A 72,089-nucleotide genomic window follows, 5' to 3' on the forward strand; every position below is an offset into this window, starting at 1 on the left:
AGTTTGTCTCCAACTACACAGAGGCCTCTACTAGTCACCTCAAGGAGAACTGGGGTAAAGAGTTCAATATTGAGATCTCAGATGATCTATGGGGAGAAGCCCTGTCTAGAATCACTCCTGTTCCATCAATGAAAATATCAATTAATACAATACAAAGTCAAAGTCAAAACCAAATTACATATAACTTAACCCCAGGTCTCCTCACTGTGTGACAAATGAGGAGGATTCATTAACTCATCTTTTTTGGCTCTGCCCCCTAATTAATAATTTTTGGAGGAACGATTGGTATTCAAAGGTATATGAGAAGGACATTGAACCTGACCCAGAACTTGCTCTCTTTCACTGCTCAGTCTATTCTAAGATAGTCCTATGAGGAACAACAACAGGCTCTGATGTTTGGAATGGTGGCTGCAAAAGAAATGATCCTCACAGAATGGAAGTTAGCCATCTCCCCTTGCTTCTGTAGATGGCAAGCAGAAAAGATTAAAATCATAAACATTAAAAAAACATTTTTTAAATCAGGACCAACTCCTCCAGAAGATTTTTCAAAAGTTGGGGTCCGTTTACTGACTTTCTGGACTGATTGTGAACACTGATTAGGAACACATTTTTTGTTGTAACTGTCATAGTGTTCTTCTATTCTTGTCCCATGTCTTGCTGAGGCAATACTTCACAAGTCTGGTAGCTGTTTGCTACTTTTGTGTGTTTTTGTTTTGCACTAAATTGAAAAAGAAAATAATTAAAAAATAAATATATACATAGGGAACACATTATGAACTAACTGTCTGAATGTAGACATAATTAGGATTCATGTGCTCCCCTCTAAATACCTTATAGATCAGTGGTTCTCAGTGGTGGTAGCAAGGTTTTGGGGGTTGCCAGTGTGAAACTGAAAAACATATACAGTGCATTCAGAAAGTATTCAGACCCCTGGACTTTTTCCACATTTTGTTAAGTTACGGCTTTATTCTAAAATCGATGAAATAGTTTTTTCCCCCTCATCAATCTACACACAATACCCAATAATGACAAAGCAAAAACAGGTTTTTAGAAATGTTTTCAAATTTATAAAAAATAAATAATGAAATATCACATTTACAGAAGTATTCAGACCCTTTACTCTGTACTTTGTTGAAGCACCTTTGGCAGCGATTACAGCCTAGAGTCTTCTTGGGTATGACGCTATAATCTTGACACACCTGTATTAGGGGAGTTTCTCCCATTCTTCTCTGCAGATCCTCTCAAGCTCTGTCAGGTTGGATGGGGAGCGTCGCTTCAAAGCTGTTTTCAGGTCTCTCCAGAGATGTTAAATCGGGTTCAACTCTGGGCTCTGGCTGGGCCCCGCAAGGACATTCAGAGACTTGTCCCGAAGCCACTCCTGCATTGTCTTGGCTGTGTGCTTAGTGTCGTTGTCCTGTTGGAAGGTGAACCGTCACCCCCGTCTGAGGTCCTGAGCGCTCTGGAGCAGGTTTTCATCAAGGATCTCTCTGTACTTTTCTCTGTTAATCTTTCCCTCGATCCGGACTAGTCTCCCACAGCATGATGCTGCCACCACGCTTCACTGTAGGGATAGTGCCAGGTTTCCTCCAGATGTGACGCTTGGCATTCAGGCCAAATAATTCAATCTTGGTTTCATCAGACCAGAGAATCTTGTTTCTCATGGCCTGAGAGTCTTTAGGTGCCTTTTGGCAAACTCCAAGCAGGCTGTCATGTGCCTTTTACTGAGAAGTGGCTTCCGTCGGGCCATTTTACCATAAAGGCCTGATTGGTGGAGTACAGCAGAGATGGTTGTCCTTCTGGAAGGTTCTCCCATCTCCACAGAGGAACTGTAGAGCTCCATTGGGTTCTTGGTCACCTCCCTGACCAAGGTCCTTTTTCATTTTAACTGTTATTTAACTAGGCAAGTCAGTTTAGAACAAATTCTTATTTTCAATGACGGCCTACGAACAGTGGGTTAACTGCCTTGTTCAGGGGCAGAATGACAGATTTTTACCTTGTCAGCTCAGGGATTCGATCTTGCAACCTTTCGGTTACTAGTCCAACGCTCTAAACACTTTGTTGGCCAGCTCTAGGAAGAGTCTTGGTGGTTCCAAACTTCTTCCATTTAAGAATGATGGAGGCCATTGTGTTCTTGGGGACCTTCAATGCTGCAGATATTTTTTGGTACCATTGGGCTCACGAGTGCTGCAGCGGTCTAAGGCACTGCATCTCAGAGCAAGAGGCATCACTACAGTCCCTGGTTTGTATCCAGGCTGTATCACATCCGGCCGTGATTGGGAGTCACGTAGGGCAGTGCACAATTGGCCCAGCGTCGTCCGGGTTTGGCCGGGGTAGGCCGTCAATGGGGGTTGGGATTGATTGGTTGGGGTTGCTTGGGGGAGAAAGATGCGGGCAGGGCTGGCCCTTTCACCTAAAGAACACAAAGAGGTAAAACATAAGTGTTGGACAAGTAGAAAAATCCCATAACTAGTTTTAAAGTTATGTTCCTATTTCAGTCTTTTAAAAATATATGTTAAATGTATCAATGCGTATGTGTGATTGTTCTGCAAAATGATTTGCTTTTGTATGATTTTGTACTCTTTTGGAATGTCATGATTTCTGTTAAGTTTAGGTCATTTTGTAGAGATGATGACTTACCGGTAATTCTTTTGCACAGGAAGCATTGTCTGAAATAGAAGAACAATGACATTGTTAGTGTTAATAAACGATTACAATCCACAATTATTTAACAGCCTGTACACTGACCAACCTCAAAAGTCCGTATTGACTATCCTGCAATGCCCCTATCTATCCTGACCAGCCTGTGAGGCCCCTATTTACAATGACCAGCCTGCGAGGAACCTATTTATCCTGACCGGCCTGTGAGGAGCCTTTAATTATACACCAGCCTGGGAGGAGCCTTTATTTATACAACAACCTGGGAGGAGCCTTTAATTATACAACAACCTGGGAGGAGCCTTTAATTATACAACAGCCTGCAAGGAGCCTTTAATTATACACCAGCCTGGGAGGAGCCTTTAATTATACACCAGCCTGGGAGGAGCCTTTAATTATACACCAGCCTGGGAGGAGCCTTTAATTATACACCAGCCTGGGAGGAGCCTTTAATTATACACCAGCCTGGGAGGAGCCTTTATTTATACACCAACCTGGGAGGAGCCTTTAATTATACAACAGCCTGCAAGGAGTCTTTAATTATACACCAGCCTGGGAGGAGCCTTTAATTATACACCAGCTTGGGAGGAGCCTTTAATTATACACCAGCTTGGGAGGAGCCTTTAATTATACACCAGCCTGGGAGGAGCCTTTAATTATACACCAACCTGGGAGGAGCCTTTAATTATACACCAACCTGGGAGGAGCCTTTAATTATACACCAACCTGGGAGGAGCCTTTAATTATACACCAGCCTGGGAGGAGCCTTTAATTATACACCAGCCTGTGAGGAGCCTTTAATTATACACCAGCCTGGGAGGAGCCTTTAATTATACACCAGCCTGGGAGGAGCCTTTAATTATACACCAGCCTGGGAGGAGCCTTTAATTATACACCAGCCTGTGAGGAGCCTTTAATTATACACCAGCCTGGGAGGAGCCTTTAATTATACACCAGCCTGGGAGGAGCCTTTAATTATACACCAGCCTGGGAGGAGCCTTTAATTATACACCAGCCTGCGAGGCACCTAGACTGAGTGTACAAAACATTAGGAACACCTTCCTAATTAAAAAAAGAAAGTAATTTAACCTTTATTTAACTAGGCATGTCAGTTAAGAACAAATTCTAATTTACAATGACGGCCTACCACGGCCAAACCTGGACGACGTTGGGCCAATTGTGCACCCCTCTATGGGACTCCCAATCACGGCCGGATGTGATACAGCCTGGATACGAACCAGGGACCGTAGTGACGCCTTTTGCACTGAGTGTCTTAGACCTCTGCGCCACTCAGGAGCCCATTGAGTTGCACCCCCTTTTGGCCTCAAAAGGACCTCAGGACCTCAAACTGGGGCGAAGGTTCACCTTCCAACAGGAAAATGACCCTAAGCAAACAGCCAAGACAACGCAGGAGTGTCTTCGGGGCAAGTCTCTGAATGTCCTTGAGTGGCCCAGCCAGAGCCTGGACTTGAGGAAACTGAGAATGGATTACCAAGATTGTAGTTACTTCACAATACTAACCTAATTGACAGAGTGAAAATATGGAAGCTTGTACGGTATAAAAATATTTCAAAACATGCATCCCGTTTGCAACAAGGCACTTAAATAATACTGCTAAACATGTGGCAAAACAATTAACTTTTTGTTCTGAATACAAAGTGTTATGTTTGGGGCAAATCCAATACAACACATTACTGAGTACCACTCTCCATATTTTCAAGCACAGTGGTGGCTGCATCATGTTATGGGTATGCTTGTGATCGTTAAGGACTGGGGAGTTTTTCAGGATAAAGAAGAAATGGAATGGAGCTAAGCACAGGCAAAATCCTTATGGAAAACCTGGTTCAGTCTGCTTTCCACTAGTCACTGGGAGATAAATTCACCTTTCAGCAGGACAATAATCTAAATCACAAGGTCAAATCTACACTGGAGTTGCTTGCCAAGAAGACAGTGAATGTTCCTGAGTGGCCAATTTAAACTACTTGAAAATATATGGCAAGACCTGAAAATGGTTGTCTGGCAATGATCAGCAACCAATTTGAAAGAGCTTGAAGAATTTTGAAAAGAATAATGGGCAAATGTTGCACAATCCAGGTGTGGAAAGCTCTTAAAGACTTACCCAGAGACTCAACCATAATCGCAGCCAAAGGTGCTTCTACAGAGTATTGACTCAGTGGTGTGAATACTTATGTAAATTAGATATTTCTGTATTTCATTTTCAATACATTTGCTGACATTTAGGGGAAAAAAAATCTCAATTTAATCCATTTTAAATTCAGGCTGTAAAGCAACAAAAATGTGGAACAAGTCAAGGGGTACGAATACTTTCTGAAGGCACTGTAGTTATCGTCTCCCTTTACTACTGGTCTGTAGGATACCTTGCCCATGTCGATAGCGACGCTGAATTCCTTGACTAGAACACGGAAGTAGCATTGGAGACGACTTTGTCCAATATATCTATAACTAACCCAAGATAGTTGTATCTGTGTCGTTTAGTGGGTGCAAATGAAGCATAGTGGAAAGAACATGCAAGTAGGTGGGTGAAGCTCCTACTGGCGTGTTGTAGAACGTTTTAGGGAACGCCTCCTCTGTGAAGTGCGCCTGTGCACAAACCCATTCTGTCTGTATTGATGTTGCATGTAATTGTGTGGAGTAAAGAATGACATAGCCTACTGTCGGAACTAAATTACCTACCTAACTCACATTCGACTGAAAATGTATCAACTACAGTTATTGCGCGTGTTTTTAAATGAGCGTTTAACCGCGGCTGCTGTGGAGATTTTCGGGGCAGTTGAGAAAACGGTAGTGGAGTACCAGGAGGAGAATGATCGGCTACGGAGACTGCTGTGGATCACGCCAGAGAAAAAACTACGTAGAATAGGTTCGTATGCTATTCCACTGATATATAGTTATACTCAATCAATTAACTGTTTAATTAAGCTAAAGGCGATCACCGTTTCAACCATGCTAAAGGAGTTGTTTTGAAACTTTTACCGTACATGGATAAAAACAATTGTATGCGTCGCGAAAACGTTTGTTTACGGATGTAGCCGTGGTTCTCTGATTAGAGAACGACACATGGGAACTCCTTTCCAGTTCACGCGATGTGATTGAGATGCTTAATATCAAACATGTTTATGGTCACGCCACACCCTTACTGTACCCACGTGATATGTCACCATAACAGGCGGGGTGGTCTCTATTACTCCACTTGAACCCCACAGAGGCAAACGACATGAAAGCTATGCAATTACTCAACTCTTTTTATTCTTTTTTATATCTTTCTAAAAGTTTTATTGCAGAAAAAACAGTATACAGACAGACAATGATAACATATGCTAGGGGCTACAGCAAATTACAGATTATACAAAGACCTTAAAAGAAACACACATATTGATTGTTTTAACAGCTTTCTTATTAGAAGAATGTAGAATGGTCTTAATGTACTGCTCTAATTCCTTATAGAAAACACGGAAGAGTGTTTTTTTATTAGTGAATTTACATGTATGAATATAAGATTTTGCCATTAGCGCAGTAAAATTGAAGTAAAATGGTTTTTCTTTATCTTTATTATAGTTAAGGAAACCGGGCAGCACATTCTCCTATAAAAAAAACCGAAAGTCATCAAGAATGTTAAAAATGATAAAACTATGAATATCTTTCTGTTTTTTTCAATAATATGTATGACATTTAATGAGCATCTTTCCTGTTGATCCTTAGATATGGTTATCCCAGGGTATGTTACTTTTTCCTTGACTGGAATATTGTATATAGAGGGTATCACGTCTTTAACAGCAAACAATTCACAACCGTAATAGGGAAAGACCAGATGCTTTGGAAAAAATATTTATCACATCGACTGCTCTAGGAATCTGGTCAGCATCTTTCAAAAAGAGGGTGGTGTCATCTGCAAGCTGATTTATGGTAATATCTCTCTCTATATATAAATATAAATTATATCGCTGGATTTAACAAAACTTGTAAGAAGTTGGGTTGCAAGCAGGAAGAGGTAAGGTGAAATTGGGTGACCTTGCTATTCCTCATGAAGCCAGATTGGGTCTCTTCTATAATTGAGTCCAATAATGCCTTAATTCTTTTTGCAAATATAGAGGCTAATATTTTGTAATAGTTATGTACCCCAATTATCGAGGAGAAGCAAGTCTTTCTTGGGCTTAGTTATTAATGTAATCAGACCTTGAGTCAAACTGGGAGGGAGAGCATTATTTACAACGCTTTCAGAAAAGTCCTCCAATGGAAATGGGGCTAACTGTTGAAAAAAAGTTTGGGAAAACTCAGTCCCAGGAGACTTATTTTTTTATGGTGTTCAATAGAATAAAATATCTCTTCAACTATAATAGGGTCATCACACTGTTCCCTCTCAGCCTCCCCAATATATTTCACATCCCCCAGAGAGTCAAAAAAAGAGTTGAGGAAATCTCACAATACTTAGAACTATATAAATTCATGTAGAAGTTGCAGCTACAGTTGGAGATTAATTTGGGATCATATTTAATTGTTGAATTGTGTTATTTTTAGAGTGGTATTTTTATAACCTGAAAAAACAAGATGAGTTTTGTTCACCCTCCTCTAGCAGCTTCTTCCTAGATCTGACAAAGGCTCCCTCTCTGCTTTCAGTTTGTACATATCATCCAACTTGTGTTGTAGCTCAAACAGAACAGATTTGTCCTCCTCTGAGAGACTTTCAACATGCTTTTGAACAAGAGAGGTGATCTTTGTAATTACACTTTCTTCCTCAGCTCTCCTCGTCTTGGCAAGAATACTCCCATATTTTCTTAAATATTTTCTAACCTCATATTTAAAAAGCTCCCAGTTATTACTGTATGAATTGTCATTTATAACTTTGTTCCAGAAGTGTGTAATTAAATTGTTTATCTCCATCTTGACCAACTCGTGTTTTAATATAGAGCTATTCAGCTTCCAGTAGGATGCTCTACCAAGGCCATTATCAGGAATGAAAAGTTTAATGTCAATATAAATAGCTCTATGATCAGTAAGGGGAGTGTCAAGGATGTTAACAGAAATACCCTGTTTATCAAAACATTTAGACACCAGCCAAAAATCTATGCGTGATTGTCTGGAGCGTGCCTTATTACTCCAAGTGAAAGACTTTAGGAAACTCTACTCAGAGAGAACGTTTTCTTTCGTTTTCGTAACGGGTCGTCAAAGAGGCTGGGAGAGGCTGTACCAAAGAGGTATTTCAGAAAACAGAGTGTGATAATTAACCATATAACCAGGGCATGCTCCAGGCAGAAGCAACTAGAGCAGTCGCTTAGGATCCCAGACCACTCATAATAATAATAATGCATTAAAAAATATATACACATACACTACCGTTCAAAAGTTTGGGGTCACTTAGAAATTTCCTTGTATTTGAAAAAAAAGCTAACATTTTGGTCCATTAAAATAACATCAAATTGATCAGAAATACAGTGTAGACATTTTTAATATTGTAAATGACTATTATAGCTGGAAATGGCAGATTTGTTATGCAATATCTACATAGGCGTACAGAGGCCCATGATCATCAAATCAAATTTTATTGGTCACATACACATGATTAGCAGATGTTAATGCGAGTGTAGCGAAATGCTTGTGCTTCTAGTTCCGACGATGCAGTAATATTTAACAAGTAATCTAACAAATTCACAACAACTACCTTATACACACAAATGTAAGGGGATGAATAAGAATATGTACATATAAATATATGGATGAGCGATGGCCGTGTGGCATAGGCAAGATGCAGTAGATGATATAGAATACAGTATATACATATGAGATGAGTAATGTAGGATATGTAAACATTATTAAAGTGCCGTTATTTAAAGGGACTAGTGATACCTCTATGTAAACATTATTAAAGTGGCGTTATTAAAAGTGACTAGTGATACCTTTATTGAGTCCGTTTAATTAAGTAGCCAGAGATTTGAGTCTGTATGTTGGGAGCAGCCTCTCTATGTTAGTGATGGCTGTTTAACAGTCTGATGGCCTTGAGATAGAAGCTGTTTTTCAGTCTCTCGGTCCCAGCTATGATGCACCTGTACTGACCTCGCCTTCTGGATGATAGCAGGGTGAACAGGCAGCGGCTCGGGTGGTTGTTGTCCTTGATGATTTTTTTGGCCATCCTGTGACATCGGGTGCTGTAGGTGTCCTGGAGGGCAGGTAGTTTGCCCCCGGTGATGCGTTGTGCAGACCGTACTACCCTCTGTAGAGCCTTGAGGTTGAAGGCGGTGCAATTGCCGTACCAGGCGGTGATACAGTCCGACAGGATGCTCTCGATTGTGCATCTGTAAAAGTTTGTGAGTGTTTTAGATGACAAGCCAAATTTCTTCAGCCTCCTGAGGTTGACGAGGTGCTGTTGCGCCTTCTACACCACGCAGTCTGTGTGGACCATTTCAGTTTGTCCGTGATGTGTATGCTGAGGAACTTAAAACTTTCCACCTTCTCCACTACTGTCCCGTTGATGTGGATAGGGGTGCTCCCTCTGCTCTTTCCTGAAGTCCACAATTATCTCCTTTGTTTTGTTGACGTTGAGTGAGAGGCTATTTTCCTGACACCACACTCCGAGGGCCCTCATCTCCTCCCTGTAGGCTGTCTCGTCATTGTTGGTAATCAGGCCTACCACTGTAGTGTCGTTTGCAAACTTGAATATTGAGTTGGAAGCGTGCATGGACACTCTTTCATGGGTGAACAGGGAGTACAGGAGAGGGCTGAGAACACACCCTTGTGGGGCCCCAGTGTTGAGGATCAGTGGGGTGGAGATGTTGTTTCCTACCTTCAACACCTGGGGGCAGCCCGTCAGAAAGTCCAGCTGCACAGGGCGGTGTCGATACCCAGGGTCTCGAACTTAATGATGAGTTTGGAGGATACTATGGTGTTAAATGCTGAGCTGTAGTCAATGAACAGCATTCTTACATAGGTATTCCTCTTGTCCAGATGGGATGATGGTTTCATCATCAGTGGGCCTATTGGGGCGGTAAGAAAATTGGAGTGGGTATATGGTATCAGGTATGGTGGAGGTGATATGGTCCTTGACTAGTCTCTCAAAGCACTTCATGATGATGGAAGTCAGTGCAATGGGGCGATAGTAATTTAGTTCAGTTACCTTAGCTTTCTTGGGAACAGGAACAATTGGTGGCCATCTTGAAGCATGTGGGGACAACAGTCTGGGATAGGGATTGGTTGAAAATGTCCGTAAACACACCAGCCAGCTGGTCTGCGCATGCTCTGAGGACGCGGCTAGGGATGCCGTCTGGGCCGGCAGCCTTGCGAGGGTTAACACGTTTAAATGTTTTAGTCACATTGGCCACGGAGAAGGAGAGCCCACAGGCTTTGGTAGAGGTCCGTGTCAGTGGCACTGTATTGTCCTCAAAGAGAGCAAAGAAGTTGTTTAATTTGTCTGGGAGCAAGACGTTGATGTCCGTGATGGGGCTGGTTTTCTTTTTGTAATCTGTGATTGACTGTAGACCCCGCCACATACGTCTCGTGTTTGAGCCATTGAATTGCGACTCTACTTTGTCTCTATACTGACGCTTTTCTTGTTTGATTGCCTTGTGGAGGAAATAGCTGCACTGTTTGTATTCAGTCATGTTTCCGTTCGGCTTGCCATGATTAAAAGCGGGGGTTCGCACTTTCAGTTTTGTGCAGATGCTGCCATCAATCCACAGTTTCTGGTTAGGGAAGGTTTTAATGGTCACAGAGTGTACGACATCTCAGATGCACTTGCTAATAAACTTGCTTACCGAGTCAACGTATACATCAACATTATTGTCAGAGGCTATCCAGAACATATCCCAGTCCACATGATCGAAGCAACCATCACTCCTGTGTTCCATGTGCACGTTATGTTAGCTAATCCAAGTTTATAATTTTAAAAGGCTAATTGATCATTACATAACCCTTTTGCAATTATGTTAGCACAGCTGAAAACTGTTGTTCTGATTAAAGAAGCAATATAACAGGCCTTCTTTAGACTAGACTGAAGCAGGGATGTGGCTCAAAATGGCTAGATTACAGGCTCAAAATGGCTAGAAACAAAGAACTTTCTTCTGAAACTCGTCAGTCTATTCTTGTTCTGAGAAATGAAGGCTATTCCATGCGAGAAATTGCCAAGAAACTGAAGATCTCGTACAACGCTGTGTACTACTCCCGTCACAGAACAGTGCAAACTGGCTCTAACCTGAATAGAAAGAGGAGTGGGAGGCCCCGGTGCACAACTGAGCAAGAGGACAAGTACATTAGAGTGTCTGGTTTGAGAAACAGAGGCCTCACAAGTCCTCAACTGGCAGCTTCATTAAATAGTAACCGCAAAACACAGTGAGTCTCCGGGATGCTAGCCTTCTAGGCAGAGTTCATCTGACCAGTGTCTGTGTTCTTTTGCCCATCTTAATCTTTTCTTTTTATTGGCCAGTCTGAGATATGGCTTTTTCTTTGCAACTCTGCCCAGAAGGTTGTGGCTACTGTCTCTGGCTGCGTGTAGATTAATCCACGTAGACTCAGTCTCAAGTCAAAGTCGAGTCCCGAGTCTTGAGGTTCCAAGTCAAGTCTCAAGTATTTTTTTTCTTCTATCAAATCCAGTCTTGGGTGGATGTTGTCCAACTTGCAGCAGTACAGATCGAGTCCAGGGAGGCCCCTCTGAACAGGGCCCATGAAGTGACCATGCCCCTGGTGTAGTATGTTACTACGCTGTCTAGAGTCGGTCTACCTTCTGCACTGTATGATTTTGACACTGTAGTGGTAATCAAATGTGCCAGTCCCTGCTTTGAGACAGAGTGCCCTTTGGTGTTCTCCCCATAACGCACAACAAAAACTGTTCTGTTAGACCAACAGTTCTTGCTGCAGCAAGATAGGCACTCAATGCCATAACCGGGCAAAGTGTATGCAACTCACAAATCTCCTGTGAGGGCTGGTTAATGTGATGATGAAAGCACCTTAGGTAAGAATGCTGGAGTTGGCCGAAGCACTGCCTTAGATCCATCTTCTGCTAAATTGAGGCATGATGGATGGGGTAGAAAGCATGCTTAACTTAAAAAATTGCCAATAGAGAGCTCACATAGCTCAAGTGAAGACGGGCTCAAATGTTAGGCGCATAAGTGATTGTAGGACAACGTATAACTCCTATGAGGGTACTGAAGGAGCTTTGGGGGGCCGTAACCTGTGGGCACCATTCATGAATTGCGATACAAGACGGTTTGCCTATGGTGATGCACCTGCAATCTGGTCATGACCCATAAAGATGGGTACCATATACATTTTGAAGGTAGAAGGGGACTTCCCTGTAGCCACAGGCTCCTGGAGGAAAGTCAAAATGTCAGAAATTGGGCAGGTGATTCTGCATGGTCGACACACCACTTCCTGAACACATTCCACATTCCAGGAATACATGGTTAGCGTAAAGGATGCCTGTCTGCCTGAATTGTATCGATTACCAAGGAGGTCAACCCTGCAGCTACAAGGCGGTGTAGGCCATACCCACGCCTTCGGTATGCTGGGTTTGGGGTGCCAAAGCTTGCCTTTCGACTTGTGATAGGAGGTCCGCTCGAAGAGAGATGTGGAGCAACAATGTGGAGCAATGTGGAGCAACAAGTATAACTGATGCGCTCTCGAGGCTGATCGTCCTCAACCTGAGGGACCAAGGTATTTGGTGGAAAGGCATACATCAGCCCCCTTGGCCGTCTGTGTGATAGGGCATCAACCCCGAGTGCGCCTGCTGGACCCTTTATGGAGAACCACATAGGACAGGGAAGGGCAACTTTGATGGGGGTAGGGCCCACAAAAAATCTGAACTCATCATGAGGTGCCGCAGTTGCTCGCGGGTCTGTGTACACATATGTTGATACGAGGGCCTTCAAACGTTGCCCATCCATGACATAGGACAATGGGTTAAGTCTTGCAATGCGAAGAGGGCCTCCTCTGGAGAGAAGCTCTGCAGCCTGAATCTCCACCTCCGGCAGGTGTATTTGCTCTGAGTGATGTAAGATGACCGTTTTGCCCAAAGCAGTAGCTCCCTTGTTTACCTGGTGCAGTGCCATTGACCTCACTCCGCCCTGGCGGTTGATATGTGTAACCACGGTTGTGTTGTCTGTCCATATCAGTATATGTTGTCCTCTCAGTACTGGGAGGAAGTGCCGGAGTGCAAGGGGAACCGCCTTGAGCTCCAGTACGTTCATGTGAGTTGTCCATGTTGCTGACCCTACACCATGAACCCCTGACTGGTTCAAGACTGCTCCCCATCCCTGTATGGAGGTGTCTGTGGTCAAAGTCGCCTGGTTGTGAACTGCGCCTAGGGGAACTCCACTAGGAATTTGAAGCGCCATTGTATTGCTCCCCAGCAACTCGTTGAAACTGTCAGCTTTTTGTTTTTGTCCCCTCCTGTCACCTGATTTATTGGTCGGTGGATCACGGGGGGGTGATTAAGGGGTTTGGAATGATCATTGATTTGTGTAGCAGACTCATCTGATAAATATCCGGAGGCTCCGCCCCCAAAGCGTGCAAGTCGAGATTTCGATGCTTTGTTTTTTTTGACAGTGAGTGCAAGACCTGCTACCCTGTGCAGCCGCTTGAGCATGTTCAGCTCCCAAGCTAAACATGCAAAGTGTATCCTCATCTGAGGCTGGGAGTTGGATTTTCACATAAGAGAGGTGTATTCCAAGACAAAGGTAACAAAAAATTGCTTTTTGTTTTGGTGTGTCTCGTGTATTCTTTCGATTGCCTTAGTATCGGTTTCGGATGCTTTGAGAGAAAGTTATACTTACTGTTGGCGCCGACCTGTCATGCTTTGGGGTCGAGACTCCCGCCTAAATATTTATCAAGGTTCGGGCTCGAAACTCCCGCCTATATTAAGCTATCTTACTGGCACAGTCAAGCGTGTACTGTCAGTCTCGGCGTTGGTCGACCCGGTAGCCTATAGCACTGCTGAGCTCTGTGATCACAGCAATACTCCAAGCGAGGGAGTGGTAATGGTGGTGTGGCAGTCAAGACTTCCTCAGTACGACATCCTCGTCCACCCACTGTGCTGTCAGACTCAGCATGCTCATGGGGCTGACATCACTGGTCCAAATGTCAGTCTTGAAGCTAATAGCAGTAGCAAGTAGCTCAGGGATGTGCATTTCAACAATACTGTGTAACTCCAGTAGGGCAACATCTGAAAAATAGCTCCTACTTGGTAGTGTGTACCGGGGCTCGAAGTGCTTGACCAGTCGGCGAATAGCATCACCGCAATTCATAAATGTAATATCAACAACCCATAAAGTCCACCCTCTTCTCACTGTGACTGTCCGTGTTCCTATACCAAACGTGAGTGACGTGAGAATGCTCTGTATGATGGTTGTGTAAAACTGAAACAGCAGCTGTTGTTTAACCTTGTACTTTTTCAGTTGTCTTAGAAAGTACAGTCTCTGCTGGGCCTTCTTGATGATGTGGTTGGAGTTGATGTCCCATTTCAGTAAGTCGCTGATGTAAGTGCCGACTAATTTGAAATAATCTGTCAGTGTTATTGGTTGGTCAGTGAATATGACAGGAGCCTTGAGGTTCTTTCTTCTCCTGTAGTCTATTGCTATCTCTGTGGTTTTTGAAGCATTGAGCATGAGGTTGTTGTCCTTAGACTTACGTCACCATCCGAGCCACTTCACAGTGATACTGTGTTTCATTGTTGTTTGTGATGAGGCTGACTATGGTAGTGTCGTCAGCATATTTAAAGACCTTAACTGAGGTCTCCTGAGATGTAAACTGGTTCATGAAGAGGGAGTAGAGCAGAGAAGACAGCACGCAGCCCTGTGGTGCACCAGTACTGAGGGTCAGAGATCAAGATGTCAGATTGTTTAAATTGACATTCTGGCTTCCCTTGCATTCAATGTTACTGGCATCAACAATGTCATAACCTTTATGACCAGACCACATCAGATAGATGGCCTACACATACAGAGACATAGGAGTGCTGTTTCGCTCGCTTGGATGCTTTCTCCAGTGAGATACATTCAGCCTCTTGCAAATTGGCGAAAAATTGCCCCCACGTGCAAAGCTGTCATCTAGGCACAGGGTGGCTACTTTGTTTAACACTTCTTTGGTTACTACATGATTCCATGTGTTATTTCATATTTTTGATGTCTTCACTATTATTCTACAATATAGAAAAACGTTTTTTATTTTATTTTAAAAAACCTTGAATGAGTAGGTGTCCAAACTTTTATTTTGACATGGTCTATTGATCCATGAGACACCAGATTCTTCTTCTTCTGTGCTATTATTAGATATTTATCTTGAATCGTGTTATTTTTATATTGTCGTGTCTCAGTAGGTCACTAGGCTATTAATAGGAGCTAAGTGCAATGGTCAGGTCACTCTGGGGAAGACATCAGCTTGACATCGAAATGTCAGTCCCTTGAATTCATCCTGAACAATGGATTAAAGTGGGAAATAAGAAACTCATATCTGCCTTTTTTGTTTAGTGCTCCAACTCCTTTCTGCCACGAATTAGTCCTTTTGGACGTTTTACTTGGTAAGCCCTTTTGTTGGATATTTGTCATTGTTGTCGGGAATCCATCCTACTTTCTTTTGTTTGCTGTAGCACGGAGGCCTACCTTAACTCCTATATAGCTAACCTCTGCTCCTCCTCCCCTTCCCTCCAGACTCCCTGCAGCTCTCTCTCGCTGTCTCTGAAGAGGAGGTTCTCCCTGAGCAGCAGCACTGTGAGCCAGAGTGGAGCCCCAGTCTGGGGCAGGAGGACCCCGAGCCCACACAGATTAAAGAGGAACAGGAGGAAGTCAGGACCAGTCAGAAGGAAGAGCAGCTTCAAGGGCTGGAGGCTGATATCGTAGAGTTCCAATTCACTCCTTCCTGTGTGAAAAGTGAATGTGATCAGGAGGACCCACTTTGGTCCTTGACTCTTCCCCAAACCCAGACTGTGGAAAACAAAGAGTGTGACTCTATACCAGTGGAACTCAAACCTTTTGGCACTGTGACTCACCTAAATAGTCTCGCCATTCCCCGTAACCCTCCAGATAATGATAACAATGCCTCCAGCCACAGCTCAGCCATAAGCAGAGACCCAGTAGCACTTGACAGCAGCCCACAATTGGATTCCAGCCCACCATTGGATCCCCACCCACCACTAGAGAAACGTTCTTCCAAACCCAGCATGACGTCTAGAAAAACTCACCGCTGCTGTGACTGTGGTGAAATGTTTGCTCCAAAAGCTGACCTGCTGAGTCATGTAACTCTAAACAAGAAGAGACCCAGGGAATGCTGCTTCTGCAACACCTGTACACTGAAGGCTCATGTCCGACTCTGTCACATGGAGAAACCCTGCACCTGCCCTGATTGTGGCAAGTCATTCAAATACAAAGGAGATCTGTCCAGGCACATGAGGATTCACACAGGAGAGAAATATTTTAGCTGTGGTGACTGTGGGAAAAGTTTCAGTCTCAAGGGGAACCTAATGAAGCATAAACTGACTCACACAGGAGCAAAACCTTTTAGCTGTGGTGACTGTGGGAAGAGCTTCAATCGAAAGGAGAACCTAACCATGCATATACGTACTCACACAGGAGAGAAGCCATTTAGCTGTGTCGACTGTGGGAAAAGCTTCAGTCTCAAGGGGAACCTAATGAAGCATAAAATGACTCACACGGGAGCAAAACCATTTAGCTGTGGTGACTGTGGGAAGAGCTTCTCTGTCAAGGGGAACCTGACCACACACAAGCTGACTCACACAGGGGAAAAACCATTTACCTGTGGTGACTGTGGGAAGAGCTTCAATCGCAAGAAAACCCTAACCATGCATACGTATTCACACAGGGGAGAAATCATTTAACTGTAGTGGCTGGGAAAAGCTTCAGCGTCAAGAGGAACCTAATTGTGCACAAACGGACTCACACAGGGGAGAAACCATTTAGCTGTGGTGACTGTGAGAAAAGCTTCAGTCGGAAAGGGGACCGAGAGGGGCTCATACTGACTCAAACAAGAAATAAACACTTTTAATGTGGTGACTGCAGGAAAGATTTAGTGTCAAGGGGAATCTAACCACTCATAAACTGACAAAGGAGTGAAACAACATGGCTACTCAGTCTGGTAAAATATTCACTCCTAAGGCTTATCTGCTGAAGCACGTCCACAAAGAAAGAAAATATGAAGAAAACTGAAAGAAAAATATGAAAAACATGATCCTAAATATAACACGTCAATTTAGTGAATACCATTGGTGTTTAAATTGAAGCTTTCAGCATGAAATATCTTTTATCTTTTGACTTTTATTTATCTTACTATGTCTTTGTTTTAAATGTTTTAGTGCAGTTGTGAAAAAAGTCAATAGTTGGAAGAGTTGCAAAGGGAATTGAAAATAATGCCATTGTTAATTAATACTTTTTTTGGTATTAATTAGGCTATTTTCTCTTGAAACATATGGTCTCTACTAGAAACTCATGAACAATATGGACACAGATATAAAAAAAGTTATACTTTATATTATTAGAAATTTTAAGTTATTCAAAGTCAAATTTATTCAAGTATAAATTACCATAGATTGCCATAGATTACCTGTTTAATTACCAAAAATGATGGTAACACTGGTAATTTACCAGTAGTTTTACAACCCTAGGCCAGACTGCTGTTATTGATACATTAAATATATGCTTTCCAGAAAAGGGCTCCTTCCATTTGTCCAAGACTATTTCTCATCCATTTTGACCTAATGCTGCTCATTCATGATATTGTTTAATCTTGTACAGAGTAATGATATAGAGTTGAATAATTGATTCTCCCAGATCATCCTATTGTCACGCCCTGGTCGAAGTATTTTGTGTTTATCTTTATTTATTTGGTCAGGCCAGGGTGTGGCATGGGTTTTTGTATGTGGTGTGTATATATGGGGGATTGTAGCTAGTGGGGTGTTCTAGATAAGTCTATGGCTGTCTGAAGTGGTTCTCAATCAGAGGCAGGTGTTTATCGTTGTCTCTGATTGGGAACCATATTTAGGCAGCCATATTCTTTGAGTTTGAGGTGGGTGATTGTCCTTAGTGTCCTTGTATCTGTCTAGTGTTAGTTTGCACCAGTTTAGGCTGTTTCGGTTTTCACATTACGTTTATTGTTTTTGTATTGATTCGTGTTTACTTTGTTTTTATTAAACATGAATCTCAATAGCCACGCCGCATTTTGGTCCGACTCTCCTTCACACCTAGAAAACCGTTACAGGATCACCCACCACAAACGGACCAAGCAGCGTGTCAACAGGCAGGAGCAGCCCAAAGAGGAGATGCGTAAGAAGGATTTCTGGACATGGGAGGAGATCCTCGACGGGAGAGGACCCTGGGCTAAACCAGGGGAGTGTAGCCGCCCAAAGGTGAAACAGGAGAAGAGGCAACAGAGGCAGCAGCAGCAGGAGCAGCAGCAGCTACAGTGGGAGAGGTTGCACCACCTGGAGAAATGGACATGGGAGGAGGAACTGGACGGGAAAGGACCCTGGGATCAGCCTGGAGATTATTGTCGCCCCAAAGCCGAGCTGGAGGCAGCAAAAGCAGAGAGGCGGCATTATGAGGAGCTAGCACGGCAGAGTGGATGGAAGCCCGGGAGTCAGCCCCAAAAAATTATTGGGGGCTCACAGGGAGTATGGCTACGCCAGGTAGGAGACCTGCGCAAACTCCCTGTGCTTACCGGGGGGCTAGAGAGACCGGGCAGGCACCGTGTTATGCAGGGGTGCGCACGGTGTCCCCAGTGCGGGTGCATAGCCCGGTGAGGTATATTCCAGCTCCTCGGATCGGCCGGGCTAGAGTGGGCATCGAGCCAGGTAAGGTTGGGCAGGCTCGGTGCTCAAGAGCTCCAGTGCGCCTGCACGGTCCGGTCTATCCAGTACCACCTCCACACCCCAGCCCTCCGGTAGCAGCTCCCCGCACCAGGCTTCCTGTGCGTGTCCTCGGTCCAGTACCACCAGTACCAGCACCACGCATCAGGCCTACAGTGCGCCTCGCCTCTCCAGCGCTGTCGGAGCCTTTCTCCTCTCCTGCGCTGCCGGAGTCTCCCGCCTATCTAGCGCTGTTAGAGCTTTCCTCATCTCCAGCGCTGCCGGAGTCTCCCGCCTGTTCAGCGCAGCCAGAGCCTTCCTCCGACACAGCGCTGCAGGAGTCTCCCGCCTGTTCAGCGCCGCCAGAGCCTTCCTCCTCTACAGCGCTGCCGGAGTCTCCCACCTGTTCAGCGCAGCCAGAGCTGCCAGTCTGCATGAAGCAGCCAGAGATGTCAGTCTGCATGGAGCAGCCAGAGATGTCAGTTTGCATGAAGCAGCCAGAGATGTCAGTCTGCATGGAGCAGTCAGAGATGTTAGTCTGCATGAAGCAGCCAGAGATGTCAGTCTGCATGGAGCAGCCAGAGCTGTCAGTCTGCAAGGAGCTGTCAGTCTGCAAGGAGCTGCCAGTCTGCACGGAGCTGCCAGTCTGCACGGAGCTGCCAGTCTGCACGGAGCCGCCAGAGCTGCCAGTCTGTAAGAAGCCGCCAGAGCTGTCAGCCTACATGGAGCAGCCAGAGCCACCAGCCAGCGTGGAGCAGCCAGAGCCGCCAGTCAGCATGGAGCAGCCAGATCTTTCAGTCTGCCAGGATCCGCCAGTCAGCCAGACTCTTCCAGATCTGCCAGTCAGCCAGACTCTTCCAGATCAGCCAGACCCTTCCAGATCTGCCAGTCAGCCAGACTCTTCCAGATCTGCCAGTCAGCCAGACTCTTCCAGATCCGCCAGTCAGCCAGACTCTTCCAGGTCTGCCAGTCAACCAGACTCTTCCAGATCTGCTAGTCAACCAGACTCTTCCAGATCTGCCAGTCAACCAGACTCTTCCAGATCTGCCAGTCAGCCAGACTCTTCCAGATCTGCCAGTCAGCCAGACTCTTCCAGATCTGCCAGTCAACCAGACTCTTCCAGATCTGCCAGTCAACCAGACTCTTCCAGATCTGCCAGTCAGCCAGACTCTTCCAGATCTGCCAGTCAGCCAGACTCTTCCAGATCTGCCAGTCAGCCAGACTCTTCCAGATCTGCCAGTCAGCCAGACTCTTCCAGATCTGCCAGTCAGCCAGACTCTTCCAGATCCGCCAGTCAGCCAGACTCTTCCAGATCCGCCAGTCAGCCAGACTCTTCCAGATCTGCCAGTCAGCCAGACTCTTCCAGATCTGCCAGTCAGCCAGACTCTTCCAGATCTGCCAGTCAGCCAGACTCTTCCAGATCTGCCAGTCAGCCAGACTCTTCCAGATCTGCCAGTCAGCCAGACTCTTCCAGATCTGCCAGTCAGCCAGACTCTTCCAGATCCGCCAGTCAGCCAGACTCTTCCAGATCCGCCAGTCAGCCAGACTCTTCCAGATCCGCCAGTCAGCCAGACTCTTCCAGATCTGCCAGGATCCGCAGACTCTTCCAGATCCGCCAGTCAGCCAGGATCTGCCAGAACCGCCAGTCGGCCAGGATCTGCCAGTCGGCCAGTCCGCCAGTCAGCCAGGATCCGCCAGGATCAGCCAGGATCCGCCAGTCAGCCAGGATCTGCCAGGATCCGCCAGTCAGCCAGGATCTGCCAGGATCCGCCAGTCAGCCAGGATCTGCCAGGATCCGCCAGTCAGCCAGGATCTGCCGGATCCGCCAGTCAGCCAGGATCTGCCAGATCCGCCAGTCAGCCAGGATCTGCCAGTCAGCCGGGATCTGCCAGTCAGCCAGGATCTGCCGAAACCACCAGCCAGCCAGGATCTGGTAGATTTATCTACATGCCTGAGCTTCCTCTCACTCCTGAGCTTCCTCTCACTCCTGAGCTTCCCCACAGTCCCGAGCTGCCCCTCAGTCCCGAGCTGCCCCTCAGTCCCGATCTGCTCCTCAGTCCAGTGGGTTTCTGGGTGAGGACTACTAGGCCATGGTCGGCGGCGGGGTGGACTATCCAGGGACGCGAGGAGAGGGGACTAAGACATTAATTGAGTGGGGTCCACGTCCCGCGCCGGAGCCGCCACCATGGACAGACGCCCACCCGGACCCTCCCTATTTGTTTTGAGGTGCGTTCGGGAGTCCGCACCTTAGGGGGGGGTTCTGTCACGCCCTGGTCGAAGTATTTTGTGTTTATCTTTATTTATTTGGTCAGGCCAGGGTGTGGCATGGGTTTTTGTATGTGGTGTGTATATATGGGGGATTGTAGCTAGTGGGGTGTTCTAGATAAGTCTATGGCTGTCTGAAGTGGTTCTCAATCAGAGGCAGGTGTTTATCGTTGTCTCTGATTGGGAACCATATTTAGGCAGCCATATTCTTTGAGTTTGAGGTGGGTGATTGTCCTTAGTGTCCTTGTAACTGTCTAGTGTTAGTTTGCACCAGTTTAGGCTGTTTCGGTTTTCACATTACGTTTATTGTTTTTGTATTGATTCGTGTTTACTTTGTTTTTATTAAACATGAATCTCAATAGCCACGCTGCATTTTGGTCCGACTCTCCTTCACACCTAGAAAACCGTTACACCTATACTTATGATAACCGGGTCGTTCCACAAATAGAGTACAACATGAAGAGGGTACAACAAAACCTATTCCCCATTGAGAGACTGAAAATATTTGGCATGGGTCCTCAGATCCTCAAAAGGTTCTACAGCTGCACCATCGAGAGCATCCTGACGGGTTGCATCACTGCCTGGTATGGCAACTGCTTGGCCTCCGACCACAAGGCACTACAGAGGGTTGTGCGTATGGCCCAGTACATCACTGGGGCCAAGCTGCCTGCCATCCAGGACCTCTGTACCAGGCGGTGTCAGAGGAAGGCCCTAAAAATTGTCAAAGACTCCAGCCACCCTCGTCATAGACTATTCTCTCTGCTACCGCATGGCAAGCGCTACCGGAGCACCAAGTCTAGATCCAAGAGGCTTCTAAACAGCTTCTACCCCCAAGCCATAAGACTCCTGAACGCCTAATTAACTGGCTACCTAGACTATTTGCATTGCCCCCCCCCCTTTTGCGCTGCTGCTACTCTCTGTTATTATCTATGCATAGTCACTTTAATAACGTGACCTACATGTACAAATTACCTCAATTACCTCAACTAACCGGTGCCCCTGCACATTGACTCTGTATCCCATGAATATAGCCTCGCTATTGTTATCTTACTGCTGCTCTTTCATTATTTGTTACTTTTATTTATTCTTTTTAGGTATTTTTCTTAACTGCATTGTTGGTTAAAGGCTTGTATGTAAACATTTGGCGCATGTGACAAATAACATTTGATTTGAATTTGTATTCCACGAATAGAGTATTTTTAGTGTCTCTTTGATATTTTAAGTAGAAATTGTGCACCAACATTGCATTTAAAAAGCCATTTATATTAAAATAAGTGTCCTTAAATATAGACCACATGGAAATTTGTAAAAATGTGTTGCTAAAGTGCCAATAATTAGCACATTCACCTAGTCACGTTTTTCCAACTTCTAGGAAGATTTTAACCGACTTTAACCGAAAACTTCTCCAAGTTTTCACCATCATTATAAAGCCCTAGTTATGTTCTTGCTTTGACAGTCATTTTTTATGATTATTATTTATTTCATGTGATTAATTAATTAATTAATCACATTAATTAATTAATTTTCCCTAATTGTAAGGTCAACCTCTTACATGAACTGAATTCTTATTTCAATATGGTGAAACTATATTTTATTTAAATTTGGTTAAATAATACTGTAACAGCAGGTGAGTGGCTCTTTTTGGCAATTTTCTGGTGTTTTGTGCTTGAAAAGTGACAATGTCAATGTAACGGATGTGAAACGGCTAGCTTAGCTGCATTGTGCGCGCTAAATAGCGTTTCAATCGGTGACGTCACTTGCTCTGAGACCTTGAAGTAGTGGTTCCCCTTGCTCTGCAAGGGCCGCGGCTTTTGTGGAACGATGGGTAACGATGCTTCGTGGGTGACTGTTGTTGATGTGTTGAGGGTCCCTGATTCGCGCCCGGGTATGGGCGAGGGGACGGTCTAAAGTTATACTGTTACATCAAGCATAACATTCAACCCTGTTACCCATTGATGGATAGGCTAGAACTGTTCTAACAATATATATTTTTTGGTGAAGCTTGCCTTCAATTACCCCTGTTGCACGTGTAGGTGAAAATTCACGACTATGGTTGATTTTCCAGTATCCAGACTGTTCTCCCATAAGTATTGAGGCAGAAAACATAGGGTTAATTCATAGACATGTGTAAGCAGAATAAAGGCTTAGCTCAGGAGAATGTACAGACTGGGTCAACATGGTGTTAATCACTAGACATGCAAAAACAAGAACGTAAGCAGAAAATGTATGCCTGTGCTGTTATAGGCCTAAGGGAAGTAATTACCTCGTCCTATGACTAGCGTTGAGACATACAATTGCATTATGTATGTATGTCTGTGTCATTACAGGCTTGGGGAGAGCCATTGTGTAGTACCATGAGTACCATGGGACAGACACGTGCATTTGTGTATGGATAAGCCACCAATAGAATCGGTAAACAAGCAAGAATTGAGACAGAAAGATAACGGTGGCAAGAGGCCAAGGGGTGTTAATCATCTACGTAGAGGGGAGTGGCCATGTGTGTTATCTGAAAGTGGAAACCTATAAAGCCTGAGGTCTGTGGCAAGAGAATTCAGTTCTTCCATGGAATTGCGTTCTTCCATGGAAAAGCTGTTACTTTGTAGTAAAGTCTCATTGAATTTACAAGTTCCAGTATCTGAAATATTTTGATTCAATATTCCACAACACACACTACACGTTTCCATTCCCCCTGTCACACGGGATTTATGGCTGATTTACTTCAATTGCACTTTATTGGTACTATAGTATTTTTTTGTTTAATCCCTTGAGATCATGTTTTTTTAAGGAAGTTAAACATGTGCTCTTTATGACAGAATGTTAAAACTAGGTGAAGGATGAACTCTATTCGTGGAAAGACTTAATCAACCACGGTTTGTATACATGTAGTTATCGTGTTCCTTTACTACTGATCTGTAGGCTGCCTTGCACGGTAGTAAAAACCCTTCCACCTGGCCGGCGCTTTTTTTGCGTTTCTGTGCTCGCCTCTGATCGGAAACAAGGAATTTTCAAAAATTATTTGACTAGAATACGGAAGTAGGTTTGAAGGCGACTCTAGCACAGAGTTTCTAAACCCAGAGGTGCAACCATAGAAATAAGAATGAATTCTTATTTGTATGGGCGCAACATCGCGAGACTTCCGGGAACGCTTGTGAAACAAACCAAACAGACCATGCTATGGTTTGGGGTTTGAGAAATCAATGATCGAAGTGAAAATTCTTCCTTAGTTGTTGAACACATTATTACTCCAAACTGTTGACGGTGACAGGTACGTTTTCATTTTCGTCAAAAACAACTTTCTGCACATGCGCAGTTCGGCCCGAGACGATATTTGACCCGATGACTCTAGTTTGGAGTTTGACCCGTTCTACCAGCAAGAATAAGGCTGTGACCTCGGGGATTTTCCTTCAAAATAATAGTCCCACAATGAAGATCGTGAAAAATAATATAAAATGTTATACATTTAGACCATTTGTAAGGAAATGTTAGCAGACTTAGAATTTTGTTTAACAATATTAAAAAAATAATAAAGTTAGTCGCCTTTGTAGCTCAAGTAATATTATAGCATTGACATTATTGTTAACAGCACTTCTGGTTTCAAAATCTACAAAGTTTATATTCAGAGGAGCATCGCTGCAGATAATTTTGTACGGTGCAATAAATAATAGTACTTAACAAAACATTGTTGACCATTCAGGTGTAAATATTTTTTTTATAGAAAAAAAAGACAATATCTTTTAAAAATACTTGTAATTATTATTTGTATGATAACTAGTATGAAATATTTTGATAATTGTGCACATTTTCCATCATTTTTACAATAATTATCCATTTACAAAATGTACAGGATGGGACATTTATTCTGAAGGATTTCAAAAATCGGTGACCCGGAAGTACTTATTTATTCTTGCCCGCTTCACCGTCGGTTTGTTTTAGCATACCTTGTTAGAAATAAAGAAAGATCAAGTGACTCAACTGAAGAGGCTACCTAACTCTCATTTGACTGAAAATGTCTAAACTAGATTTGTTGCGTGTGTTTTTAAATGAGCGCTTAACTGCGGCTGCGGCGGAGATTTTCGGGGCCGTTGAGAAAACGGTAGTGGAGTATCAGGAGGAGAATCATCGGCTTCGTGGACTGCTGCGGATTACACCGGGGATAAAACTATGCAAAAGAGGTTCGTTTGTAGATATACTGATAGTTACCTATAGTTCTACTAAATTCGCATACTGTTTCGCATACTGTTTAGGCAAATGTTCTCATTTGTTTTTCTTTATACAATGATGGATCTGATTCTGAATGCTGATAGCTTAAAATCACATTCCAATAAAATGTTATTAGTCACATGCGCCGAATACAACCGGTGTAGACCTCACAGTGAAATGCTTACGAGCCCCTAACCAAAAATGCAGTTTCAAAAAATACAGATAAGAATAATAAATAAAAGTAATTAAAGAGCAGCAGTAAAATAACAATAGCGATACTATATACAGGGGGGTACCGGTCCACAGTCAATGTGCAGAGGCAACGGTTAGTTGGGGTAATATGTACATGTAGGTAGAGTTATTAAAGGGACTATGCATAGATGATGATAACAGAGAGTAGCAGCAGTGTAAAAGGGGGCTCTAGGTAGCCATTTGATTCAGGAGTCTTATGGCTTGGGGGTAGAAGCTGTTTAGAAGCCTCTTGGACCTAGACGTGTGGCTCTCCAGTACCACTTGCCGTGCGGTAGCAGAGAGAACAGTCTATGACTAGGGTGGCTGGAGTCTTTGACATTTTTTAGGGCCTTCCTCTGACACCGCCTGGTATAGAGGTCCTGGATGGCAGGAATCTTGCCACCAGTGATGTACTGGGCCGTTCGCACTACCTTCTGTAGTGTCTTGCAGTCGGCGGCCGAGCAGTTGCTATACCAGGCAGTGATGCAACCAGTCAGGATGCTCTCGATGGTGCAGTTATAGAACCCTTTGAGGATCTGAGACCCATGCCAAATCTTTTCAGTCTCTTGAGGGGGAATAGGTTTTGTCGTGCCCTCTTCACGACTGTCTTGGTGTGCTTGGACCATGTTAGTTTGTTGGTGATGTGGACACCAAGGAACTTGAAGCTCTCAACCTGACGGTATCCAGCCGGTGTCTAGTGCACAAGTTACCAGCCAGCTAAATTTATGACATTAAAATGCCTATTTACTCTGGTCCATTTGACTTCTTTATCCACTGTCTCATCAGCCCAAACAGGCAATTTAAAAACTTGATCTCCACTATAAAAGCATCTAGACATCATCTCACATTTCCTTTAGACTAACATTTTATTTTCAACAGCGGAGATTTGTGTAAACCTTGCTGTCTCTCTCTGACATTTGCAACATTGTTTCAATATTCAGATTCGATCTCCAGCTGTCCCATAGTAATGGTGTCGGGATGAGACAGGCAGGCAGCTTTTCTCAGCCAGTCGAAATCATGAATCAGTATAATTTCATGGATATATACAAATAACTATCAATAGACAACAGGTAAAACTAAACAAAGTGCATCTAGTTTGCTGTCTTTCCAGCTTCAGTTTGAAGTGATTTGATTAGCTGTGTTGTTCAGCTCCTCTGAAAAACATTGTCCTGACGAGAGAGCATATTTTCAATGCCAGGCGAAATCGCACCTCATTAGCTCATTGTTATGGATGTGTCAAAATAAAAGTCACTAGAAAACACCTTAACCAAATGCAGCTGCTGCTGTTATTCTGGCTGCACGGTTTGATGTGACTATAAGTTAGCCCTAGGTGGCTAGCTAGCAAGCAAGGGGATAAGAATGTTTCCAGCAAGTATGGCAATGGAACATTTAGATTGAACGACTGGGTCGCATCTCTGGCAACCGATAGAATGTCCACCCGGGCTTGTGTAGCAACCCTAGATTTGTGTCGGGATTAGGGTTTCAAAGGTTTGGTAACTTTCCGAAAAAGGGAATCTGGGAATTTTGCTTAAATTCATCAAAAACGCTTATAACAGTGAACCTTTTCTGTGGGATACACAAGGCAATTCTAGGTCTTTGCAACCCTCTGCATGCACAGTGCATTCTTCCATCACATGTACAGCTGATTCTCAAGATCTTGCACACTAATTAGATGCTATTGAGCCCACACTACGAAACCATCTGAGCCAAGGACTACTTGCTGTCTGGTAAGTTGAGATACTGGGTGGGGTGAATATATTTTATATGACAATTTTTTGTTAACTAGTAAATAGTAGCATAGAGCAAAGTTGGTTTAAATCATTTCTGCTAGTTGGTTTTAGCTTGCTTGAGCCTGCTAACTGACGAGTGTTAATTCACCTGTTTCCATACATGTTTTATTTAAAACCGTTATCTTACAAAAGGAGTTGTTTAATCTAACTGCTTAACTATTTATCTGTACATGGAATTGTATTTATTTATTTTACTATTTTTTGTCTAATCTTTACAGGAAAATACCACGGGCACTATCTGATGTGTGGAGACATTTCCCTGCAGCTAATGTAGAATGAAAAGCTGTGTACATTTGCAAATACTGTGCCAAGTCATATGTGAAGAAGTACAAAGATGCAGAATCTTCTGGCCAAGTGCATAAAGTTCCATCAGCGCTCACAACAAGCAACCTCTGACAAAAGTCCCTCTACTTCTATTCAAGGTGAAAATGATGAATCAGACACCTTATCGATAGCAACAGCTCATGGTCCTGGAATCAGATTTGTTTTTGTCTCAATGGAAGAAAGCTGATGAATGTCTTGCTCGAGCTGTGTATGCAACTGGTTCACCTCTGATGCTCACAGGCAATGTGTATTGGAAGAAATTTCTGAATATTCTTCGCCCAGCATACACCCCTCTAACCTGACATGCTTTATCTAGTCATTTGCTAGATGCAGAGTTCAAGTGAAGGTCCAGCAAATCATAGAGAAAGCAGACGGTATTGCAATCATCTCTGATGGGTGATCGAATGTTCGTGGACAAGGAATAATGAACTACATCATCTCCACCCCTCAACCAGTATTCTACAAGAGTACAGACACAAGGGACAACAGACACACCAATCTCAACATTGCAGATGAGCTGAAGGTAGTCATCAATGACCTTGGACCACAGAAGATATTTGCACTGGTGACAGACAATGCTGCAAACATGAAGGCTGCTTTGTCTAAAGTGGAGGAGTCCTACCCTCATATCACACCCGCTGTGCTGCTCATGCATTGAATCTGCTTCTCAAGGACATCATGGCACTGAAAACAATGGATACACTCTACAAGAGAGCCAAGGAAATGGTTAGGTATGTGAAGGGTCATCAAGTTATTGCAGCAATCTACCTCACCAAGCAAAGTGAGAAGAATAAGAGCACCACATTGAAGCTGCCCAGCAACACCCGTTGGGGTGGTGTTGTCATCATGTTTGACAGTCTCCTGGAGGTGGAGGAGTCTCTCCAAGAAAGGGCCATATCACAGTCTGCCGATATGGACAGCCCCATCAAGAGGATCCTCCTGGATGATGTCTTTTGGGAGAGAGTGGTAACCAGCCTAAAACTCCTGAAACCTATAGCAGTAACCATTGCACTGATTGAGGGAGACAATGCCATCCTGTCTGATGTTCAGACTCTGCTTGCAGATGTAAAAGAAGAAATCCATACTGCTCTGTCCACTTCACTGTTACAAGCAGAGGAAACTGCCCATAAATGCCGCAGCGTACATGTTGGACCCCAGGTATCCTAGCAAGGGCATCCTGTCAGGTGCAGAGATCAACACGGCCTATGGTGTCATCACTACCGTGTCTCGCCACCTTGGCCTGGATGAGGGCAAGTTTCTTGGCCGTCTGGCGAAGTACACTTCCAAGCAAGGGCTTTGGGATGGAGATGCAATATGGCAGTCGTGCCAACATATCTCATCAGCCACCTGGTGGAAGGGACTTTGTGGATCTGAGGCTCTTTCCCCTGTTGCTTTCATCATCCTCCAAATTGCACCAACATCAGCCGCCTCAGAGCGCAACTGGTCCTTGTTTGGGAACACACACCAAAGCACACAACAGGCTGACCAATACAAGGGTTGAAAAATTGGTGTCCATCCTTGCAAATTTGAGGCTTTTTGAACCGGACAAGAAGCCATCCTCAACAAGGTTGGAAAGTGGCAGGGAAGATGAGGCCACAGAGTCTGATATTCAAGAGGTGGACATTGAGGAGGGGGAAGACAACCAAAGCTTTAGTTTCTACACTATCATTTTATAGATGTTTAAAATATTTTTGGGAGATGCGATGGATCATTGGGGATCATTCAATATTCCCTTTTGTTGTTCAGTGAAATCATCCCATGTGAAGAGTCAACTAATTTAATTAAAGTTAAATTTGAAACTAGTCATTTTTATTTCTATTAGAAGGATTTAATCATTTGCAATTATGTCTAAGAAACAAACCTTTTACCGTCTCCATATATGGTAAATATATCCAATGCAAAAAACATCTACATTTAAATGGTATTATTATACATTTGCATATATTCCCGTTAATTCCCACGATGTTTCTACCTCTGAATATTCCCCAAAATGTGCAACCCTAGTCTGGACTATATATATTTTTTGTGAAAATGTCAATCGTTATTTGAATATGTTGGTAATGCCCGAGAAGCTGGTATTTGGGGATATATTTGCACAATTTGCCAACACACCCGTGCCAGTATATCCTCCAAACACCGGCTTCCTGGGTGATCTCACTTAAATATGCAATTTTTCACGTGTGCCATTGCAAACTGTCATAAACAAATCTCACAAGTATCTGACACCGCAAGCTCCCAGCTACTATCTAATCAACACAACATTGAACATTGACATTATCCCACCCCTGGTTAGCCACTATTGGCTTAGAAACACAAACCTATCTGCCAATTCATTTCCAGCAATATTGCCCCTGTCTGTCTGTGGTGCGCGTTTGTCTATCAATCCGTGTGTAGCCAGTTGATATAAGCATCTTGTGGGTTGACAGAAATACCTTCCCCAAAACCTTCTCAATTAAATGTTAACTGCAAAGTAGACTTACCTATATGTTATTTGCTAACTTTTCCATGAAATGAGAAGCAGCAGTACAGAACCATAGCTAGACCTGCACGTTCCTCTCTCGCCAGATGCACAATTAAAGGGGAATTACACTCAATCAATTTGTTCTTCCAAACCTAAAAAAAAGTATTCTGATGTGATTTAACCATTGACATGGGTTCAGAACATCCAATATTGTTTCTCTATGAACAATTGTAGTTTTGAGAGTAGTTTGAACATGGAAACAAAACTAGTTGATGGAATGCTGCCTGGTTGACAACATGACCAAGCGGTGCAGATTGCTGTTCATTTGAGAAGGGCGCTCCTCCCTCACCGCTGTTGCCGGTTCATGTCACCGGGGCCATAGACTGGTGCCCTGTGGCTCAGCATAACCGACTCCGCCAAATGACAAGAAGCTGCCACGTGGGGAATCGTAGGTGGCTCGTTTCAGCTAGTTTTAACTTGTTCTTGATACCATGTCTTGTTTTGACTGATATGTCAAATTTGCTAGCTAGCTAACCAACATCTGTAACGATGTGTTTGAGAGACAAGTGCTCATTGTGCAAATGTATTTATGTTTTCAGTAAACATTGGAGACAAAATAGTTAAATGGTGTCAACAATCGAAGCCAACTCTGTCGGTTTTGTGTTAAACAACCAACCCGTCTATACACCAATCCAGCTGTTAGCTGTGAATGTGTAGCCTACAAGATGGAATGAACAACTGAAGCAAAAAGCGATTCATATGAGTATATTTAAAATAGGAATATAGTTTGTCATAAAAAGCATTTTGATATGGCATGTCAATGTATACAGTCTACCTATTCAACCCACATTGGATTTGAAATTTAAAAAAATGTCACTGATCTACACAAAATACTCCAATGTCAAAGTGAAAAGAATTCAAATTCATGAAAAAATATAATTTTTTAAATATTTTTTTTAAAGCTCACCAAATCACATAAGTTGCATGGCCATAATAGGTAGCAATAATAGATGTTAACATAATTTTTAAATGACTACCCCATCTCTGTGCCCCACACATACAATTAATTATCTGTAAGGTCCCTCAGTCATGTAGTGGATTTCAAGCACAGATTAAATCAAAGACCAGGGAGCTTCTCCATACCATGCAAAGAAGGGCACCGATTTAGTATATTGGTAAACATGTAAAACGCTGACATGTATTTAACCTTTATTTTATTAGGGAATCATACTGAGACCAATGTCTCTTTTTATAGATGAGCCTTGAATTACAGAAATTACACACATCAAAATTATAAATACAAAATTCAAGCAAAAAGAAAAACACGGTCAAAAAAACAAACCCATTCATCAGTAATACGGTCCTCAATCAGCTTTCTGAGTTGACCTAGAGGCACCAGAACATCACATTCATCAGTAATACGGTCCTCAATCAGCTTTCTGAGTTGACCTAGAGGCACCAGAACATCACATTCATCAGTAATACGGTCCTCAATCAGCTTTCTGAGTTGACCTAGAGGCACCAGAACATCACATTCATCAGTAATACGGTCCTCAATCAGCTTTCTGAGTTGACCTAGAGGCACCAGAACATCACATTCATCAGTAATACGGTCCTCAATCAGCTTTCTGAGTTGACCTAGAGGCACCAGAACATCACATTCATCAGTAATACGGTCCTCAATCAGCTTTCTGAGTTGACCTAGAGGCACCAGAACATCACATTCATCAGTAATACGGTCCTCAATCAGGGTCTCAGGGCTGGCTAACTCGTATGTCTAAGGACTTAGCCAGCCCTGAGACCCGGGTGTGGTAACTCGTATGTCTAAAGACTTAGCCAGCCCTGAGACCCGGGTGTGGTAACTCGTATGTCTAAAGACTTAGCCAGCCCTGAGACCCGGCTGTGGTAACTCGTATGTCTAAAGACTTAGCCAGCCCTGAGACCCGGGTGTGGTAACTCGTATGTCTAAAGACATAGCCAGCCCTGAGACCCGGGTGTGGCAACTCATATGTCTAAAGACTTAGCCAGCCCTGAGACCCGGGTGTGGTAACTCATGTGTCTAAAGACTTAGCCAGCCCTGAGACCCGGCTGTGGTAACTCGTATGTCTAAAGACTTAGCCAGCCCTGAGACCCGGGTGTGGTAACTCATGTGTCTAAAGACTTAGCCAGCCCTGAGACCCGGGTGTGGTAACTCGTATGTCTAAAGACATAGCCAGCCCTGAGACCCGGGAGTGGCAACTCGTATGTCTAAAGTGTCGTTATGATTTTAGGTGCAGTGGGACCTCTTGTAAAAGGGTTGAAAATGAAAACATAGCCATGTATCAATCTACGTGACCTCAGAGGGCCAACCAACTTTCTGGTAGAGAATGCAGTGAGACCGTTGCCCATATTAAAGTTCAGTTCGCTATGATAAATGGCATCTAACGGCTTTAATGAAGCGCCAGCTGCGCTCATATAGAAGATGTCGCCATAGTCTAGCGCCGGCAGGAACGTCGACTGAATAATCTGCCTCCTGTTTAGCGAGAGGCCGGACCTATTTCTATAAGTCATTTTTTTAATACTCTGGTTCTTAACTAACGCATCAATATGCTTTTTTAAAAGACAGCTTTTCTTCTATTCAGATGCCCAGGCATTGGTAAACAGGAACACGGTCAATATGGGCACCATCCAAAGTACATATGCTTAAATTCTTGGTTATTTTTAGGCTTATAAAATGTGGCTTTGGATGGTGTATCGATACAGTCACTACAAAAAAAGCCGGTATCCTTGCCAGAGAGGAAGGAAACCAGGAATTTCACCATGAGGTCAATGGTCATTTTAAAACAGAGTTGAAAGGCTGTGAAAGGAGAGAACTGAGGATGGCTCAACAACATTGTAGTTACTCCACAATACTAACTTAAAGGGCTTACACCCCTTTGCAACAGTGGAGCCCAAGGGCTTTAGGTAACAGTCTGTCAGTATATATTGAGTTGTATTCATTTTTAGGATATAGTAGTATAAAAGGGTTGTATGTTAGTCCCATCACTCTACAATACACAACACAATAATTCAATAATGATAATTCAACACATGGAAACAATCTTTTTTTTTCACTGTAGGGAGATGAGCAAGGCACTCAACCCCAAAAATACCCCTCCCTCCAGGAGTTACCTCAGTGACGCATTCATTCCTACCCGGTGTGGTGTAGAAAAGTGATCACTGAGCTGAAGGACGTGCCAAAGCTGGTGTCGTGTCTTTGGCTATGCCAAGTGATATGACATGCTATTCTATAAAATCCTTTCTCCGTAATCAATATTACCTGATTGAGCAATACAAAATTGGGTTTCATTATTTATTTACTAAATACCTAACTAATCACACAGAATGAATCATACTTTGATTACAAATTACGTCATAAAGGAAAACGTCCCTAGCGGGCAGAACAGATATGACAGCTGGTTACACAAAAGAAAAGGGGCTGGGTTTGAGTGAAAGAGCGGGAAGACTAAGGGACAAAGGAAGAAGCTGTGCTATCGTAAATACAGTATTTTATGCATTCTATATTACTGCCCATTTGGAAAAGGAAAACACAATAAATATTTTGGTAGGTTGGTGGTAGATGGAAGGTTGGATGGTAGATGGAAGGACGTGTTGCCAAACCGAGTCCTTTGTCCTTTGAAGAATGTCTCTGGTGGTCAATTGGATACGCTGTAGTAACGTCGTTGTGTGATAGACAGGAACCAAAGCTCATGCTGACGTTGGCTTCGTTCTGTAGTTATTATCTGAACCATTCTGACATCGGACCGTCGTCCTCACATCCTCGGAACAGGAGGTTATATTGTCGTCAAGGCTTTATATAGGAAGGGAGAGGAGGGCGTGTTTGAAAAGTTTTTTATAACCCATGTCTCTTCACAGGGGCGGGCCACTGATTGAGCAGAGCCCTGACCTTATGAAAACCCAAATCTCTCATTTGGAACCTAAAATTGCATTTAATTTTGGTGCCTCTTCACCAATAATTTTATATATTCAAACGTTTAAATTGAACAACAATTCCATGTGAATCCAATAACTCTGATGTGTAGACTTTCCACTGTAGAGTTTGTCATCTTATCATCGATGAGAATGTCTCAGATGACAACCGAACTGACATCATATTCATTAAGTACCACCGCATATGTTCAATTGGTCGGATTACCAGAATATAGTTCATTTCCCCCCACCTCCTGATGTTCCCAGGATCTCTATGTTAACCAAGGGGTTTTCAAATTTCACATTAGTACGGTAGAGAGAGGAAAAAGGGGGGGAAGAGGTATTTATGACTGTCATAAACCTATCCCCAGGCCAACGTCATGACACTGGCCATCACATCAGACGGGTGGACCAGCCTCAGGACCACTATCTCACTGTTACAGTGCGCTACACAAGCCAGGGCCAGTGTAAAACAGAAGTTCCTCCAGCAGGACAGTGTACAAATCGCAATCTGGTGAAGTAGTGGCAGAGGAGATTTCTGGAAGAGTTTGAGATAGAGCCGAGGAAGATTGTAGCCGCGACTGTTGATAATGCTGGCAATATGGATGTTGTCATCAAGAGGCTACACATCCTAAAAATAGGATGCTTTGCGCACACATTGAATCTGGCAGCGCAGAAAATCTACTAAATGTGATTTGATTTGATTTGAAATGGGCAGCCTGAAGCAGAGCAGTGGTCGTGTGGTTCAAGAGATCCTTGAAGTCCAAAAGAGTCTTGAAGGAAAAGCAGCAGCTCCTTGGTAAGAAGCCAGTTCAATCTATTAAGGTATTATTTAGAAATGTCCGCATTTAACAATTTAATTCAATTTTCAAGTAATTAAATAATTAAATGCATGTTTTTGTTGTTGTTGTTTCAGGTCTTCCCGCAACACTCACTCATATCCTTGATGTCAAGACCAGATGGAAATATCCAACGATAGAGAGATTCATGGAGCAGTATCCAGCGATCCAAACAGCATCCTTGGACCCCACGACTGCAAAAAGCAATGACCAAGGACAACCTGGACCATCTGAAGGACGAGGACTTCCATAAGGCTGAGGAGTTTGTCCAGCTCATGGGAATCCTCTATACATCCACAGTGTGTTTGTCATGTGACAAGAACGCCACCTGTGGACAGATCATACCCATCCTCCACAAACTGGAGGAGCACTTCACTGTGACGCATGAAGATACAATGTTTGTGGCAACCGTCAAAGAGAAGGTGTGGGAGAACCTCTCCGAGCGCTATCAGGATGAGGACATTCAAGCCTTCCTGCATGAGACCGCAGCAATGGACCCTGGATTTAAAGGGAAGCCGGTGAGTGACGCCACCTGGGACAGGCTGAGGAAGGCAACTGTTGAGGCCAATGTGACAGGAGCGACACCAAGGCTGTCAGAGGAGTCGGAACAGACAGACACGGAGCACCAGCAACAGGAGGAGGAGTCTGAAGGAGAGGAAATGGAGCAGTCCCTCCATTGTACAAAACAAGGAGTGCCTTGGAGGAGCTGTTCTCAGAGGAGGACAGGGAGTTGAGGTTGACGATCCAACAGGACACCTCGTCGATCCAACAGGGCACCTCGTCCCTCACCCTCAGCGAGCGTGTTGACCTAGAGGTGGAGCTCTACGAAGGCCTGCCTCCCATCCCCATGGCTGAAGATCCTGTGATGTAGTGGTGGGAGAAGAGATACTAGGCCCCTCCTCACAAACATTGCAACAAGCTACCTCTGTGCTCAAGCCTCCTCCGCCCCTAGCAAGAGGGTATTTTTGACAGCAGGGAACACAATAAGCTAGGAGATGCCCCGACTTCTGCCAGAGAAGGCAAATATGTTGATCTTTCTCCAGAAGAACTGCTGAGAACTGTTAGTCCTCCTGCAGCCTACCTGCAGGCCCCACCCGTGTTGTTCTATACCACTGTCTTTTATTTTACAGCCTACCTGCCGGCCCCACCCGTGTTGTTCTATACCACTGTCTTATCTTCTGCAGCCTACCTGCAGGCCCCACCCGTGTTGTTCTATACCACTGTCTTTTCTTTTACAGCCTACCTCTGCAGGCCCCACCCATGTGGTTCTATACCACTGTCTTTTCTTTTACAGCCTACCTGCAGGCCCCACCCGTGTTGTTCTATACCACTGTCTTTTCTTTTACAGCCTACCTGCAGGCCCCACCCATGTGGTTCTATACCACTGTCTTTTCTTTTACAGCCTACCTGCAGGCCCCACCCATGTGGTTCTCTACCACTGTCTTTTCTTTTACAGCCTACCTGCCGGCCCCACCCGTGTTGTTCTATACCACTGTCTTTTCTTTTACAGCCTACCTGCAGCCCCCACCCGTGTGGTTCTCTACCACTGTCTTTTCTTTTACAGCCTACCTGCAGCCCCACCCGTGTGGTTCTATACCACTGTCTTTTCTTTTACAGCCTACCTGCAGGCCCCACCCGTGTTGTTCTATACCACTGTCTTCTGCAGCCTACCTGCAGGCCCCACCCGTGTTGTTCTATACCACTGTCTTTTCTTTTGCAGGAAAATATTGTTCATTTAATTTGTTTTACATTACCATCACAACATTAGTCTATAATAGTGATTTGTTATTAAAAAATATTGCTGTTTCTTTTGCTGTAAATAATTTATTTTACATTTCAGAAAATAAAGCTATGTTCTGTTCTTAATTTGTTTCGGGGTTTTTTCTCGTAAAAAAATAAGAATACCGTTAAAGTACCGGATCGATAAGCAGTATCGGTAAGAGTAATAATACCGTTAAAGTACCGGATCGATAAGCAGTATTGGTAAGAGTAGTAATACCGTTAAAGTACCGGATCGATAAGCAGTATCGGTAAGAGTAGTAATACCGTTAAAGTACCGGATCGATAAGCAGTATCGGTAAGAGTAGTAATACCGTTAAAGTACCGGATCGATAAGCAGTATCGGTAAGAGTAGTAATACCGTTAAAGTACCGGATCGATAAGCAGTATCGGTAAGAGTAGTAATACCGTTCAAATCTTAACGATACCCATCCATACTCTCCAGTTAATGACCCTCCCCGGATCTATTTGACACCTACCACCTACCCTCTTTCCATTTACTGTAGCAAGCATCCTCACCCACTGAGCACCGACCGACACCGGACGTCCACGGACAGACCAAATCTAAGCCAATCATAGATCACATCTATGTTTCACAAGTTTGGATAGTACAGTACTGTACAGTAGAGCACACGAGTATAATGTACTGAACGTTACTGAACTGGGCTGTATTGTGATGTCAAAGCTTGTGAAGCATATACATTTATGATTGGTCCTTACCAACCAAATTTGTGTTTGCTTGGGGTGGAGGGTATTACATATTTCTACCTTTTGTGTATCTATTCAGGATACATCACCATGACGATAATGGTATTGATAACCATAATTATGCAGTTTTGTGTGGTTCAGATCAGGGACCCATAATTGTAATTATGTTACTGGATCCACTTCACTTACTGTAGTTCAATAACCAAAATATATATTTTTCAATCTCAAGGTGTCATGTCATAGCTGACACCCCATTCTTGCTGCAGGCATCTTTTGAATCTTGATTCGGAGCAGATATTTAAGAGTTTTGGGAAAGCGTGGTCACAAAAAATAAACTGAGGGAAGTTTTACTGAAATTCTGTTACTGAACTTTGCATCTGCACAATAAAATGTTCAGTGGAAATGGTTTCAATTAGTCCTTGTGCATAGAGTTGTGTGGTTTGTTAAACTTTGAAATCAATGTTTTTGTTTAGTAACATTTTGAAGTGAAAAATCAGAGTTTCTGTAATAATTCCGTTACTGTGGAATTCTCTGTAGGCTTGTCATATAATGGGCAAATATTGCACAATCCAGGTGTGTAAAGCTCCAGGTGTGTAAAGAGACTTTTACCCAGAAAGACTCACTGCTGTAATCACTGCCAAAGGTGATTAACATGTACTGGCTCAGGGTGAATATTTATCTAATGACGATTTAGATATGTTTAAAATATATATATGTGTATGTATGTTATGTATGTTATGTATGTATAGTTCTTCCACTTTGACATTATCATATTTTGTGTGGATTGTTGACAAAAACAAAAAGGTATTAAATCCATTTTACAATGTGAAGAAATCCGGGGGGGTGAATATTTATGATGATAGGCACCTGTCGATAACCACTTCTCCGCCTCCCCTTCCCTCCAGACTCCCTGCAGCTCTCTCTCGCTGTCTCTGAAGAGGAGGTTCTCCCTGAGCAGCAGCACTGTGAGCCAGAGTGGAGCCCCAGTCTGGGGCAGGAGGACCCCGAGCCCACACAGATTAAAGAGGAACAGGAGGAAGTCAGGACCAGTCAGAAGGAAGAGCAGCTTCAAGGGCTGGAGGCTGATATCATAGAGTTCCAATTCACTCCTTCCTGTGTGAAAAGTGAATGTGATCAGGAGGACCCACTTTGGTCCTTGACTCTTCCCCAAACCCAGACTGTGGAGAACAGAGAGAGTGATCCTAAACATTTTGCCACTGTGACCCACCTAAAGGTTTTTGATATTCCCTGTGACCCTCCAGATAATCAAAGCAATGCGTCCAGCCACAGCTCAGCCAAAAGCAGCGACCCACTAGGACATGACAGCAGCCAACCATTGGATCCGAACCTACCAATGGGGGAACATTGTTCCAAACCCAGCACCATATCTATAAAAGCTTACCGCTGCCGGGACTGTGGCAAAACGTTTCCTCTGAAAGCGGGCCTGCAGAGGCATGTGAATCTCGACAAGAAGAGACTCAGTGAATGCCACTTCTGCAAAAAACAGTACAACTCCACCTGTAAACTGAAGGCCCATGCCCGACTATGTCACGGTGGCAAACCCAGCACCTGCCCCTTCTGTGGCAAGACCTTCAAACACAAAGGACATCTGTCTAGGCACATGAGTATTCACACAGGAGAGAAACCATTTAGCTGTGGTGACTGTGGGAAGAGCTTCAATCAGAAGGGGGGCCTAGGAAGACATATACTGACTCACACAGGAGAGAAACCTTTTAGCTGTCATTTTTGCTGTAAAAGCTTCAGGCAGAAGAGGGATCTAAGGAGGCATATACTGATTCACACAGGAGAGAAACCATATAGCTGTGGCGACTGCGGTAAAGGCTTCATTCGCAAGGAGCACCTAACTGCACATATGCGGACTCACACAGGAGAGTAGAGATTTATCTGTGGTGACTGCGGGAAAAGCTTCAATCGTAAGGGGAAGCTGAGAATTCATATATGGACTCTCACAGGGGAGAAATCATTTATCTGTGATGACTGCTGGAATTGTTTAATTACGAAGACTAAGGGCTCTATTCAATCAGTATTTTGGAAGTTCAGCATGATTGCCATTACATTTCAATGTTGCTGAGTTAGAGGAGACTGTATTCACGATAAACACTGCATACGTCGCCTCAATCAGAATTTACCTTAACATTTCTATTGTGCAATCTGTAACGCTTCAGCGATTATAGAGCCCTATAACCTAACATATTTATGGACTCACACAGGGGAGAAATCATTTAGCTGTGGTGACCGCGGGGAAAGCCTCAATAAGAAGGGGGACCTAACCAGGCATATACTGACACACAGGAGAGATATCACATGGCTGCCCAGTTTGTGGTAAAAGAGTCACTCAGAAGGTAAACCTACTGAAGCATGGAAAAAGAACATACACAAACAAGATAAACTGAAAGAAGGAAGAAAATGGACTTAGATGTTCTGTCAGAAGATGGGAATAAAAATCAACTGTGGATCATTCATGCTGTGTATTTTAGAGAGATAGATACATTATGGATTTACTTTTGTCAAATGTTCTATGTACATAAAGTTTGATTGGATTTAAATGATTAAGAAATGAACCAGGAGTAGTGCATTTATTATGGGAATCTCACCAATCTACTGTTCTGTTGATGTTTTCACCTTATTAGAAACCGGAAGATCTGGATGGGAAAAATATACACTGCTCAAAAAAATAAAGGGAACACTAAAATAACACATCCTAGATCTGAATGAATGAAATATTCTTATTAAATACTTTTTTCTTTACATAGTTGAATGTGCTGACAACAAAATCACACAAAAATTATCAATGGAAATCAAATTTATCAACCCATGGAGGTCTGGATTTGGAGTCACACTCAAAATTAAAGTGGAAAACCACACTACAGGCTGATCCAACTTTGATGTAATGTCTTTAAAACAAGTCCAAATGAGGCTCAGTAGTGTGTGTGTGGCCTCCCTACAACGCCTGGGCATGCCCCTGATGAGGTGGCGGATGGTCTCCTGAAGGATCTCCTCCCAGACCTGGACTAAAGCATCCGCCAACTCCTGGACAGTCTGTGGTGCAACGTGGAGTTGGTGGATGGAGCGAGACATGATGTCCCGGATGTGCTCAATTGGATTCAGGTCTGGGGAACGGGCGGGCCAGTCCATAGCATCAATGCGTTCCTCTTGTAGGAACTGCTGACACACTCCAGCCACATGAGGTCTAGCATTGTCTTGCATTAGGAGGAACCCAGGGCCAACCGCACCAGCATATGGTCTCGCAAGGGGTCTGAGGATCTCATCTCGGTACCTAATGGCAGTCAGGCTACCTCTGGCGAGGACATGGAGGGCTGTGCGGCCCCCCAAAGAAATGCCACCCCACACCATGACTGACCCACCGCCAAACTGGTCATGCTGGAGGATGTTGCAGGCAGCAGAACGTTCTCCACGGCGTCTCCAGACTGTCACGTCTGTCACATGTGCCCAGTGTGAACCTGCTTTCATCTGTGGAGAGCACAGGGCGCCAGTGGCGAATTTGTTCTCTGGCAAATGCCAAACGTCCTGCACGGTGTTGGGCTGTAAGCACAACCCCCACCTGTGGACGTTGGGCCCTCATACCACCCTCATGGAGTCTGTTTCTGACCGTTTGAGCAGACACATGCACATTTGTGGCCTGCTGGAGGTCATTTTGCAGGGCTCTGGCAGTGCTCCTCCTTGCACAAAGGTGGAGGTAGCGGTCCTGCTGCTGGGTTGTTGCCCTCCTACGGCCTCCTCCACGTCTCCTGGTGTACTGGCCTGTCTCCTGGTAGCGCCTCCATGCTCTGGACACTACGCTGACAGACACAGCAAACCTTCTTGCCACAGCTCACATTGATGTGCCATCCTGGATGAGCTGCACTACCTGAGCCACTTGTGTGGGTTGTAGACTCCGTCTCATGCTACCACTAGAGTGAAAGCACCGCCAGCATTCAAAAGTGACCAAAACATCAGCCAGGAAGCATAGGAACTGAGAAGTGGTCTGTGGTTATCACCTGCAGAACCACTCCTTTTATTGGGGGTGTCTTGCTAATTGCCTATAATTTCCACCTGTTGTCTATTCCATTTGCACAACAGCATGTGAAATTTATTGTCAGTGTTGCTTCCTAAGTGGACAGTTTGATTTCACAGAAGTGTGATTGACTTGGAGTTACATTGTGTTGTTTGTGTACCCTTTATTTTTTTGAGCAGTGTATAATTCTCAGGCTGATGAGAAAATGGAATGACTGATGTTATTGATTTGTTAAAAATGTATACTTATCCACTTTATCCAGAAAATGTCCTTCCATCTGTCCAAAAGTATATTTAATCCATTTTGACCTCATGCGAGTCATTCATGATATTGTTTAAAATTGGGACTAATGATATACAGTCGACTCCTCATGAGTGCACACTATTTTAAGTGCCCAACAGTGTTTTTCCTGTCCCAATTCAATAACATCTATATTATAATATCGTCAGCCCTCTACGCTGTGCGAGGATATCCTGCAATTTTGCACCAGTTTTCTTAGTTTTAGGCTCAAAGGAAGCGCGTCATGCTCTTACATGGTACTGTCAACTTTACATATTGCCAGGGGAGACGATGCTGTAAAAAAGTATTTGACAGTATTAGAACGTTCTCAACTGTCACAAACCGGCTCAAAGCCCGTAATAAAAGGGAGACAACGTGGAGATAAGGAGTAACAAAACATATATTTATTAAATAAAGTAAACCAAGTATAATATACAATGGAGTGTGTAATCAGTAGTGTAAGTGGTCCAGGTGTTTCCCATGTAGCTGACGACCCTCCCAACTCCGCCCACCGGCATCCTAATAAGGAAACAAGAACAACGAGAGAATACGGCAGACAGAGTGGGAGGGTCGTCACATCAACAAACACTCTTTTCAGACTAGGTAGCTGTTAGTCTGTCCAAGGTCAAGGCAGAACTTAATTTATTGATAAGACAGAGTTAGACTCAACATTCCATGGTAATTGTCCTAGTCGTTTACTGGCCAACAAGCTATGCAGCAATGATCATTAGCTGATATAGCAACTATTGAGTCTGAAACAGGGGAATTACTATCAGAACCCAAATTAATCAAAGATTCTCATGCTTCTATAAAGAATTGTACTCCTCTGATTGTAAAGCCACACCAAGCCGGTCTAAAATAATTAAGAAACTCCTCTTCTCTCAACATAAGCCACCTCGCTGGGAACCCAAATCTCTCTCAATGAACTCAAAAGGACAATGGGTAGCGTAAATAAAGACAAATCACCTGAATGGGCTGGTAATTCCTCCTGAGGTCTATTTAACATTTTGTAATCAATTAGGTCCACTATTGCTCAATGATTAACAAGGCCATTCACAAAGGTTGATTTGGGAGAGATGTGAATATAGTACTAATTTTGCTTTTTATTTTTTATATATTAAGGTAACTATGCCACCCAGTATTCTCACTATAGCCCCTTACCTTTGATAAACACAGATACATTATTTTCCTAAATGTTGTCGTCCCATCTCGAGATTTACTTAATTTAATTAATTTACCAAATTGTTCCACACGGACCAAATCGGGTTGTTAAATTTTTTTTTACTATTACATTTCTTAAACGCTTTGTTAAAAACAACAGTGCCTTGGGCTGTATTATCTCTCGATGCAGAAAAAGCTTTTGATAGACTAGAATGGGCATACAGTATCTCTGGTCTTGGAACATATGGTAATTGGCTCCAATTTCATTAATATGATTCAAATGTTATGTCAATATCACTAGAAGCAGCAGACAAGGCGATCCAATTTCGCCTTTGCCATTTTACTATCCCAGTTGCTATAACCAGCAGAATATCTATTGTCAAAAATAATATATAGTCACAGACTTTCTGTAGTTCAATGCTTCCCATGGCTCCCCCTTGTGACTGTTGGGATACACTTTCAAAATGTATATGGCAAAGTTAACGACTCGAGATAAACTTACACTTACAAAGAGGGGAATATTTAGGACTATCAGTACCAAACTTTCAGTTGTATTTCCAGGCTCTAGCATTTTCCCCATCCTAAACCGGTTTAGACATGATTCTTCTGCCCTCGGGCTGAGTATAAAGAGAAATATGGTGTCTCACATTTCCATGGCAGAGGTGGTCTTGAGTCACTGATAAATTCTTTAAACAATGTAAACTATGCTTTGGTCCCATCATTGCTCGCACAATTTCTATTTGGCGCAAAATGGAAAAACAATGTAACTGGGAATCAAAATAGCATGCACATACTCCAATATTTTCACATTAATTCCTTGAAATCTGGAGGTCGGTCTTTTGAACCCTCCCCCAATAGTTCAAATGTGAAATCCGTATGCTTGCCGATATCATGGACAGTAATGGTTTGAGAACATTCCAAGATACATAAAAATAATAGTTTCCGGGTAATGTTTATAGCATTGGTTTTGGCCATATCTCACAAACCCCTGAGGTGCCTTATTGCTATTATAAAGTGGTTACCAATGTAATTGGAGCAGTAAAAATACATGTTTTGTCCTGCGTGTGGTATACAGTCGGATATAACACGGCTGTCAGCCAATCAGCATTCAGGACTCGAAAGAATAATCTCAGCCAAAGCCCAACACATACAAATAAACAATCCATGAAGCCCAATGCATACATACACACAAATACATTTGAGTGTACAAAACTTTAGGAACACCTGCACTTTCCATGAGCGACTGGCCAGGTGAAAGCTATGATCTGCTGTTGATGTCACTTGTTACATCCACTTCAATCAGTGTAGATGAAGGGGAGGAGACCGTTTAAAGGATTTTTAAAACATGAGATATGGATGGTGTATGTCCGCCATTCAGAGGGTGAATGACCAAGACAAAAGATTGAAGTGCCTTTGAATGGGGGTATGGTAGTAGGTGCCAGGCACACCGGTTTGCGTTTGAGTGTGTCAAGAAGTGCAACGCTATTGAGTTTTTCACGCTCAACAGTTTCCTGTGTGTATCAAAAATGGTCCAGCACCCAAAGGACATGCAGCCAACTTGACACAACTGTGGGAAGCATTGGAGTCAACATGGGCCAGCATCCCTGTGGGACGCTGCTGACGTCTTGCAGTGTCCATGCCCCGACGAATTGAGGCTGTTCTGTGGGCAAAAGTGGGTGCAACTCATTATTAGGAAGGTGTTCCTAATGTTTTGTACACCCAGTGTGTGTACCTATGGTGGATACATATATACTGAAACAAAATATAAACGCAACATGCAACAATTTCAAAGATTTTACAGTCATAAGGAAATCAGTCAATTGAAATACATGTATTAGGCCCTAATCTATGGGTTTCACATGACTGGGAATACAGATATGCATCTGTTGGTCACAGATAACTTAAAAAAATATATATATAAAAACATAGGGCAGTGGATCAGAAAACCAGTCAGTATCTGGTGTGACCACCATTTTCCTCATGCAGCATGACACATTTCAGTCACATAGAGTTGATCAGGCTGTTGATTGTGGCCTGTGGAATGTTGTCCCACTCCTCTTCAATGGCTGTGTGAAGTTGATGGATATTGGCGGGAACTGGAACATGCTGTCGTACACGTTGATCCAGAGCATCCCAAATGAGCTTAGTGGGTGACATGTCTGGTGAGTATGCAGGCCCTGGAAGAAGTGGGACATTTTCAGCTTCCAGGAATTGTGCACAGATCCTTGCGACATGGGGCTGTGTATTATCATGTTGAAACATGAGATGATGGTGGCGGATGAATGGCACGGCAATGGGCCTCAGGATCTCCTCACGGTATCTCTGTTCATTGAAATAGCCATCGATATAATGCAATTGTGTTCGTTGTCCGAAGCTTATGCCTTACACCATGCCACCATGGGTCACTCTATGTCAACGTTGTGAACAATGAAACCGCTCGTCCACACAACGCTATACACGTGGTCTGCAGGCAGGTTAGAACTACTGCCAAATTCTCTTAAACAGCGTTGGAGGTGGCTTATGGTAAAAAAATGACATTCCATTTTCTGGCAACAGCTCTTGTGGATGTTCCTGCTGTCAGCATGCCAATTGCATGCTCCTTCAAAACTTGAGAAATCTGTGTTGTGTGACAAAGCTGCAAAAAACAATTGTGGCCTTTTATTGTCCCCAGCACAAGGTGCACCTGTGTAATGATGATGCTTCTTGATATGCCATTCTTGGCAAAGGAGAAATGCTTGTGCACAAATGTGTTTACATCCCTGTTCATAACATTTTAGAGAAATACCATTTTTATGCCTGTGGAACATTTCTGGGATCTTTTATTTCAGCTCATGATACATGGGACCAACATTATATATGTTGCGTTTATATATATGCTTATACACTGAGAATACATATGTCTACTACTGGGCATGTATGGTGGAAACATATTACAAATTGGCGACACAGTGAAGCCTAATCAGACATGCTGGTGCTCATCATGGTTCTTACAGGCAAGTTGAAATGACAAAATGTGCTCCTGGTGCATGCCTCTCAAATGTTATGTAACACCACCATGGGTGCTTCTGACAGGAAACAACGATACAAGTGTAAAAGGCACAACAAAATAGATCAACCATTTCCTTTTGCAGGTACCGTTTCCTTTTTAACACCAGTGGTGCAACTAGTGCTTTCTAACGGCACCAAAACATTTTTGTTCAGAAAGGTAGTGAAATGTTCCAGTGGGCAAATCTTGTGAAAGCGGATTTGCAGCTGCTCTTTTTGCTTCATTGCGCAGGCGCCTATGATAACAGTGATCTCATGACTGGCGACTAGTACTACCAGGAACCTAATACAACCGGCTTCTAGCACTACCAAGGAGTTAATATAACAGGCTACTTGAGACCATGGCTAGTATGTCTCTACCTTCTCTCTCTCAGGTGAGACCATGGCCAGTATATTACCTTCCTCTCAGGTGAGACCATGGCCAGTATATTACCTACCTCCTCTCTCAGGTGAGACCATGGCCAGTATATTACCTTCCTCTCAGGTGAGACCATGACCAGGATATTACCTTCCTCCCCTCTCTCAGGTGAGACCATGACCAGTATATTTCCCAACTCTCTCTCTCAGGTGAGACAATGACCAGTATATTACCTACCTCCCCTCTCTCAGGTGAGACCATGACCCGTATGTCTACCTCCTCTCAGGTGAGACCATGACCAGTATTTTATCTACCTCTCTCTCTCAGGTGAGACCATGACCAGTATATTACCTTTCTCTCAGGTGAGACAATGACCAGTATATTACCTTCCTCTCAGGTGAGACCATGGCCAGTATATTACCTACCTCTCTCTCTCTCTCAGGTGAGACCATGACCAGTATATTACCTTCCTCTCAGGTGAGACCATGACCAGTATATTACCTTCCTCTCAGGTGAGACCATGACCAGTATATTACCTTCCTCTCAGGTGAGACCATGACCAGTATATTACCTTCCTCTCAGGTGAGACCATGACCAGTATATTACCTTCCTCTCAGGTGAGACCATGACCAGTATATTCCCTTCCTCTCAGGTGAGACCATGGCCAGTATATTACCTACCTCCTCTCTCTCAGGTGTGACCATGACCAGTATATTACCTACCTACTCTCTCTCAGGTGAGACCATGACCAGTATATTCCCTTCCTCTCAGGTGAGACCATGGCCAGTATATTACCTTCCTCTCAGGTGAGACCATGGCCAGTATAATACCTACCTCCTCTCTCTCTCTCAGGTGAGACCATGACCAGTATATTACCTACCCTCTCAGGTGAGACCATGACCAGTATATTACCTACCTCCTCTCAGGTGAGACCATGACCAGTATATTACCTACCTTCCTCTCTCTCAGGTGAGACCATGGCCAGTAAATTACCTTCCTCTCAGGTGAGACCATGACCAGTATATTACCTCCCTCTCAGGTGAGACCATGACCAGTATATTACCTTCCTCTCAGGTGAGACCATGGCCAGTATATTATCTTCCTCTCTCTCAGGTGAGACCATGGCCAGTATATTATCTTCCTCTCTCTCAGGTGAGACCATGACCAGTATTTTACCTTCCTCTCAGGTGAGACCATGACCAGTATATTACCTTCCTCTCAGGTGAGACCATGGCCAGTATATTACCTACCTCCTCTCAGGTGAGACCATGACCAGTATATTACCTACCTCCTCTCTCTCAGGTGAGACCATGACCAGTATATTACCTACCTCTCTCTCTCAGGTGAGACCATGACCAGTATATTACCTACGTCTCTCAGGTGAGACCATGACCAGTACATTACCTACATCCTCTCTCTCAGGTGAGACCATGGCCAGTATATTACCTACCTCCTCTCTCTCTCTCTATCTCTCTCAGGTGAGACCATGGCCAGTATATTACCTTCCTCTCTCAGGTGAGACCATGGCCAGTATATTACCTTCCTCCTGACCAGTATAATACAGGTGAGACCATGACCAGTATATTACCTACCTCTCTCTCTCAGGTGAGACCATGACCAGTATATTACCTTTCCTCTCAGGTGAGACCATGGCCAGTATATTACCTTCCTCTCAGGTGAGACCATGACCAGTATATTACCTTCCTCTCAGGTGAGACCATGGTCAGTATATTACCTACCTCTCTCTCTCAGGTGAGACCATGGCCAGTATATTACCTACCTCCTCTCTCTCTCTCTCTCTCAGGTGAGACCATGACCAGTATATTACCTCCCTCTCAGGTGAGACCATGACCAGTATATTACCTTCCTCTCAGGTGAGACCTTGGCCAGTATATTACCTTCCTCTCAGGTGAGACCATGACCAGTATATTACCTTCCTCTCAAGTGAGACCATGGCCAGTATATTACCTACCTCTCTCTCTCTCTCTCTCAGGTGAGACCATGGCCAGTATATTACCTACCTCCTCTCTCTCTCAGGTGAGACCATGACCAGTATATTACCTTCCTCGCAGGTGAGACCATGGCCAGTATATTACCTTCCTCTCAGGTGAGACCATGGCCAGTATATTACCTCCCTCTCAGGTGAGACCATGACCAGTATATTACCTCCCTCTCAGGTGAGACCATGACCAGTATATTACCTTCCTCTCAGGTGAGACCATGACCAGTATATTACCTCCCTCTCAGGTGAGACCATGACCAGTATATTACCTTCCTCTCAGGTGAGACCATGACCAGTATATTACCTTCCTCTCAGGTGAGACCATGACCAGTATATTACCTTCCTCTCTCTCATGTGAGACCATGATCAGTATATTACCTACCTATCTCTCTCAGGTGAGACCATGGCCAGTATATTACCTACCTCTCTCTCTCTCTCTTAGGTGAGACCATGGCCAGTATATTACCTACCTCTCAGGTGAGACCATGACCAGTATATTACCTTCCTCTCAGGTGAGACCATGACCAGTATATTACCTTCCTCTCAGGTGAGACCATGACCAGTATATTACCTCCCTCTCAGGTGAGACCATGACCAGTATATTACCTTCCTCTCTCTCAGGTGAGACCATGACCAGTATATTACCTTCCTCTCTCTCAGGTGAGACCATGGCCAGTATATTACATCCTCTCTGGTGAGACCATGGCCAGTATATTACCTACCTCTCTCTCTCAGGTGAGACCATGATCAGTATATTACCTACGTCTCTCAGGTGAGACCATGACCAGTACATTACCTACATCCTCTCTCTCAGGTGAGACCATGGCCAGTATATTACCTACCTCCTCTCTCTCTCTCTATCTCTCTCTCTCTCTGGTGAGACCATGGCCAGTATATTACCTTCCACTCAGGTGAGACCATGGCCAGTATATTACCTTCCTCTCAGGTGAGACCATGACCAGTATAATACCTTCCTCTCAGGTGAGACCATGACCAGTATATTACCTCCCTCTCAGGTGAGACCATGACCAGTATATTACCTTCCTCTCAGGTGAGACCATGGCCAGTATATTACCTTCCTCTCAGGTGAGACCATGACCAGTATATTACCTTCCTCTCAAGTGAGACCATGGTCAGTATATTACCTACCTCTCTCTCTCAGGTGAGACCATGGCCAGTATATTACCTACCTCCTCTCTCTCTCTCTCTCAGGTGAGACCATGACCAGTATATTACCTCCCTCTCAGGTGAGACCATGACCAGTATATTACCTTTCTCTCAGGTGAGACCTTGGCCAGTATATTACCTTCCTCTCAGGTGAGACCATGGCCAGTATATTACCTACCTCCTCTCTCAGGTGAGACCATGGCCAGTATATTACCTACCTCCTCTCTCTCTATATTACCTCTCTCTCTCAGGTGAGACCATGGCCAGTATATTACCTTCCTCTCAGGTGAGACCATGGCCAGTATATTACCTTCCTCTCAGGTGAGACCATGGCCAGTATATTACCTTCCTCTCAGGTGAGACCATGGCCAGTATATTACCTTCCTCTCAGGTGAGACCATGACCAGTATATTACCTTCCTCTCAGGTGAGACCATGACCAGTATATTACCTCCCTCTCAGGTGAGACCATGACCAGTATATTACCTTCCTCTCAGGTGAGACCATGACCAGTATATTACCTTCCTCTCAGGTGAGACCATGACCAGTATATTACCTCCCTCTCAGGTGAGACCATGACCAGTATATTACCTTCCTCTCAGGTGAGACCATGACCAGTATATTACCTCCCTCTCAGGTGAGACCATGACCAGTATATTACCTTCCTCTCAGGTGAGACCATGACCAGTATATTATCTTCCTCTCTCTCAGGTGAGACCATGGCCAGTAAATTACCTTCCTCTCAGGTGAGACCATGACCAGTATATTACCTTCCTCTCAGGTGAGACCATGACCAGTATATTACCTTCCTCTCAGGTGAGACCATGACCAGTATATTACCTCCTCTCAGGTGAGACCATGACCAGTATATTACCTTCCTCTCTCTCAGGTGAGACCATGACCAGTATATTACCTTCCTCTCTCTCAGGTGAGACCATGGCCAGTATATTACCTACCTCTCTGGTGAGACCATGGCCAGTATATTACCTTCCTCTCAGGTGAGACCATGACCAGTATATTACCTCCCTCTCAGGTGAGACCATGACCAGTACATTACCTACATCCTCTCTCTCAGGTGAGACCATGGCCAGTATATTACCTACCTCCTCTCTCTCTCTCTCTCTCTCTCTCTCTGGTGAGACCATGGCCAGTATACTACCTTCCTCTCAGGTGAGACCATGGCCAGTATATTACCTTCCTCTCAGGTGAGACCATGACCAGTATAATACCTTCCTCTCAGGTGAGACCATGACCAGTATATTACCTCCCTCTCAGGTGAGACCATGACCAGTATATTACCTTCCTCTCAGGTGAGACCATGGCCAGTATATTACCTTCCTCTCAGGTGAGACCATGACCAGTATATTACCTTCCTCTCAAGTGAGACCATGGTCAGTATATTACCTACCTCTCTCTCTCAGGTGAGACCATGGCCAGTATATTACCTACCTCCTCTCTCTCTCTCTCTCTCAGGTGAGACCATGACCAGTATATTACCTCCCTCTCAGGTGAGACCATGACCAGTATATTACCTTCCTCTCAGGTGAGACCTTGGCCAGTATATTACCTTCCTCTCAGGTGAGACCATGGCCAGTATATTACCTACCTCTCTCTCTCTCTCAGGTGAGACCATGGCCAGTATATTACCTACCTCCTCTCTCTCTCAGGTGAGACCATGACCAGTATATTACCTTCCTCGCAGGTGAGACCATGGCCAGTATGTTACCTGCCTCCTCTCTCTCAGGTGAGACCATGGCCAGTATATTACCTTCCTCTCAGGTGAGACCATGACCAGTATATTACCTCCCTCTCAGGTGAGACCATGACCAGTATATTACCTTCCTCTCAGGTGAGACCATGACCAGTATATTACCTCCCTCTCAGGTGAGACCATGACCAGTATATTACCTTCCTCTCAGGTGAGACCATGACCAGTATATTACCTTCCTCTCAGGTGAGACCATGACCAGTATATTACCTTCCTCTCTCAGGTGAGACCATGACAGTATATTACCTACCTATCTCTCTCAGGTGAGACCATGGCCAGTATATTACCTACCCTCTCTCTCTCTCAGGTGAGACCATGGCCAGTATATTACCTTACCTCTCAGGTGAGACCATGACCAGTATATTACCTTCCTCTCAGGTGAGACCATGACCAGTATATTACCTTCCTCTCAGGTGAGACCATGACCAGTATATTACCTCCCTCTCAGGTGAGACCATGACCAGTATATTACCTTCCTCTCTCTCAGGTGAGACCATGACCAGTATATTACCTTCCTCTCTCAGGTGAGACCATGGCCAGTATATTACCTTCCTCTCTGGTGAGACCATGGCCAGTATATTACCTCCTCTCAGGTGAGACCATGACCAGTATATTACCTCCAGACCATGACCAGTATATTACCTTCCTCTCAGGTGAGACCATGACCAGTATTTTACCTTCCTCTCTCAGGTGAGACCATGACCAGTATATTACCTACCTCTCTCTCTCTCTTAGGTGAGACCATGACCAGTATATTACCTTCCTCTCAGGTGAGACCATGGCCAGTATGTTACCTCCCTCTCAGGTGAGACCATGACCAGTATATTACCTACCTCTGACCAGTATATTACCTCCCTCTCAGGTGAGACCATGACCAGTATATTACCTTCCTCTCAGGTGAGACCATGACCAATATATTACCTCCCTCTCAGGTGAGACCATGACCAGTATATTACCTTCCTCTCAGGTAAGACCATGGCCAGTATATTACCTTCCTCTCTCTCAGGTGAGACCATGGCCAGTATATTACCTTCCTCTCTGGTGAGACCATGGCCAGTATATTACATCCTCTCAAGTGAGACCATGGCCAGTATATTACCTCCTTCTCTCAGGTGAGACCATGACCAGTATATTACCTTCCTCTCTCTCAGGTGAGACCATGACCAGTATATTACCTACCTATCTCTCTCAGGTGAGACCATGGCCAGTATATTACCTACCTCTCTCTCTCTCAGGTGAGACCATGGCCAGTATATTACCTACCTCTCTCTCTCTCTCTCTTCTTAGGTGAGACCATGACCAGTATATTACCTTCCTCTCAGGTGAGACCATGGCCAGTATATTACCTACCTCCTCTCTCTCAGGTGAGACCATGGCCAGTATATTACCTCCCTCTCAGGTGAGACCTGACCAGTATATTACCTTCCTCTCAGGTGAGACCATGACCAGTATATTACCTCCCTCTCAGGTGAGACCATGACCAGTATATTACCTCCCTCTCAGGTGAGACCATGACCAGTATATTACCTTCCTCTCAGGTGAGACCATGGCCAGTATATTACCTTCCTCTCTCTCTCTCTAGGTGAGACCATGGCCAGTATATTACCTACCTCTCTCTCTCTCTTAGGTGAGACCATGGCCAGTATATTACCTCCCTCTCAGGTGAGACCATGACCAGTATATTACCTTCCTCTCAGGTGAGACCATGGCCAGTATATTACCTACCTACCTCCAGTCTCTCAGGTGAGACCATGGCCAGTATATTACCTACCTCCTCTCTCTCAGGTGAGACCATGGCCAGTATATTACCTACCTCCTCTCTCTCTGGTGAGACAATGGCCAGTATATTACCTTCCTCTCAGGTGAGACCATGACCAGTATATTACCTTCCTCTCAGGTGAGACCATGGCCAGTATATTACCTACCTCTCTCTCTCAGGTGAGACCATGGCCAGTATATTACCTACCTCCTCTCTCTCTCTCAGGTGAGACCATGACCAGTATATTACCTCCCTCTCAGGTGAGACCATGACCAGTATATTACCTTCCTCTCAGGTGAGACCATGACCAGTATATTACCTTCCTCTCAGTGAGACCATGGCCAGTATATTACCTACCTCTCTCTCTCAGGTGAGACCATGGCCAGTATATTACCTACCTCCTCTCTCTCTCTCTCAGGTGAGACCATGGCCAGTATATTACCTTCCTCTCAGATGAGACCATGGCCAGTATATTACCTTCCTCTCAGGTGAGACCATGGCCAGTATATTACCTTCCTCTCAGATGAGACCATGGCCAGTATATTACCTTCCTCTCAGGTGAGACCATGGCCAGTATATTACCTTCCTCTCAGGTGAGACCATGACCAGTATATTACCTCCCTCTCAGGTGAGACCATGACCAGTATATTACCTTCCTCTCTCTCTCCCTCTCAGGTGAGACGATGACCAGTATATTACCTTCCTCTCAGGTGAGACCATGGCCAGTATATTACCTACCTCTCTCAGGTGAGACAATGACCAGTATATTACCTACCTCCCCTCTCTCAGGTGAGACCATGGCCAGTATATATTACATCCTCTCAGGTGAGACCATGGCCAGTATATTACCTTCCTCTCAGGTGAGACCATGACCAGTATATTACCTTCCTCTCAGGTGAGACCATGACCAGTATATTACCTTCCTCTCAGGTGAGACCATGACCAGTATTTTACCTTCCTCTCTCTCAGGTGAGACCATGACCAGTATATTACCTACCTATCTCTCTCAGGTGAGACCATGGTCAGTATATTACATCCTCTCAGGTGAGACCATGGCCAGTATATTACCTACCTCCTCTCTCTCTCTCTCAGGTGAGACCATGACCAGTATATTACCTACCTCTCTCAGGTGAGACAATGACCAGTATATTACCTACCTCCCCTCTCTCAGGTGAGACCATGACCCGTATGTCTACCTCCTCTCAGGTGAGACCATGACCAGTATTTTACCTACCTCTCTCTCTCAGGTGAGACCATGGCCAGTATATTACCTACCTCCTCTCTCTCTCAGGTGAGACCATTGCCAGTATATTACCTACCTCTCTCTCTCAGGTGAGACCATGGCCAGTATATTACCTACCTCTCTCTCTCAGGTGAGACCATGGCCAGTATATTACCTACCTCCTCTCTCTCTGGTGAGACCATGGCCAGTATATTACCTACCTCCTCTCTCTGGTGAGACAATGGCCAGTATATTACCTTCCTCTCAGGTGAGACCATGACCAGTATATTACCTTCCTCTCAGGTGAGACCATGGCCAGTATATTACCTACCTCTCTCTCTCAGGTGAGACCATGGCCAGTATATTACCTACCTCCTCTCTCTCTCTCAGGTGAGACCATGGTGAGACCAGTATATTACCTTCCTCTCAGGTGAGACCATGACCAGTATATTACCTTCCTCTCAGGTGAGACCATGGCCAGTATATTACCTACCTCCTCTCTCTCAGGTGAGACCATGGCCAGTATATTACCTACCTCCTCTCTCTCTCTCAGGTGAGACCATGGCCAGTATATTACCTTCCTCTCAGATGAGACCATGGCCAGTATATTACCTTCCTCTCAGGTGAGACCATGGCCAGTATATTACCTGAGACCATGACCAGTATATTACCTCCTCTCAGGTGAGACCATGACCAGTATATTACCTTCCTCTCAGGTGAGACCATGACCAGTATATTACCTTCCTCTCAGGTGAGACCATGACCAGTATATTACCTACCTCTCTCTCTCAGGTGAGACCATGGCCAGTATATTACCTACCTCTCTCTCAGGTGAGACCATGACCAGTATATTACCTTCCTCTCAGGTGAGACCATGACCAGTATATTACCTTCCTCTCAGGTGAGACCACCAGTATTTTACTTTCCTCTCTCTCAGGTGAGACCATGATTATATTACCTACCTATCTCTCTCAGGTGAGACCATGGCCAGTATATTACCTACCTCTCTCTCTCTCTCTTAGGTGAGACCATGGCCAGTATATTACCTTCCACTCTCTCAGGTGAGACCATGGCCAGTATATTACCTTCCTCTCAGGTGAGACCATGGCCAGTATATTACCTCCTCTCAGGTGAGACCATGGCCAGTATATTACCTTCCTCTCAGGTGAGACCATGACCAGTATGTTACCTTCTCAGGTGAGACCATGACCATTATTTTACCTTCCTCTCTCTCAGGTGAGACCATGATCAGTATATTACCTACCTATCTCTCTCAGGTGAGACCGTGGCCAGTATATTACCTACCTCTCTCTCTCTCTCTCTCTTAGGTGAGACCATGACCAGTATATTACCTTCCTCGCAGGTGAGACCATGGCCAGTATGTTACCTACCTCCTCTCTCTAGGGTGAGACCATGGCCAGTATATTACCTCCCTCTCAGGTGAGACGATGACCAGTATATTACCTTCCTCTCAGGTGAGACCATGACCAGTATATTACCTTCCTCTCAGGTGAGACCAGGACCAGTATATTACCTTGCTCTCAGGTGAGACCATGGCCAGTATATTACCTTCCTCTCTCTCAGGTGAGACCATGGCCAGTATATTACCTTCCTCTCTGGTGAGACCATGGCCACTATATTACATCCTCTCAGGTGAGACCATGGCCAGTATATTACCTTCCTCTCAGGTGAGACCATGACCAGTATATTACCTTCCTCTCAGGTGAGACCATGACCAGTATATTACCTTCCTCTCAGGTGAGACCATGACCAGTATTTTACCTTCCTCTCTCTCAGGTGAGACCATGATCAGTATATTACCTACCTATGTCTCTCAGGTGAGACCATGGCCAGTATATTACATCCTCTCAGGTGAGACCATGGCCAGTATAATACCTCCTCTCAGGTGAGACCATGACCAGTATATTACCTACCTCCTCTCAGGTGAGACCATGACCAGTATATTACCTACCTCCCCTCTCAGGTGAGACCATGACCAGTATATTACCTACCTCCTCTCAGGTGAGACCATGACCAGTATATTACCTACCTCTCTCTCTCAGGTGAGACCATGGCCAGTATATTACCTACCTCCTCTCTCTCAGGTGAGACCATGCCAGTATATTACCTACCTCTCTCTCTCAGGTGAGACCATGGCCAGTATATTACCTACCTCTCTCTCTCAGGTGAGACCATGGCCAGTATATTACCTACCTCCTCTCTCTGGTGAGACCATGGCCAGTATATTACCTACCTCCTCTCTCTCTGGTGAGACCATGGCCAGTATATTACCTTCCTCTCAGGTGAGACCATGACCAGTATATTACCTTCCTCTCAGGTGAGACCATGACCAGTATATTTACCTTCCTCTCTCTCAGGTGAGACCATGACCAGTATATTACCTACCTATCTCTCTCAGGTGAGACCATGGCCAGTATATTACCTACCTTCCTCTCTCTCTCTTAGGTGAGACCATGGCCAGTATATTACCTTCCTCTCTCTCAGGTGAGACCATGGCCAGTATATTACCTTCCTCTCAGGTGAGACCATGGCCAGTATATTACCTTCCTCTCAGGTGAGACCATGGCCAGTATATTACCTTCCTCTCAGGTGAGACCATGACCAGTATATTACCTTCCTCTCAGGTGAGACCATGACCAGTATATTACCTTCCTCTCAGGTGAGACCATGACCAGTATTTTACCTGGTGAGACCATGACCAGTATATTACCTACCTATCTCTCTCAGGTGAGACCATGGCCAGTATATTACATCCTCTCAGGTGAGACCATGGCCAGTATATTACCTACCTCCTCTCTCTCAGGTGAGACCATGACCAGTATATTACCTACCTCTCTCTCTCAGGTGAGACCATGACCAGTATATTACCTACCTCCCCTCTCAGGTGAGACCATGACCAGTATGTTACACCTCCTCTCAGGTGAGACCATGACCAGTATTTTACCTACCTCTCTCTCTCAGGTGAGACCATGGCCAGTATATTACCTACCTCCTCTCTCTCTCAGGTGAGACCATTGCCAGTATATTACCTACCTCTCTCTCTCAGGTGAGACCATGGCCAGTATATTACCTACCTCTCTCTCTCAGGTGAGACCATGGCCAGTATATTACCTACCTCCTCTCTCTCTCTGGTGAGACCATGGCCAGTATATTACCTACCTCCTCTCTCTCTGGTGAGACCATGGCCAGTATATTACCTTCCTCTCAGGTGAGACCATGACCAGTATATTACCTTCCTCTCAGGTGACCATTGACCATGGGTGAGACCAGTAGTATATTACCTACCTATCTCTCTCAGGTGAGACCATGGCCAGTATATTACCTACCTCCTCTCTCTCTCTTAGGTGAGACCATGGCCAGTATATTACCTTCCACTCTCTCAGGTGAGACCATGGCCAGTATATTACCTTCCTCTCTCTCAGGTGAGACCATGGCCAGAGACCAGGTGAGACCATGGCCAGTATATTACCTTCCTCTCAGGTGAGACCATGACCAGTATGTTACCTCTCAGGTGAGACCATGACCAGTATATTACCTTCCTCTCAGGTGAGACCATGACCAGTATATTACCTTCCTCTCTCAGGTGAGACCATGACCAGTATATTACCTACCTATCTCTCTCAGGTGAGACCATGGCCAGTATATTACCTACCTCTCTCTCTCTCTCTTAGGTGAGACCATGACCAGTATATTACCTTCCTCTCAGGTGAGACCATGGCCAGTATATTACCTACCTCTCTCTAGGTGAGACCATGGCCAGTATATTACCTAGACCATGACCAGTATATTACCTTCCTCTCAGGTGAGACCATGACCAGTATATTACCTTCCTCTCAGGTGAGACCATGACCAGTATTTTACCTTCCTCTCTCTCAGGTGAGACCATGATCAGTATATTACCTACCTATCTCTCTCAGGTGAGACCATGGCCAGTATATTACATCCTCTCAGGTGAGACCATGGCCAGTATAATACCTACCTCCTCTCTCTCTCTCAGGTGAGACCATGACCAGTATATTACCTACCTCCCCTCTCTCAGGTGAGACCATGACCCGTATGTCTACCTCCTCTCAGGTGAGACCATGACCATGTATATTACCAGTATTTTACCTACCTCTCAGGTGAGACCATGACTCCTACCTCTCTCTCAGGTGAGACCATGGCCAGTATATTACCTACCTCCTCTCTCTCAGGTGAGACCATGGCCAGTATATTACCTACCTCTCTCTCTCAGGTGAGACCATGGCCAGTATATTACCTACCTCCTCTCTCTCTGGTGAGACCATGGCCAGTATATTACCTACCTCTCTCTCTCTCTCTTAGGTGAGACCATGACCAGTATATTACCTTCCTCTCAGGTGAGACCATGACCAGTATATTACCTTCCTCTCAGGTGAGACCTTGACCAGTATTTTACCTTCCTCTCTCTCAGGTGAGACCATGATCAGTATAATACCTACCTATCTCTCTCAGGTGAGACCATGGCCAGTATATTACCTACCTCTCTCTCTCTCTCTTAGGTGAGACCATGGCCAGTATATTACCTTCCACTCTCTCAGGTGAGACCATGGCCAGTATATTACCTTCCTCTCTGGTGAGACCATGGCCAGTATATTACCTCCTCTCAGGTGAGACCATGGCCAGTATATTACCTTCCTCTCAGGTGAGACCATGACCAGTATGTTACCTCCCTCTCAGGTGAGACCATGACCAGTATATTACCTTCCTCTCAGGTGAGACCATGACCAGTATTTTACCTTCCATTTTACTCAGGTGAGACCATGACCAGTATATTACCTACCTATCTCTCTCAGGTGAGACCATGGCCAGTATATTACCTACCTCCTCTCTCTCTCTCTTAGGTGAGACCATGACCAGTATATTACCTTCCTCTCAGGTGAGACCATGGCCAGTATATTACCTACCTCCTCTCTCTCTCTCAGGTGAGACCATGGCCAGTATATTACCTCCCTCTCAGGTGAGACGATGACCAGTATATTACCTCCTCTCAGGTGAGACCATGACCAGTATATTACCTTCCTCTCAGGTGAGACCATGACCAGTATTTTACCTTCCTCTCTCAGGTGAGACCATGGCCAGTATATTACCTACCTACTCTCTCTCAGGTGAGACCATGGCCAGTATATTACCTACCTACTCTCTCTCAGGTGAGACCATGACCAGTATATTACCTACCTCCTCTCTCTCTCTCAGGTGAGACCATGACCAGTATATTACCTACCTCTCTCAGGTGAGACAATGACCAGTATATTACCTACCTCCCCTCTCTCAGGTGAGACCATGACCCGTATGTCTACCTCCTCTCAGGTGAGACCATGACCAGTATTTTACCTAGGTGGTGAGACCATGGCCAGTATATTACCTACCTCCTCTCTCTCAGGTGAGACCATGCCAGTATATTACCTACCTCCTCTCTCAGGTGAGACCATGGCCAGTATATTACCTACCTCCTCTCTCAGGTGAGACCATGGCCAGTATATTACCTACCTCCTCTCTCTCTGGTGAGACCATGGCCAGTATATTACCTACCTCCTCTCTCTCTGGTGAGACCATGGCCAGTATATTACCTTCCTCTCAGGTGAGACCATGACCAGTATATTACCTTCCTCTCAGGTGAGACCATGGCCAGTATATTACCTACCTCTCTCTCTCAGGTGAGACCATGGCCAGTATATTACCTACCTCCTCTCTCTCTCTCTCAGGTGAGACCATGACCAGTATATTACCTCCCTCTCAGGTGAGACCATGACCAGTATATTACCTTCCTCTCAGGTGAGACCATGACCAGTATATTACCTTCCTCTCAAGTGAGACCATGGCCAGTATATTACATACCTCTCTCTCTCAGGTGAGACCATGGCCAGTATATTACCTACCTCCTCTCTCTCTCTCAGGTGAGACCATGGCCAGTATATTACCTTCCTCTCAGGTGAGACCATGGCCAGTATATTACCTTCCTCTCAGGTGAGACCATGGCCAGTATATTACCTTCCTCTCAGGTGAGACCATGACCAGTATATTACCTCCTCTCAGGTGAGACCATGACCAGTATATTACCTTCCTCTCAGGTGAGACCATGACCAGTATATTACCTTCCTCTCAGGTGAGACCATGACCAGTATATTACCTACCTATCTCTCTCAGGTGAGACCATGGCCAGTATATTACCTACCTCTCTCTCTCTCTCTTAGGTGAGACCATGACCAGTATATTACCTTCCTCTCAGGTGAGACCTGACCAGTATATTACCTCCTCTCAGGTGAGACCATGACCAGTATATTACCTACCTCCTCTCAGGTGAGACCATGACCAGTATATTACCTTCCTCTCAGGTGAGACCATGGCCAGTATATTACATACCTCTCTCTCTCAGGTGAGACCATGGCCAGTATATTACCTACCTCCTCTCTCTCTCTCTCAGGTGAGACCATGGCCAGTATATTACCTTCCTCTCAGATGAGACCATGGCCAGTATATTACCTTCCTCTCAGGTGAGACCATGGCCAGTATATTACCTTCCTCTCAGGTGAGACCATGACCAGTATATTACCTCCCTCTCAGGTGAGACCATGACCAGTATATTACCTTCCTCTCAGGTGAGACCATGACCAGTATATTACCTTCCTCTCAGGTGAGACCATGACCAGTATATTACCTACCTATCTCTCTCAGGTGAGACCATGGCCAGTATATTACCTACCTCTCTCTCTCTCAGGTGAGACCATGACCAGTATATTACCTCCTCTCAGGTGAGACCATGACCAGTATTTTACCTACCTCTCTCTCTCAGGTGAGACCATGGCCAGTATATTACCTACCTCCTCTCTCTCTCAGGTGAGACCATTGCCAGTATATTACCTACCTCTCTCTCTCAGGTGAGACCATGGCCAGTATATTACCTACCTCTCTCTCTCAGGTGAGACCATGGCCAGTATATTACCTACCTCCTCTCTCTCTGGTGAGACCATGGCCAGTATATTACCTACCTCCTCTCTCTCTCTGGTGAGACCATGGCCAGTATATTACCTTCCTCTCAGGTGAGACCATGACCAGTATATTACCTTCCTCTCAGGTGAGACCATGACCAGTATATTACCTACCTTCCTCTCAGGTGAGACCATGACCAGTATATTACCTACCTATCTCTCTCAGGTGAGACCATGGCCAGTATATTACCTACCTCTCTCTCTCTCTCTCTCAGGTGAGACCATGGCCAGTATATTACCTTCCACTCTCTCAGGTGAGACCATGGCCAGTATATTACCTTCCTCTCTCTCAGGTGAGACCATGGCCAGTATATTACATCCTCTCAGGTGAGACCATGGCCAGTATATTACCTTCCTCTCAGGTGAGACCATGACCAGTATATTACCTCCCTCTCAGGTGAGACCATGACCAGTATATTACCTTCCTCTCAGGTGAGACCATGACCAGTATTTTACCTTCCTCTCTCTCAGGTGAGACCATGACCAGTATATTACCTACCTATCTCTCTCAGGTGAGACCATGGCCAGTATATTACCTACCTCTCTCTCTCTCTCTCTTAGGTGAGACCTTGACCAGTATATTACCTTCCTCGCAGGTGAGACCATGGCCAGTATGTTACCTCCCTCTCAGGTGAGACCATGACCAGTATATTACCTCCCTCTCAGGTGAGACCATGACCAGTATATTACCTTCCTCTCAGGTGAGACCATGACCAGTATATTACCAGTGAGACCAGGACCAGTATATTACCTTCCTCTCAGGTGAGACCATGGCCAGTATATTACCTCTCTCTCTCAGGTGAGACCATGGCCAGTATATTACCTTCCTCTCTGGTGAGACCATGGCCAGTATATTACCTCCTCTCAGGTGAGACCATGGCCAGTATATTACCTTCCTCTCAGGTGAGACCATGACCAGTATATTACCTTCCTCTCAGGTGAGACCATGACCAGTATATTACCTTCCTCTCAGGTGAGACCATGACCAGTATTTTACCTTCCTCTCTCTCAGGTGTGACCATGACCAGTATATTACCTTCCTCTCAGGTGAGACCATGACCAGTATATTCCCTTCCTCTCAGGTGAGACCATGGCCAGTATATTACCTACCTCCTCTCTCTCAGGTGTGACCATGACCAGTATATTACCTACCTACTCTCTCTCAGGTGAGACCATGACCAGTATATTCCCTTCCTCTCAGGTGAGACCATGGCCAGTATATTACCTACCTCTCAGGTGAGACCATGGCCAGTATATTACCTACCTCCTCTCTCTCTGGTGAGACCATGACCAGTATATTCCTTCCTCTCAGGTGAGACCATGGCCAGTATATTACCTTCCTCTCAGGTGAGACCATGGCCAGTATATTACCTTCCTCTCAGGTGAGACCATGGCCAGTATATTACCTACCTCCTCTCTCTCAGGTGAGACCATGGCCAGTATATTACCTACCTCCTCTCTCTCTGGTGAGACCATGGCCAGTATATTACCTTCCTCTCAGGTGAGACCATGGCCAGTATATTACCTTCCTCTCAGGTGAGACCATGGCCAGTATATTACCTACCTACTCTCTCTCAGGTGAGACCATGACCAGTATATTACCTACCTTCTCTCTCTCAGGTGAGACCATGACCAGTATATTACCTACCTACTCTCTCTCAGGTGAGACCATGACCAGTATATTACCTACCTACTCTCTCTCAGGTGAGACCATGGCCAGTATATTACCTACCTACTCTCTCTCAGGTGAGACCATGACCAGTATATTACCTACCTACTCTCTCTCAGGTGAGACCATGACCAGTATATTACCTTCCTCTCAGGTGAGACCATGACCAGTATATTCCCTTCCTCTCAGGTGAGACCATGGCCAGTATATTACCTACCTCCTCTCTCTCAGGTGTGACCATGACCAGTATATTACCTACCTACTCTCTCTCAGGTGAGACCATGGCCAGTATATTACCTACCTCCCCTCTCTCTCAGGTGAGACCATGGCCAGTATATTACCTACCTCCTCTCTCTCAGGTGAGACCATGGCCAGTATATTACCTTCCTCTCAGGTGAGACCATGGCCAGTATATTACCTTCCTCTCAGGTGAGCCATGGCCAGTATATTACCTACCTCCTCTCTCTCAGGTGAGACCATGACCAGTATATTACCTACCTCTCTCTCTCAGGTGAGACCATGGCCAGTATATTACCTTCCTCTCAGGTGAGACCATGGCCAGTATATTACCTCCTCTCTCTCTCAGGTGAGACCATGACCAGTATATTACCTACCTACTCTCTCTCAGGTGAGACCATGACCAGTATATTACCTACCTACTCTCTCTCAGGTGAGACCATGACCAGTATATTACCTACCTACCTCTCTCAGGTGAGACCATGGCCAGTATATTACCTACCTACTCTCTCTCAGGTGAGACCATGACCAGTATATTACCTACCTCCTCTCTCTCTCAGGTGAGACCATGGCCAGTATATTACCTTCCTCTCAGGTGAGACCATGGCCAGTATATTACCTACCTCCTCTCAGGTGAGACCATGACCAGTATATTACCTACCTACTCTCTCTCAGGTGAGACCATGACCAGTATATTACCTACCTACTCTCTCTCAGGTGAGACCATGGCCAGTATATTACCTACCTACTCTCTCTCAGGTGAGACCATGACCAGTATATTACCTACCTACTCTCTCTCAGGTGAGACCATGACCAGTATATTACCTTCCTCTCAGGTGAGACCATGACCAGTATATTCCCTTCCTCTCAGGTGAGACCATGGCCAGTATATTACCTACCTCCTCTCTCTCAGGTGTGACCATGACCAGTATATTACCTACCTACTCTCTCTCAGGTGAGACCATGACCAGTATATTACCTACCTCCCCTCTCTCAGGTGAGACCATGACCATGTAGACCATGACCAGTATTTTACCTACCTCCTCTCAGGTGAGACCATGGCCAGTATATTACCTACCTCCTCTCTCTCTCTGGTGAGACCATGGCCAGTATATTACCTACCTCTCTCTCTCAGGTGAGACCATGGCCAGTATATTACCTACCTCTCTCTCAGGTGAGACCATGGCCAGTATATTACCTACCTCCTCTCTCTCTGGTGAGACCATGGCCAGTATATTACCTACCTCCTCTCTCTCTGGTGAGACCATGGCCAGTATATTACCTTCCTCTCAGGTGAGACCATGGCCAGTATATTACCTACCTACTCTCTCTCAGGTGAGACCATGACCAGTATATTCCCTTCCTCTCAGGTGAGACCATGGCCAGTATATTACCTACCTCCTCTCTCTCAGGTGTGACCATGACCAGTATATTACCTACCTACTCTCTCTCAGGTGAGACCATGACCAGTATATTACCTACCTTCCTCTCAGGTGAGACCATGGCCAGTATATATTACCTACCTCCTCTCTCTCAGGTGAGACCATGGCCAGTATATTACCTACCTCCTCTCTCTCTGGTGAGACCATGACCAGTATATTCCCTTCCTCTCAGGTGAGACCATCCAGTATATTACCTTCCTCTCAGGTGAGACCATGGCCAGTATATTACCTACCTCCCCTCTCTCTCAGGTGAGACCATGGCCAGTATATTACCTACCTCCTCTCTCTCTGGTGAGACCATGACCAGTATATTACCTACCTCCTCTCTCTCTGGTGAGACCATGGCCAGTATATTACCTTCCTCTCAGGTGAGACCATGGCCAGTATATTACCTTCCTCTCAGGTGAGACCATGGCCAGTATATTCCCTACCTACTCTCTCTCAGGTGAGACCATGACCAGTATATTACCTACCTACTCTCTCTCAGGTGAGACCATGACCAGTATATTACCTACCTACTCTCTCTCAGGTGAGACCATGACCAGTATATTACCTACCTCCTCTCTCTCTGGTGAGACCATGGCCAGTATATTACCTTCCTCTCAGGTGAGACCATGGCCAGTATATTACCTTCCTCTCAGGTGAGACCATGGCCAGTATATTACCTTCCTCTCAGGTGAGACCATGGCCAGTATATTACCTACCTACTCTCTCTCAGGTGAGACCATGGCCAGTATATTACCTTCCTCTCAGGTGAGACCATGGCCAGTATATTACCTTCCTCTCAGGTGAGACCATGGCCAGTATATTACCTTCCTCTCAGGTGAGACCATGACCAGTATATTACCTTCCTCTCAGGTGAGACCATGACCAGTATATTACCTACCTCCTCTCTCTCAGGTGAGACCATGGCCAGTATATTACCTACCTATCTCTCTCAGGTGAGACCATGGCCAGTATATTACCTACCTCTCTCTCTCAGGTGAGACCATGGCCAGTATATTACCTACTCTCTCTCTCAGGTGAGACCATGGCCAGTATATTACCTTCTCTCTGGTGAGACCATGGCCAGTATATTACCTTCCTCTCAGGTGAGACCATGGCCAGTATATTACCTTCCTCTCAGGTGAGACCATGACCAGTATACCTTCTCTCAGGTGAGACCATGACCAGTATATTTTACCTCTCTCTCAGGTGAGACCATGACCAGTATATTACCTACCTACCTCTCTCTCAGGTGAGACCATGGCCAGTATATTACCTACCTCTCTCTCTCTCTCAGGTGAGACCATGACCAGTGAGACCATGGCCAGTATATTACCTACCTCCTCTCTCTCAGGTGAGACCATGGCCAGTATATTACCTACCTCTCAGGTGAGACCATGACCAGTATATTACCTTCCTCTCAGGTGAGACCATGGCCAGTATATTACCTTCCTCTCAGGTGAGACCATGGCCAGTATATTACCTTGCCTCTCTCTCAGGTGAGACCATGGCCAGTATATTACCTACCTCCTCTCTCAGGTGAGACCATGGCCAGTATATTACCTTCCTCTCTCCATGGCCAGTCAGGGTGAGACCATGGCCAGTATATTACCTTCCTCTCAGGTGAGACCATGACCAGTATATTACCTTCCTCTCAGGTGAGACCATGGCCAGTATATTACCTTCCTCTCTCAGGTGAGACCGGCCAGTATATTACCTTCCTCTCTCTCAGGTGAGACCATGACCAGTATATTACCTACCTACTCTCTCTCAGGTGAGACCATGGCCAGTATATTACCTTCTCTCTGGTGAGACCATGGCCAGTATATTACCTCCTCTCAGGTGAGACCATGGCCAGTATATTACCTACCTCCTCAGGTGAGACCATGACCAGTATATTACCTACCTCCTCTCTCAGGTGAGACCATGACCAGTATATTACCTACCTCCCTCTCTCTCAGGTGAGACCATGACCATATACCTAGGTGAGACCATGACCAGTATTTTACCTACCTCTCTCTCAGGTGAGACCATGGCCAGTATATTACCTACCTCCTCTCTCTCTCTGGTGAGACCATGGCCAGTATATTACCTACCTCTCTCTCTCAGGTGAGACCATGGCCAGTATATTACCTACCTCTCTCTCTCAGGTGAGACCATGGCCAGTATATTACCTACCTCCTCTCTCTCTGGTGAGACCATGGCCAGTATATTACCTACCTCCTCTCTCTCTGGTGAGACCATGGCCAGTATATTACCTTCCTCTCAGGTGAGACCATGGCCAGTATATTACCTACCTCCCCTCTCTCTCAGGTGAGACCATGACCAGTATATTCCTTCCTCTCAGGTGAGACCATGGCCAGTATATTACCTACCTCCCCTCTCTCTCAGGTGAGACCATGGCCAGTATATTACCTACCTACTCTCTCTCTCAGGTGAGACCATGACCAGTATATTCCCTTCCTCTCAGGTGAGACCATGGCCAGTATATTACCTTCCTCTCAGGTGAGACCATGGCCAGTATATTACCTACCTCTCTCTCTCAGGTGAGACCATGGCCAGTATATTACCTACCTCCTCTCTCTCTGGTGAGACCATGGCCAGTATATTACCTCTCTCAGGTGAGACCATGGCCAGTATATTACCTTCCTCTCAGGTGAGACCATGGCCAGTATATTACCTTCCTCTCAGGTGAGACCATGGCCAGTATATTCCCTACCTACTCTCTCAGGTGAGACCATGACCAGTATATTACCTACCTACTCTCTCTCAGGTGAGACCATGACCAGTATATTACCTACCTACTCTCTCTCAGGTGAGACCATGACCAGTATATTACCTACCTACTCTCTCTCTCCATGGTGGTGAGACCATGGCCAGTATATTACCTTCCTCTCCCATGGCCAGTATATTACCTTCCTCTCAGGTGAGACCATGGCCAGTATATTACCTACCTCCTCTCTCTCTGGTGAGACCATGGCCAGTATATTACCTTCCTCTCAGGTGAGACCATGGCCAGTATATTACCTTCCTCTCAGGTGAGACCATGGCCAGTATATTACCTCTCTCTCAGGTGAGACCATGACCAGTATATTACCTTCCTCTCAGGTGAGACCATGACCAGTATTTTACCTCTCTCTCAGGTGAGACCATGACCAGTATATTACCTACCTACTCTCTCTCAGGTGAGACCATGGCCAGTATATTACCTACCTCTCTCTCTCTCTCAGGTGAGACCATGGCCAGTATATTACCTTCCTCTCTCTCAGGTGAGACCATGGCCAGTATATTACCTTCCTCTCTGGTGAGACCATGGCCAGTATATTACATCCTCTCAAGTGAGACCATGGCCAGTATATTACCTTCCTCTCAGGTGAGACCATGACCAGTATATTACCTCCCTCTCAGGTGAGACCATGACCAGTATATTACCTTCCTCTCTCTCTCCCTCTCAGGTGAGACGATGACCAGTATATTACCTACCTATCTCTCTCAGGTGAGACCATGGCCAGTATATTACCTACCTCTCTCTCTCTCAGGTGAGACCATGACCAGTATATTACCTTCCTCTCAGGTGAGACCATGGCCAGTATATTACCTACCTCCTCTCTCTAGGTGAGACCATGGCCAGTATATTACCTACCTCTCAGGTGAGACTGACCAGTATATTACCTTCCTCTCAGGTGAGACCATGACCAGTATATTACCTTCCTCTCAGGTGAGACCATGGACCAGTATATTACCTTCCTCTCAGGTGAGACCATGGCCAGTATATTACCTTCCTTCTCTCAGGTGAGACCATGGCCAGTATATTACCTAGACCATCCTCTCTCTCAGGTGAGACCATGGCCAGTATATTACCTACCATGACCAGTATATTACCTCTCTCAGGTGAGACCATGGCCAGTATATTACCTTCCTCTCAGGTGAGACCATGGCCAGTATATTACCTTCCTCTCTCTCTCAGGTGAGACCATGACCAGTATATTACCTACCTACTCTCTCTCAGGTGAGACCATGGCCAGTATATTACCTTCCTCTCTCAGGTGAGACCATGGCCAGTATATTACCTACCTCCTCTCAGGTGAGACCATGGCCAGTATATTACCTACCTCCTACTCTCTCAGGTGAGACCATGACCAGTATATTACCTACCTCTCTCAGGTGAGACCATGACCAGTATATTACCTACCTCCCTCTCTCAGGTGAGACCATGACCAGTATATTACCTCCTCTCAGGTGAGACCATGACCAGTATATTACCTACCTCTCTCTCTCAGGTGAGACCATGGCCAGTATATTACCTACCTACTCTCTCTCAGGTGAGACCATGACCAGTATATTCCCTTCCTCTCAGGTGAGACCATGGCCAGTATATTACCTACCTCTCTCTCTCAGGTGAGACCATGGCCAGTATATTACCTACCTCCTCTCTCTCTGGTGAGACCATGGCCAGTATATTACCTACCTCCTCTCTCTCTGGTGAGACCATGACCAGTATATTACCTACCTACTCTCTCTCAGGTGAGACCATGACCAGTATATTCCCTTCCTCTCAGGTGAGACCATGGCCAGTATATTACCTACCTCTCTCTCAGGTGAGACCATGGCCAGTATATTACCTACCTCCTCTCTCTCAGGTGAGACCATGACCAGTATATTACCTTCCTCTCAGGTGAGACCATGGCCAGTATATTACCTTCCTCTCTCTCAGGTGAGACCATGGCCAGTATATTACCTACCTCCTCTCTCTCTCAGGTGAGACCATGGCCAGTATATTACCTACCTCCTCTCTCTCTGGTGAGACCATGGCCAGTATATTACCTAGGTGAGACCATGGCCAGTCCTTCTCTCAGGTGAGACCATGGCCAGTATATTACCTACCTACTCTCTCTCAGGTGAGACCATGACCAGTATATTACCTACCTACTCTCTCTCAGGTGAGACCATGACCAGTATATTACCTACCTACTCTCTCTCAGGTGAGACCATGGCCAGTATATTACCTACCTACTCTCTCTCAGGTGAGACCATGACCAGTATATTACCTTCCTCTCAGGTGAGACCATGGCCAGTATATTACCTTCCTCTCAGGTGAGACCATGACCAGTATATTACCTTCCTCTCAGGTGAGACCATGACCAGTATATTACCTACCTACTCTCTCTCAGGTGAGACCATGGCCAGTATATTACCTTCCTCTCAGGTGAGACCATGGCCAGTATATTACCTTCCTCTCTCAGGTGAGACCATGGCCAGTATATTACCTCTCTCAGGTGAGACCATGACCAGTATATTACCTTCCTCTCAGGTGAGACCTGACCAGTATATTACTTCCTCTCAGGTGAGACCATGACCAGTATATTACCTACCTACTCTCTCTCAGGTGAGACCATGGCCAGTATATTACCTACCTCTCTCTCTCTCTCTAGGTGAGACCATGGCCAGTATATTACCTTCCTCTCTCTCAGGTGAGACCATGGCCAGTATATTACCTTCCTCTCTGGTGAGACCATGGCCAGTATATTCTCTCTCAGGTGAGACCTATCCTCTCAGGTGAGACCATGGCCAGTATATTACCTTCCTCTCAGGTGAGACCATGACCAGTATATTCTCCTGACCAGTCCTCTCTCAGGTGAGACCATGACCAGTATATTACCTACCTATCTCTCTCAGGTGAGACCATGGCCAGTATATTACCTACCTCTCTCTCTCTCAGGTGAGACCATGACCAGTATATTACCTAGGTGAGACCATGGCCAGTATATTACCTCCTCTCTCTCTCAGGTGAGACCATGGCCAGTATATTACCTACCTATATTACCTCCTCTCAGGTGAGACCATGACCAGTATATTACCTTCCTCTCAGGTGAGACCATGACCAGTATATTACTCTCTCAGGTGAGACCATGGCCAGTATATTACCTACCTCCTCTCTCAGGTGAGACCATGGCCAGTATATTACCTCTGGTGAGACCACCTCCTCTCTCAGGTGAGACCATGGCCAGTATATTACCTACTCTCAGGTGAGACCATGACCAGTATATTACTCTCTCAGGTGAGACCATGGCCAGTATATTACCTTCCTCTCTCTCAGGTGAGACCATGGCCAGTATATTACCTTCCTCTCTCTCAGGTGAGACCATGACCAGTATATTACCTACCTCTCTCTCTCAGGTGAGACCATGGCCAGTATATTACCTACCTCCTCTCAGGTGAGACCATGGCCAGTATATTACCTACCTCCTCTCTCTCTCTCAGGTGAGACCATGACCAGTATATTACCTACCTCCTCTCTCTCAGGTGAGACCATGACCAGTATATTGACCAGTATATTACCTACCTCTCTCTCTCAGGTGAGACCATGGCCAGTATATTACCTACCTCCTCTCTCTCAGGTGAGACCATGACCAGTATATTACCTACCTCTCTCAGGTGAGACCATGACCAGTATATTACCTACCTCCCCTCTCTCAGGTGAGACCATGACCAGTATATGGTGAGACCATGACCAGTATATTACCTACCTCTCTCTCTCAGGTGAGACCATGGCCAGTATATTACCTACCTAGGTGAGACCATGACCAGTATATTACCTACCTCTCTCTCAGGTGAGACCATGGCCAGTATATTACCTACCTCCTCTCAGGTGAGACCATGGCCAGTATATTACCTACCTCCTCTCTCTCAGGTGAGACCATGGCCAGTATATTACCTACCTCCTCTCTCTCTGGTGAGACCATGACCAGTATATTACCTTCCTCTCAGGTGAGACCATCCAGTATATTACCTTCCTCTCAGGTGAGACCATGGCCAGTATATTACCTTCCTCTCTCTCAGGTGAGACCATGACCAGTATATTACCTACCTACTCTCTCTCAGGTGAGACCATGGCCAGTATATTACCTACCTCCTCTCCCCTCTCTCAGGTGAGACCATGGCCAGTATATTACCTTCCTCTCTCAGGTGAGACCATGGCCAGTATATTACCTACCTCCTCTGAGACCATGGCCAGTATATTACCTTCCTCTCTCAGGTGAGACCATGGCCAGTATATTACCTTCCTCTCAGGTGACCTCCATGACCAGTATATTACCTTCCTCTCTCTCTCAGGTGAGACCATGACCAGTATATTACCTACCTACTCTCTCTCAGGTGAGACCATGACCAGTATATTACCTACCCTCTCCAGTATATTACCTCTCTCAGGTGAGACCATGGCCAGTATATTACCTACCTCCTCTCTCTCAGGTGAGACCATGGCCAGTATATTACCTTCCTCTCAGGTGAGACCATGGCCAGTATATTACCTACCTCTCTCTCAGGTGAGACCATGACCAATATTACCTACCTACTCTCTCTCAGGTGAGACCATGGCCAGTATATTACCTACCTCCTCTCTCAGGTGAGACCATGACCAGTATATTACCTTCCTCTCAGGTGAGACCATGGCCAGTATATTACCTTCCTCTCAGGTGAGACCATGGCCAGTATATTACCTTCCTCTCTCTCTCAGGTGAGACCATGGCCAGTATATTACCTTGGCCAGTATATTACCTATCTCTCAGGTGAGACCATGGCCAGTATATTACCTTCCTCTCAGGTGAGACCATGGCCAGTATATTACCTCCTCTCAGGTGAGACCATGGCCAGTATATTACCTTCCTCTCTCCATGGCCAGTATATTACAGGTGAGACCATGGCCAGTATATTACCTACCTCTCAGGTGAGACCATGACCAGTCTCTCAGGTGAGACCATGGCCAGTATATTACCTACCTCTCTCTCTCTCAGGTGAGACCATGGCCAGTATATTACCTACCTCCTCTCTCAGGTGAGACCATGACCAGTATATTACCTACCTCCTCTCTCTCAGGTGAGACCATGGCCAGTATATTACCTACCTACTCTCTCTCAGGTGAGACCATGACCAGTATATT

General features: G+C 45.1%; 2 protein-coding genes across 4 annotated transcripts; both read left to right on the forward strand.

Moving 5' to 3' along the window:
• The first annotated feature begins 5,151 nt into the window (after positions 1 to 5,151).
• On the forward strand, positions 5,152 to 17,523 carry LOC112215831 (zinc finger protein 567-like). The gene is made up of 3 exons (XM_024375251.2): positions 5,152 to 5,536; positions 15,303 to 16,425; positions 16,751 to 17,523. The coding sequence occupies exons 1-3, from the start codon at positions 5,371 to 5,373 to the stop codon at positions 16,812 to 16,814; spliced, it is 1,353 nt and encodes a 450-aa protein (XP_024231019.1). The 5' UTR covers positions 5,152 to 5,370; the 3' UTR covers positions 16,815 to 17,523.
• A 7,070-nt stretch (positions 17,524 to 24,593) lies between these two features.
• Positions 24,594 to 39,575, forward strand: LOC112215832 (zinc finger protein 33A). Of its 3 annotated transcripts, XM_024375253.2 has the most exons (3): positions 24,797 to 24,885; positions 34,386 to 34,466; positions 34,584 to 35,651. In XM_024375253.2, the coding sequence occupies exon 3, from the start codon at positions 34,713 to 34,715 to the stop codon at positions 35,238 to 35,240; it is 528 nt and encodes a 175-aa protein (XP_024231021.1). In that variant the 5' UTR covers positions 24,797 to 24,885; positions 34,386 to 34,466; positions 34,584 to 34,712; the 3' UTR covers positions 35,241 to 35,651. The 3 variants fall into 3 exon arrangements, with proteins under 3 accessions (XP_024231020.1, XP_024231022.1, XP_024231021.1); XM_024375252.1 differs by lacking the exons at positions 34,386 to 34,466; positions 34,584 to 35,651 and adding an exon at positions 37,899 to 39,575 and having other exon boundaries at positions 24,594 to 24,885; XM_024375254.2 differs by lacking the exon at positions 34,386 to 34,466 and having other exon boundaries at positions 24,778 to 24,885.
• The last annotated feature ends 32,514 nt before the right edge of the window (positions 39,576 to 72,089 follow it).

Source organism: Oncorhynchus tshawytscha, linkage group LG16 (genome assembly GCF_018296145.1).
Source record: "Oncorhynchus tshawytscha isolate Ot180627B linkage group LG16, Otsh_v2.0, whole genome shotgun sequence".
NCBI lineage: Eukaryota > Metazoa > Chordata > Actinopteri > Salmoniformes > Salmonidae > Oncorhynchus > Oncorhynchus tshawytscha.

Bases quoted from the DNA above. Each gene is read 5' to 3' on its own strand.
- LOC112215831 (XM_024375251.2), top strand. From the start codon at position 5,371: ATGTATCAACTACAGTTATTGCGCGTGTTTTTAAATGAGCGTTTAACC. The intron at 5,537-15,302 runs GTTCGTATGCTA...CCTTCCCTCCAG, and splicing joins GAAAAAACTACGTAGAATAG to ACTCCCTGCAGCTCTCTCTC. The intron at 16,426-16,750 runs CTTCAATCGCAA...GTCTGGTAAAAT, and splicing joins TGTGGTGACTGTGGGAAGAG to ATTCACTCCTAAGGCTTATC.
- LOC112215832 (XM_024375252.1), top strand. From the start codon at position 24,720: ATGTCTAAACTAGATTTGTTGCGTGTGTTTTTAAATGAGCGCTTAACT. The intron at 24,886-37,898 runs GTTCGTTTGTAG...CCTTCCCTCCAG, and splicing joins GATAAAACTATGCAAAAGAG to ACTCCCTGCAGCTCTCTCTC.